This window comes from Carya illinoinensis, chromosome 16 (assembly GCF_018687715.1).
Source record: "Carya illinoinensis cultivar Pawnee chromosome 16, C.illinoinensisPawnee_v1, whole genome shotgun sequence".
NCBI lineage: Eukaryota > Viridiplantae > Streptophyta > Magnoliopsida > Fagales > Juglandaceae > Carya > Carya illinoinensis.
In genome coordinates, this window is record NC_056767.1 from 2,504,674 (window position 1) to 2,576,762 (window position 72,089).

The window sequence follows — 72,089 nt, forward strand, 5'->3', positions numbered from 1 at the left end:
TGGTCTCCCTGACGAACGTACATGTGTCTGTCCGGTCTTTTTCTTGTAGAATTTACGACGCCATGCATCCATCGCCATTAATATATATATATATATATATATATATATATATAGATAGATAATATTCCAATTTTAAAACATCTTTGCTTCCACATCTTTTGATCCTCTTGATATTCTCTTTCTTACGACATTGGCTGCGGGTCATTTTTATTGTATTCTTATATAGATTGGACGCGCGAGGAGTAAGATTCGCATAATAGTTTAAAGATCAACCAGATTATCAAAGAGTTTTGCTAGAGATACTGTGTAAACGAACTCTCAGGTTGCGTTTAGATATTAAACTGGACTGAATTCTTTATGAATAATAATGATAAATTAAATAGATTGAGTGAGTTATATAGAGCTCATCTAAATTAATAAATTTAGATATATTTTAATGTTAAGATAAATTTAATACTATTTATGAGAAATTGAAAAGGATTGTAGGTCCTACGTATAAATATCTATTGAGTTAAAAAAAATTATAGATTTCACGTGTAAGGAAATTTTAAGTTGATATGAGTTTAGTAATTTGAGAGTTTGGTATTTAGACATTAAGACTCAACTTAAAATTAAATTAAATTTAGTTAACTGAATTCGGTAACCAAACATGGCCTCACATGAACTAGTAAAAATCATATAAACAGTAAAAAATAAGGATGTGTATATGGACCCTATGTTTCGAGCATTTTTTTTTATCATCAAAAATAGCAAACTTCAAACTCAAGTGTTCCTTCACTTCTACTTCAATTAAGTCTAAAATTCTAATTCCTTTACAGTGCATTTTTTTTTTTGCACTATTATTATTGTTATGGAGCATTTGTTGAAAAAACTCACCCTCTTCTTATGTATCATCTTTTCTATTTTTTTAATGAAGTCTACTCACTTGCTTAAACAAAAAAGAAAAAGTCTAAAAGCTGGCACATAGAGTTGGTAATATATTCCATAAGATAGTGGATGATCAAAAGGGTAGTGGAAAGCAAGCTGCTAGACTTGTGATCATGTGATATGTCATGTTCACAAAGATAATAATCACACATTTATACTCGTTAAATTACGTTATTTATAAATGAGAGTGTAAATACACTTCTTATTATTGCGGGATGTATTACAATTAAAAAAATTATTAAAATACTAATATCTTTTTATATTAGTAGTTTTGTACAATAAGAGATTGGTTGGATAATGAGATGAGATGAGATGAGATGTGATAATTTTAGATAAAAGTTAAAAGTTAAATAAAATATTATTAGAATATTATTTTTTAATAATATTATTATTTTAATATTTAAAAAAACTGAATTATTTATTATATTTTATTTAAAATTTTGAAAAAGTTGTAATGATAAGATGAGATGGTTTCTCGATCCAAACAATCTTAAGTACTGTTTAGTTAATGAATTGAAATGAGATAAGTTGATATGAAAGTTGAATATGTAATAAAATATTGTTAAAATATTATTATTTTAATATTATTATTATTATTATTATTATTATTTTAATATTTTAAAAAATTAAATTATTTATTATATTTTATATAAAAATTTTAAAAAATTATAATAATTAAATAAGATGATGTCCAAAGCGAGACTTATATATAATCAGTATTGCACGTGTCGTGTTAATAAACAAACTTACTGATTTTCTTAACAGCAACGACAACCATGCATAGATGCATGATGATTAGCGCTAGCCAAGCCATCAACAACGTCATGACATGAATGGAATGTTGATTCATCTTAGAGGATCCTATGTTGTAATAATCCCATTCTTATGTAATTTGTCTTAATTTCTTTATCCTGTCGGCCAAGATGTAAAGCTAAATCAACGAAAAGACATCATAGATGTACAGATTTCATGATTCATGACAATATCACATGGCTACATGCATAGCCAAAATAAAAATCTATCAAAACAAAATCTGCCTGAAAGTCGAAAATGGTTGAGTCTCAATCACGCAAGAGTAATTAAAAACTCATGGGATCCTAAAATCAATTACACTATTGCATTCTCTTTCTATAGATATGCCTAAAAAATAACCTAATACATCTACCAAGCTGTAAACAACAATTGATTAACCAACAAGTTACCGATCATGATCCTTCCACATACGTTATCGGATCTTTAGGAGATCAAAAAAAGTCCACAACGCTAGGCTTTCCCACCTGCGTTCAAAAAAACACACGCAAGTTTGATATGATAAAGTTAAGTTGTAAATTATTTTTATTATAAAATAAATTTAATATATTATATAAAATCATGTTAGTTTATAATTTTTATAACATATAGTATCAGTTATTGAATAGAGAAATATAATATATAGTTAAAAAGTGTATAAATTTCATACAATTCATTTAAAAAAATTTTGAAATCCATAATGAGAAAGTGAGATTTTTTTATGTAAGTCTCAAATATATTTTATTTTGTTAGAACATCCACATTGGACTATGCATATGCATATGTAAAGTCACTTTTGCATAATATTAATATAAATTAGCCTACATTAGATTCTTTATCTCTAAAATTTTAACTAACTATAAACAGTATTTTTATCATTTTTCATAGTCACTATTTACTCTCCAAATTTTATTTTAATGTTTATTTCTCTTTCCTACCACACTCTCTCTCCCCGAGTAATGTGTTGGCTTTTAATAGAATGTTTAAATAAAGTATATTATTGATATCAAGATTATAAAGTCATATATATATATATATATATATATATTCATTCTATAGGTTTGGTTTTAATTGCATTTCATGTACTGGGTTCTGATTGCATGTATAAACCAGTACATGAAAATTGCACTCTAAAAAAAAAAATTTAGGTAAAAAGAATAATAATAAAATGATAATATTTTATTATTATTTTGTTTTAAATATGTATAAGCTAATATAAAAATTTTGTTAAAATGACAAAATAGATATGTAAAAGAGGTGAATTTATATATGTATATCCGTAGACCAATATGGATGCTCTTATAAAAAGAATTGTGTAGGTCTTAAAATTATATAAATAGAATCAAATATTTTAAAAAAAGCAAATAATAGTAATAAATAATTAAATAAATAAGAATAAAATTTTAAAAAATGTACAACAAGTGGCATTTCATCAACTTCGTCTAGAACACCTTGACTTCTGGCCCTCCCCACGAGGCCCTCGTTAATAAGTCTGTTACCAAGAAATTGACATGATCAAGACCAAAAGGGTCGATCTTGATAACGCCATAATTCCCTACCTACCTCTCCTTTATTCATACAAATTACAAACCGCAATCACACACCCTTGTCTGTATCTCTCTCATTTCTTTCCTCTCAGTTTTCCCGGAACAAAAAAACAACCATGCTTAATTCCGGGACTAAACGGCTCCAAAATTCTGCACCATCCCCTGATCGCATCCGACATGGAAGTGACAGTCGTGATAGTCATCAAGCCACCCGGAACTATGGTTCCCGGGTTGAAAGAGCAGCTCAAAAGTACTACACGAAGTACAATAGCTGGAATGGCATGGAAGTGCGGTCTGCACCGTCAACGAAGGCGGTCGATGATGGTGAATCTGATGTTTGTTCGCCGCCTTTGTGGAAAGCAAGCCCACCCAGAAGCCCGCAGCGTCGGGCAAAGCACTATCGTAGTCTGTCTCCGGGATCAAGAACGGAAGTCATTACCAGAGGCCAAGAGGAGCTCATGGAAATGGTAAGGAACATGCCCGAGTCCTGCTACGAGCTTACCTTGAAAGATATTGTGGAGGTGGAGCAGCCCTTGGTTGAAGCTCCAGTACGAGAAACCATGTCGGAAGAGAAGAATTCGAGCAATGAAGTTTTGTACAAAAGGGAGAGCAGTAAGAAGGTGAGTGAGAATAGGGCACTCGTGAGAAGAGGTTCTGGAGCCATGGATAGAGGAGGGCTCTATCTTAAGATGGGTTTTCCTTTATATTTATGGTCTAAAAAAAAGAACAAGAAAAATAATCCGTCTGTGACAATCACAAGTGCAAAAGTCTCTCCGAAGCCTCCGGTACCGGACGGATCTGCAAAGGGTGTGGAAAAAGAGTGGTGGAAGAAGAGAATTACAGCCTCTGCGGAGAGTGAAAGTGGGAGGTCAAGTAGCAATGGCGGAAGCCTGAAAAGCAGCGGCAGCGGCAGCAGTAGCAGTACAACCGGCAGCAGCAACAGCAACAGCAGCAGAAGCAGAAGCAGAAGCAAGAGAACCAACAGCAGGCATGTTAAAATTACTCGGAATTTGAATAAATATTACTTTCATTCTTTAGTAACCCCTCTAAAGTAATCTGATTTTTTTTTTTGATTAAATGGTTTCGAAAATGGTATAAATTAATCCGTTTATGTTCTGGGTTTTCTCCCAATTTTGGAGAACCTGTTCTGGTGTGAAAGTGAAAACAGAGGAATCCTGTTTCGGCAGGAAAAGAAAATCACATTGAAGAAAAATGAAGAAAACTCCGCATTTTTAATAATTATCAATCAACAAGCCATTGTTTTTTCTTCAACCTGAAAATCTTCTAGAAATATGGGTCAAATCTTCTACACGCACGACTTCTAAAAATCTATGCTCAGGCGCTTGGATCATTCTGCTTTGATGAAACCCATAACAAGGGCAGAGAGAAATTTATGATGTGAAAAATTTGCAGTAGGTGATAATTCAGAACATAGATTGGATTCCTGGATGATAGTTAAGTGGTATTTATTCAAAAAGCTTAAAAGCTCTGTAGAGTTTAGGATTTTGCCAAACACTGTTACCAAAAAGAATCATAACCAGACACATTAATTACAAATATAGGTTTGGAAAGTCATGTCTAATGTGTTTTAATAATTACAGGTTTTTCTTGCTAACCAAGCAAGAGTTGGAGATCACTTTTCAGCAGTTTCTGTCAATTTTGTGTTTAATGCTGACGTATAATTCTGAACATGTATTGCAGGAGGCATGGGAATGGTGGCTGCTGGTCTTTCATCTGCGGCAAGAAAAAGCAAAATTAGGAGCAGATTAGCTGCCCCTGATTGCAATGGGAGTAAAATGATAAAGTTTTCATGTAATTATTCTTGTAATAATGTTTAGGGATCCCAGTAGAGTATACACGATTATCACAAAGGAAGTCTGCAACTTTGTATTTTTATATGCTTTACAGACTTCCCAAGATTCCATCTTTTTCTCTCCCTTTTTCATGAGTTTCCTATGTTATTCACCCTCTGTTTGCCAATAAATGAGTGGTTGATTACTTGATTTAGAAGATCTTAAACTACATGGAAGAAGCGTCATAATTTTTTCTGAGCAGAGGGTGTGTCATATACGCCAGCTTGAATGTATAATTTTCCTAGAATCAAAAGTTGTTAATATATATCTCAGAGTCAATGGAATAAGCCAAAAGTAATTGACTGCAACGTTATTGTCTGTTTCTAGATCATTCAGCAGGTCTTTCTTTTTTCCTTTTCTTTTTTTTTTTTATTATAATTTATAATTATATGAAGAAAATTGAAGCTTGGAAAACTCGTCCATACTTTGAACAAGATTACGTCGGTTCACTGCATGAGACTAAGGAGATGAACTGAATGAAGTATTAGCAGCCAAATTGATTGATGGAAACTTCCCAAAATCCTAACCCATCATTTTCTTTTCTCCAAAATTTTCCGGGAAAATTTCTTTGGCTTGTTGAGCACCCATCCAAAGTTCTTCTTAGCACTATTAAGGTGATCGCTAGCTGGAGGCCTTTCATTCTTGATTTAGCTTTTCCATCCAAAGTCCAGAAAAATAGAGCTTAAAAGATAAGGATGGAGCCTACTAAAGCTGCTTTCAACTTTTCTAGCAAAAGGAGCCTCTTTTCTTTTTTTGATAACAACAAAAGGAGCTTTTAATAAAGTTGAAGATGTATACGTTGCAGACCAACAATGGTGTGTGTTTCAAGTAATCACATCAAGAAACTGTACTCTTTCCAAATGCATCTTGTTTAATTCCTATTAATTTACCTTTTTTAATTTCCTCCTCAGCTATTGGTGATCCATCCATCTCCTTGACAAAAAGAAGCCATAAATGATAAAAACAGCTACCAATATGTCTCGGAAAATGACAGACATAAAACTATTTTAACAACTTTTAAACAACTGTATTTTAAATGAAGGGTATAAAAGGTTGTAAAAAATGTTATATATATATCATTATTTATATGTATTATACCTTCTTTAGATAATCTTAAGACATATAAATTGATTAAATTTACTTTTTTTTTTTAATTTAAAATTTTAAAATAAGTGATGATTTCACAAAGTATTAAAGTAAAAGTCTTGAATATGAATCTTAACTTTATATTTCATTAATTTAATTAAATATTTCACGTTTTGAGATAAACGGTGATTTTACGTATAAGAACGCTCCATAATATGGGAGAAACAATAGTTTGTGAATTGAAATCTGTAACGTTCGCAGTGGTACTCAAGTTCTGCCATACTTTGTAATCAAAGAAAAATAAACGAAAATAAAGAAAAAAGATGAACCCAAAAAGGAAAAATGAAAAACCTCAATTTTAAATAAACTATTGACTAGCAATGGAGTTCTGTTTTTAGTCTTCCAATCAAAAGAAGTTCTGTTTCTTTCAAAAGATAAAACAAAAGTGAAGTCCTTGTTCTTGGACCTACATCTACTTGCGCCTACTTTAGACCAAAGGGTTGGGCCAGAGCTCTGCCTTTGAACCAGGTATGATGCAACTCCAGACTCCATTAGTCAACTCCAAGGATTAGATAACCTATATATACAGTCTACAGAGTCTGCAGAGTTTCTTTCAATCACGTTGGGTATAAGAGGGTAGATTGTTTTGATGCAATTTAAGGGGCTCATTAATAGAGAGTAGAGAATACTAGTTTGAAAAAATAATGTTTATTATTTTTGGCATGATATTAAATAATCAGTAAATAGATAAAAAAAAAATACTAAACAATTCTCCAATAATTTGATAACATATTAAGGAAAATGTAAACAAAATGAACAAAGAGCATCATGATCAGTTCCCCAAACACAATGGTCTATTGGTCTTTGATCCAATCCCAGATATCCATTTAAGACTGCACCATCCTCTTTTATTTTTTTTGATTAGGGGTGGAAGGTTTCAAATCCAAAATTTTCATTTGAAAAATCGAATTATATGTCATCAGGCCATTAGACTTTTAGTTAAGACTGCACCATCTTATATATATATATTGAGAATCATGATTAATTTTCCTGGTGCAACCTAGAGTCAGATTTTCTTTTTCGGGTGCAATTTTGCATGAGTTGCAGTTGTTCCATGAACTTTTCTTCATTTGGTTTTGGTCTTCCACTTATGATGCAGATAAAATATAGTATGAAATTCAAACTATCTCATTTCATTCATAGCATGTATAAGTAAAAGAGTTAAGTGAGGGAGGAAAAACTTCTCTTTAACCTTAGCAAGCAAGATAATAGAATCCAATCGATTGAATCCATTATATTTTAAGTGTTAGAAGGAACTTTCTCATGTGTTAATATTTTTGACCTATCCCGTTATGAGTTCAAGACTAATATAAGATCTATGTTAGTTCATGATAAATATAACAAAATATGCTACATGCATAGCTTAAACCCGAGTAACGCTAGTATACTCCACAATATAAGAGCCATATCAAGAGAGACCCAAGTACCACACCATGAGAGAGAGAGAGAGAGAGAGAGAGAGAGAGAGATTTCTTTTTACCCACTTTGTATCCGACCGAGCAGAAGTGACGAGGGGCGGTCCAACGCCCCGTCACTTGCAATCATAGGTGGCACTACAAGAAAATTAGTCAATTATGACTAGTCATTTCTTGCAAAAATGATTATTATTATTATTTTTTTATCAAAATGAGTCTGTTTTAATCGCAAATAATTATCCTCATCGTATATAATCAATCACAAATAGTCATTTTTCTTGTAGTGTGACAAGCCATTATCTTGCATGTAGTATTTGTCCACTCTAATGCAAGGTGTGATATTTGGTCATGTATATATATATATATATATCAAGGGGGCGGCCACCCATTGTGGGCACCTCCCGGCCATTTCTCTCTCTCTCTCTCTCTCTCTCTCTCTATATATATATGTATTTATTATCATAGGTATGTGAATTATTGGGCTGTATCCCTCGCATGTCCAGGCCCCATTTAACATGAGAAGTTATTTTAGGACAGAAAATTCTCTATCATACTAAGCTGGCACCATTGGAATATTATATGGTTGTTTCAGATTTAATTTTCGACTTTGGTGGACATTTAATTCTTGCCTTGGAAGGAAGAAATAGATCAAATGGGAGACTGGAATCAGTGGATCATGACCTCCGTTCGAAAAGAGACAAGTTGATAATTCTTCTCTATTTGACTGTGCCATACCCAACCCTTTATAATTACTTGGCAAAGAAGATAACCATGACACGCAGCAGTTCTTCGAAACTTCCTCATGGTGACAAAGGATTCATGAATTAATCAAAGTTAACAAGTCTCGATCAAATATCTGCATGTAATGTTTAAAGAAAATGATACATATACAACATTTTTGGATCACGTACAATCCTGACCTGTTTCAAATGAGAGTTGTTTATGTAAGATAATATTTAAGATTATATTTGTTAAATTATTAATTAACATATGATTAGTGTAGTTACAAAATATGATTTTTTTAAAAAAATTATTATAAAAAAAGAGTTTTGCTACGTACGAGTAAAGTTGTGTATTAATCTGTGTACCAATACTGATTCCTTCATATTCAAAATTTAAATTAACACTGTTTTCAATAAAAGTTACTTTTTAACCAATCACATGAGATTGATATACAAATTAATTTGTAATTATACTTGCAACCAGAATTTTTCATATACTTTTAACTAAATTTTAGAGATAATTTTGATCAAATCAATGGTAATGCTCTTACCTAATTATTTCTCGATCAGTCAATGGTGTCATGCTACAAATCCATAGCAGCTTCGTTATAAAATATCTCAAAACACAAATAATTAAATAAAAATGCTTAGCTTATAAAAGAATTATAATAAAATAATTTATATACTAATATGATTCGATATGATATATCAGATTGTGTATATAATTTTTTTTATTATAAAATAAATCTCACTAATAACATTAAATCATAGTATATTATAATTTTTTTATGATTTTATTATTAGACTTTTAATTAATGCTTTTAATTTAATGGATTACATGGTTTTTTTATTACAATGATGTCATTGCATGCGCTTTATTCTTTGACTGTATATGGTCCACTTATAACTTTTCATGCGCGTACAATTGCTGTCAACATGGCTTTCCCATTTTATTAGGAGAATTACTAGCAATACGGAAAGATTCTATAAAAATAAATTTATAAATTAATATATTTTTATATTATATTTTAGATTTATTTTATAATTAAAATAATTTTATAATCTAATTTCTTTTTTATACAACTAAATATGAGCTAGGAGAGGTCCAGTACTTATAACTTCTCAAACACGTACAATTGTTGTCATCATTGCCTTTATATTTTATCATGAGAAGTAGTGCTGCAATTATAAAAAAGTTTAATAAAAATAAATTTATAAATTAATGTGTTTTTATATGATATATTAGATCTATTTTATAATTAAAATAATTTTATAATTTAACGTATCATATTAAGTCATATCATTAATTTATAAATTTATTTTTATAGAATATTTTTATTACTATAATATTTCTCTATTTTGTCATTTACACTAACAAGGGGACTGAGTCAATGTCTTCGTTTTACCTTTCCAAGTCCGAAATAAGTCGTTGCAAAAGCAATGGCAGTGGAGATAGGAAGGAGATGGTCGCCTTAACAAAATGTTTTTGGGAATGGAAATGGAAACGGTCATACAGCACACACTCATAAAATTTTCTTGTGTCCTTTAGTTTTGTCTTAGAAAAGGAAGTTGATCATGGGAGCGAACAACATTTGCTGCTGTTGTTGTTGTTGTTTTAGTCTACATATATAGAAAACTTACAGCTAGCTAGAAGAAAAATAAAACTTTACAATCTGTTGAGACATTGGTGGTTTTTATTAATGAAAATTTTATGTGTAGTCATGTTTACGTATTCTTTATAAATTTCATTAAGATAATTGACTGTATCATTTATTTAATATAAAATAATTAGTTTAACTAATTATATTAATAAAATATATAAATAATATATAAAAATGACTATATATATATATATATATATATATATATATATATAGCAGAACCCATTTTTTATATTTAGAAGCAAAAGGTGACGATCTATTCGCTTCTCCACGGGCGCTTGATACCAATGGTGCTCATCATACGGTACGCCACCAAAACCTTACAAAAAGTATATGATAAGATCATGATGAGTTACATGACATGACACGCACGCACATCAATATTATATTGTACCTAGACAACAATGATATTAATATTTAATATATAAGTGGCAAATTTTGTGTGGATAAAAGCAGTAAATGCTAGCTGATGTGGAAATTTTTTATATATTTAATTTGATATTATTAATAATTAAGTTATTCTATGAAAGATCAATACCCTATATATATATATATATATGAATTCTTTTTCCTTTTTGAAACAAAACAAAAGCTATCAACTTTTCATTATTTTCTTACGTACGGTGTGAGAATAGAAACCACGTTACACATCACATGATTACCCTATAAATTCTTGAGGATTTTGATTTTGGGATCCTTCTTATTCTTACAATATATATATATCCTAGACTATATCGTCATGACTGCAAGCCAGGAAGATGTCATGTGATTCTACTCTTGTCTTCCTCTTTGGTGCCTTTCTTCATGTATGCTTGATTGGGTACTCCAATTCTTCTTGTCATCATGAATGGTCTTTCGATAAAGCATGGTAATAATAATTCCAACATCACCTGATCAACCAAATTAAAGACAACTTATAATTAGACCGGCATGGACATCTGACCAGCAAAAATGTTAAGCGCTCGATCGATCTATAAGAACAAATATAATTCTCAAATGATTCCAAAATCTTTTCATGCTATGTATGATCATCGATCTGGTGTGGCCAAGTGTGCATGAATATATACATACATATACATATATGTATATATATATATATATCATTCCCTCATAGCCTGAAAAGACAGAGCTGATTAATTAAAAGATCATCAAGGAAAAAATGAGACTGTTTCAGATAACATATATTACCACCTATAGTATGTAACTTGTACATGATCACGGAAAGAAGAGGATGGCTAAGTACTACTGTGGTTGTGGTTGTGGTTGTGGTTGTGGTTGACGTTGTTGCTCATGAGCAGGTAATGTAGGGCAAGCTGGCTTGCGAGCTTCAAGTTCTGATATAAAATGGTGACAATCCTGCGCTTAATACTTCCTCTAACTGGAGGAACTAAGCTCCTGATATTCTTCTTCTTCCTGCAGCTCGCAGTAGTACTACTAGTCGCCATTTTAGTTCCTAACTCCAACTTCTTCGTCTCCATCATTTTCTTGTTTATATATATCAGAGAAAGAGAGGCAGATGGAGAGAGTTGCAACCAATATTAATTGCATGAGATCGAAGAAGTATGCGAGTGTATATATATAAGAAAGATCTATGATCATCTCCCTATGTATATGGGGAATATATAATTACTGTTGAGAGAGAGGCCAGCCGGGATCGAGGAACCTTCGTGCGACCTTCATGCTCTTTGTTACAACTAATTAATAGCCTCAACATGTTCCCAAAGATATTGCCAATTTTTACTGGCCAGCAAGCAATTCCGTACCTCCTTGTGAAGATGGGTGTTTTCCGATTCTCTAAAGGCCAGGAAGATAGCAGTGTCACTTCATTTCCACGGTACCACGTACATTTATTTCATCTTTGGTACATAAAATCATTACTTATCGTAAAAATTTAATTATTTAAATTGTATGTTGTTACGTACTCCATCGAATTATGCGAGTTATACTTCCTCTTGATAGTTAGTACACTTGTAGATTATAAAATAATAGTACTATTGATTTGTCAAATCGAGTCTAAATCTGCCACTTTTGTTCTCATAGCATATAAACTTATCTTAGAAGTTTAGGTCTCGTTTGGTTACACATTTCATATAAGATGAGATAAAATATTTCATTAAAAATTGAATAAAATATTGTTATAATATAATTTTTTAATATTAATTTTGTTTTAAAATTTGATAAAGTTTAATTGTTTATTATATTTTGTGTGAAAATTTAAAAAAGTTATAATGATTAATTTTTACATAAAATATTTTATTAAAAACTGAAATAAAATGTACAGTCAGAATTCGAGCTAACCACCTCAAGTATAATACCTGTTAAAATACCACTCCTTCAAAAGCTTAATTAGTTAAATTGTATTCTAACATGTCACTGGATCCTTTGATTGATATTTAGCACAAGATATTGAGAAACATGTTTTGTTGCTTTGCGAGTTATTGGTTATATGATTTCACTCTTGGTATATATGGAACTATTTTTGTGTTTACTTGAATTATAAACACTTTCCCTCGAGCATATACCATGGGAGCTGCTTGTAGGAAAAGGGTCATGACCATGTCATTTTCAGTGCATATGTTGCGTCAATTAATTCTTGCTTTTGCGACAAAATCTTTCCTTGCCCGAATTATACTTCAAGAACAGGTTACCCAAATCATGGAACCTTTTTATTGTACTGGATGGAATTAAAGACTGGCTTTTCAAGGACGTCCACAAATGTCGAGTTCCTCCCTGGACCTAGCGATAACAAGAAGAATGAAAAATCAGTGAAGAAAATAGGCAATCGATCATTATCATGCTAGCTGGTTTATCACGGCCGGGGATGTTATCATCTTATCTTCTAACTTTGTTTGCGTTCTTGTTGAACTTAAGGTTTTAAGTTTCATGTGATTATAAATTTACACATGGATTTTGATGATAACAAATGAATTCAAAGAATAAAGGAGTTTCAAACTCAAGTTGTTCACACAATGGAATCAAGCACATCAAAGAACCAAGCATGAGCAAGAAGGAAACAAGTTCACATTAAAGTCATAGAGTAATGTTGTAAATCTCTTAAAATTCGAAATTAGAATTAATGCTTAAAATTAATATTTTATCATAAGGCATTAAAATACATTTTCCACATGTGCATGAATATTTTTGAAAATTAAATTTGAAAATTTTAAAAGATGATTGGTTGTCATCTTTTGCATGTGTATGTCTTGATTAAAGGGTTAAACTTTGAAAATATTAAAGATGATTGATTGTCATCTTTCACATGTCCATGTTTTATTTGAATATTTTCAAAAGTGATTGATGCTTTTTTAGACTTATACAAAAGGTAGATGATTTTGTTTGAAAAATTTGAAAAGTAAAGTGTGCTCATTTTGTCATATGCAAAAAGTAAAAGATTATGTTTGAATTTTTTGAAAAGGAAAATGTGCTCATTTTGTCATATGCCAAAAGTAAAAGATTAGGTTTGATTTTTTTGAAAAAGTGAATGATGTTGTATTTGACAATTGAAAAAGAAGAACCTTTTATTTGAATTTTTTGAAAAAATGAATGATGTTGTCTTTGACATGTGAATCTTTTTAAATTTGAATATGAAGTCTCATATGCCTATAAATAGATCATTTGAGAGCTTCACATTCGCAACACCAAGAGCATACAACATTCATTCAAAACTTTCATTCTCTCTTCTCTAAGCATTGAGCATTAATCCTTGTTCATTTTGAGAGATATAGTTTACGCTGTATTGTTCTTATTTCACTCATTGAGGAGTGTTTTCTGATAACCTACCCACTATCAGCTTTTGTATCAAAAAAAGGGTGTATATAACCCTTGTGCGTGTATAAAGTATTCTACACGGGAAATAGTTGAATCACCACGTGTAAAGTGATTGCAAGTGTAGAGGGTGTTCTACAAGGATCCTTTGTAGCGGTGTTATTCAAAGGTGTAATAGGTTTTTATCTCCACCTTAAGGAGGTTGAATAGTGAATTTGGAAATCCTCAAGGGGTAGCTTGAGGCGAGGACGTAGGCAGTGGGGCCGAACCTCGTTAACATATTGAGTTTGCTTCTCTCTTACCCTTACTCTTTATATTTATTGTTATTTCATATTTTGTTTATATTTTATATTATATATTTGATTTATAATTGTTATTTTTTTTAATACAACTCAATTCACCCCCCTCTTGTGTTAGTCATCTGGGCAACAATTGGTATCAGAGCTACAAGCTCTATTATAAGATTAACTCATGAATAGAATAATTTGGAAGTAATTTAATGGAAATGAGTTTAATAGAATAATGAATTGCGCTACGGCAAAGGAAATTTGGGATAACTTGGAAGTAACTTATGAAGGAACTTCGCAAGTCAAGGAATCAAAAATTTATATTCTTACTCATGAATATGAAATGTTTAAGATGAATGATGATGAATCTATTTCTAGTGTGCACACTTGTTTTACTAACATCATAAACAGCTTGACAGCTCTTGGCAAAATTTATTCCAAGGTGGAGATAGTAAGAAAAATTCTCAAATCTTTACCAAAACGTTGGGAATTAAAAGTTACAGCGATTCTTGAAGCTAGAGACCTCAAGAAGCTCGAAATCAATGAACTCATCGGGTCACTTATCACCCATGAGTACACATTGAAAAGAGGAGAAGAAGAAGGAAAGCCAAATAAGAGCTTAGCACTTAAAGTTGTTCCTCATGAAAGTGAAAGTGATGAAGATGAGGAAAATGACGATAAAGATGAAGAAGTTGCGATGATAACAAGAAGAATTCAGAGGTTCTTGAAGAAAAATAGAACTCCTCCAAGGAAATCCTTCAAAAAGTTTTCCAAGAAAGATTCAGGTAAAAATGACACTTTAATTTGTTATAAATGCAATAAACCTGGTCATATCAAGCCAGATTATCCTCTGCTAAAGAAAGATCGAAACAAGGGCAAGAAAGCAATGAAAGCTACATGTGATGATGATTCAAGTAGCTCAAATAGTGAAGCAAGCAATTAAGAATCGACAAATCTTTGTCTTATGGCTAAAGATGACATTGAGGTAACAAATCTTGATAATATTGAAAATCCTTCATATGAAGAATTGCAAAATGTTTTAGAAGAGATTTATGAGGAATTTGAAAAATTGGGTATTAAGTATACTGCTTTGAAAAAGAAAAATTCTTCTTTAACAAACGGAATTGAAATTTTAAGAAAAGAAAGTATCATTTTGAAAGATGAAAATCTTGAATTGAATAAGAAGAAAACCGATTTAGAAAATATTGTTGAAAACTTTACGAATGGAAAAAGAAATTTTGAAAAACTTCTTGGTAGTCAAAGATGTGTTTTTGACAAGGCAAGATTGGAATATATGCCAAAACAAAAATACAAACCTTATAAAAATTTCTTTGATAATCATTCTACATCAAAGATTAATATTCAAAATTCTTTTCATAAAAATAATTTTGTCAAAAAATGATATTATTATAATCATTCAAGTTTTTCATATATGTCACATGCTATTTGTAATTTTTGTAATAGAAATGGTCATAATTATCATACTTGTCCTATTAGAAGAAATCATACAATGACTATTAGGGCCATATGGGTACCTAAAAATCTTGTTTCTTCTAATACTAATAAATAAAGGACCCAAAGAACTTGGGTACCAAGAAAAATTATTTTAATTGTTTTTATAGGTATGCATAAAGTCATCCACAAGCAAAAATAAGTGGTTTTTAGATAGTGGATGTTCAAGACACATGAGGGGAGACAAGACTAAGTTCTTTGATCTTAGATCTAAAGAAGAAGGACACGTGACATTTGGAGACAACTCGAAAGGAAAGATCGTGGGAATAGGTAAAATTGTTAATGAATCTTCTCTCATAATTGAAGATGTTCTACTTGTTGAAGGTTTAAAACATAATCTTTTAAGCATAAGTCAATTATGTGATAAAAGATTTACAGTTACTTTCAAAATGGATAAATGCATTATTTTGAATGATCATGATTGTAATATTTGTTTTATTGCTTTTAGAAACAATAATGTTTATACAATCGATTTTGAAGAAATTACCTCACAAGATGCTATTTGCTTTTCAGCTCAAAATGAAACTAGTTGGCTATGGCATAGAAGATTAGGTCATGCCAATATGGAACTTATTTCCAAACTTTCAAAAAATGATCTTGTGAGAGGTTTACCAAAAACAAATTTTCTTAAAGACAAAATTTGTTATGCATGTCAATTTGGTAAACAAACAAAAACTTCTTTTAAAACTAAGAAATATATTTCCACTACTAGACCATTGCAACTGATACACATGGATATTTTTGGACCAAATAGAGTTGCAAGTCTAGGAGGAAAATATTATGCATTTGTTATTGTTGATGATTTCTCTAGATATATTTGGGTCATCTTTTTTGCTCATAAAGATGAGGCACATAATGCCTTTACCAAGTTATGCAAGAGAATTCAAAATGAAAAGGGCTATACTATTTCAAGTATCCGAAGTGATAGGGGAAAAGAGTTTGTTAATAAAAATATTGAAACATTTTGTGATAAAAACGGTTTTGTGCATAATTTTTCTGCTCCTCGAACTCCTCAACAAAATGGGGTAGTAGAGAGGAAAAATAGATCTCTTCAAGAGATGACAAGAATAATGCTCAATGAGAACAACTTGCCTAGTTATTTTTGGGCCGAAGCGGTAAGTACTGCATGTTATGTTATAAATAGAGTTATGCTAAGGTCTAAATTAGATAAAACCCCCTATGAGCTTTGGAATGAGAAAAAACTCAACATTGGTTACTTTCATGTATTTGGATGCAAATGTTTTATTTTGAATGACAGGGATAATTTAGGCAAGTTTGATGCAAAATCTGATGAAGGTATCTTTCTCGGGTATTCTACTAATAGTAAAGCTTATAGAGCATTCAATAAAAAGACTTTGACTGTACAAGAATCTATGCATGTAGTATTTGATGAATCTAATTCTCCACTCTCCAAGAAATCTATTGATGAAGAAACATGAGGTATAAATAACACAGAAAGTCTCAATCTCAACAAAGAGAAAACAATAGAGGAAGTTCAACATGGAGCCATCAGGAAAGATCATCAAAATTTAATACAAGATGCAACCAAACAGTGAAAATTTTTGAAAGATCATCCAGTGGAACAAATTTTGGGAGAACATTCACAAGGTGTAAGTACTCGATCATCTCTTAGAAATATTTGCAATCATACTGCTTTTCTATCTCAAATTGAACCCAAAAATATTGATGACGCATTTCTTGATGAATATTGGATTCTAGCTATGCAAGAAGAGTTGAATCAATTTGAAAGAAATGATGTTTGGACACTTGTTCCTAGACCCAAAAATCATACTATTATTGGAACAAAATGGGTTTTTAGAAACAAGAAAGATGAGTCCGGAGTCATTACTAGAAATAAGGCTCGACTTGTAGCCTAAGGTTTTAATCAAGAAGAAGGAATCGATTATGATGAGACATATGCACCTGTCGCAAGATTAGAAGCTATTCGAATGCTACTTGCATATGCTTGTTATAAAAATTTCAAACTTTTTCAAATGGATGTTAAAAGTGCTTTCTTAAATGGTTTTATAAATGAAGAAGTATATGTTGAGCAACCTCCAGGTTTTGAAAATCATATTTCCCCAAATCATGTTTTCAAACTCACAAAGCACTATATGGACTCAAACAAGCTCCTAGAGCTTGGTACGAGAGACTCAGTGGTTTCTTGATTGAAAAAGGTTTTTCAAGAGGAAAAATCGACACAACTCTTTTCATTAAATATGAAAATGATGATATTCTTTTGATTCAGATTTATGTTGATGATATAATATTCGGTGCTACTAATGAAAATATGTGTCAAGTTTTTGCTAAGATTATGCAGGAAGAATTTGAGATGAGCATGATGGGAGAACTTACATTCTTTCTCGGATTACAAATTAAGCAAGCAAAAAGTGGGACATTCATCAATCAATCAAAATATATTAAGGAATTACTAAAAAAATTTGGGATGGAAAATGTTAAGGAAATTGGAACACCAATAAGCCCATCAACTAAACTTGATAAAGATGAATCCGGTAAGCCAGTTGACTCGAAAATATATCGAGGTATGATTGGTAGCTTATTATATTTAACAGCCAGTAGACCAGATATTATGTTTAGTGTGTGCTTATGTGCACGCTTTCAATCATCTCCAAAAGAATCACATTTAATTGCAGTTAAGCGCATTTTTAGATATCTTAGTAGTACAATTAACCTAGGGTTATGGTACCCTAAGCATACATCTTTCGATCTAATCAGTTACACAGATGCAGATTATGCTGGCTGTAAAATAGATCGAAAAAGCACTAGTGGAGCATGTCATTTCTTAGGTCATGCACTAGTTTCCTGATTTAGTAAAAAATAAAATTCTGTTGCACTATCTACTGCTGAGGCAGAATATGTTGCTGCGGGTAGTTGTTGTGCTCAAGTTCTCTATATGAAGCAACAACTTGAAGATTTTAAACTCATGTATAATCACATTCCAATCAAATGTGATAATACAAGTGTTATAAATCTTTCAAAGAGCCCAATACAACATTCTAGAACTAAGCATATTGAAATAAGGTATCATTTTCTTCGAGATCATGTGGAAAAAGGCGATATAATATTAGAGTTCACAAACACACACGATCAGTTAGCAGATATTTCACAAAACCTTTACCAGAAGATAGATTATGTATGATCAGAAGAGAAATAGGTATGATGCATGCTATGAATATATCTTAAAAGATAGACCAGAGTTAATAAAAATAGAGATAGATTTTTTAAATACTTTTACATAAACTTGAGATTCTTAGCCTCATGTTTGAGACGCTCATTCTCTTCATACAATATCATGTCATTCTTATCCATGGGAACCGGCAAGCGGAATGAAGAATCTAATAAAGATTTCAACTGTTTATTCTTCTGCCGAATGATTCATTCCCTTGTGTGAAACTCTTGAACAATTCGTTGAAGTACAACAATTTGTTCTTTGAGCTTTTCAACTTCGTGATTTTTGGCTTGTAGCTGCTGAGAAAAAGCAACAATAGAGGAAGAGTAGCGAGTCTCAAGACTCACCAAGTCATAAATAGCATCAGAATCTGACTTATTAGTCAGATTATTATTTTCTTGCTGCAACATAGCACCAATGGCAGCTACAGAAAGGACAGGAGGTTGAGATGCAGAATGCCTCATGGATGGATCTAGAGAAATGTTAGAAGAATGAGCCATTGAGAAAAGAATAGAAGGCTTAAAACGAGAATGTTGAAAGAATGCAGATGAGTTATAGAGATGAGAAGAAAACTTGATGCGGATTAGATCAACTTCAGGACTGATTTTATAGAGATAGTATAAAAAATAAGACAAACTATTGTCTCTTCAAATCTTATTTAGTCAAAAGAAATACAAGATATGCTGGACACACATTGTCAAAAGTTTTCTTACTAACCCAGCGAGATTAACAGTAGATTGTCCCTATTTTTCTAGTAAACGATGAACCTCTGCTGTTATCTGCAGATGTTGACCTTGTATCTGAACCCTTTCTCGTTCCAGCTCCTCTATTCGTGGTTGCAGATCATGAGCATACCAATCTGCAAATTTTTTCAACTCTTGGTTTTCTTGCTTTAGCCTTTTATTCTCACTATCCTTATTAGCAAGCTTCTGTCGTAAATCAGATATTTGCATGTTAAGATGATCAATCTCACTCACCCTCGCCATTAACCTTCGAGACATGATCGTAACAGAGGCAGCATATTGACTACTGAGCATTCTTGATTCTGCAATAATCTCAGAATCAGCCTTACTGGAAAAACGGTTCACTGCTCCTATCATGGTATTGACGGCCTCAGGAGAGAAGATTGATGATTGATGCGTCAAGGGTTCCTGATTCAAGTCTGGAACATTAGTGGAAGAGACTTGCTCAGCCATTCTATCGTTGTGGTAAAACAGAACTCAGGTCAAGAAGCAATTATTTTTTTGGCATCCGATAGATAAAAATGATCATTTTCTTATAGCAATTCAGAGCCTTCAATCACGTTTGTCAACAGTATCAGGCGATTGTTTAAATCTCTAGCCGCACTAAATTCATAGAGTTAGGCCTCAAGACTTTGCAGCATTTGTCGGGTCACGAACGACTCCTTTTTCAACTATCTACAGTGACTATTAAACGCATCATTTTCTTTAGGTCTATTTACTTGCTGCCGATCCTTTTTAATGATGCCAAAAGGGGGAGAAGTTTTAGACTAGAACATTAACGTTGTTTAAATTGCTAAACTTGCTATATATGCTTGGAATTATATTTATACTTTTGCTTGAAAAACTAACGCATATTTTCAGGGGGAGCTTAAGTATTAATACAGGTTTCAAGTTCTATCAAGCATTTGTCATCATCAAAAAGGGGGAGATTGTTGAACCCAAAGTTTCAAGTTTTATGTGATTATAAATCTACACATGAATTTTGATGATAACAAATGAATTCAAAGAATAAAGGAGTTTCAAGCTCAAGTTGTTCACACAATGGAATCAAGCACATCAAAGAACCAAGCATGAGCAAGAAGGAAACAAGTTCACATTAAAGTCATAGAGTAATGTTGTAAATCTCTTAAAATTCGAAATTAGAATTAATGCTCAAAATTAATATTTTATCATAAAACATTAAAATACATTTTCCACATGTGCATGAATATTTTTGAAAATTAAATTTGAAAATTTTAAAAGATGATTGATTGTCATCTTTTGCATGTGCATGTCTTGATTAAAGGGTTGAACTTTGAAAATATTAAAGATGATTGATTGTCATCTTTCACATGTGCATGTTTTATTTGAATATTTTCAAAAGTGATTAATGCTTTTTTAGACTTATACAAAAGGTAGATGATTTTGTTTGAAAAATTTGAAAAGTAAAGTGTGCTCATTTTGTCATATGCAAAAAGTAAAAGATTAGGTTTGAATTTTTTGAAAAGGAAAATGTGCTCATTTTGTCATATGCCAAAAGTAAAAGATTAGGTTTGATTTTTTTGAAAAAGTGAATGGTGTTGTCTTTGATAATTGAAAAAGAAGAACCTTTTATTTGAATTTTTTGAAAAAATGAATGATGTTGTCTTTGACATGTGAATCTTTTTAAATTTGAATATGAAGTCTCATATGCCTATAAATAGATCATTTGAGAGCTTCACATTCGCAACACCAAGAGCATACAACATTCATTCAAAACTTTCATTCTCTCTTCTCTAAGCATTGAGCATTAATCCTTGTTCATTTTGAGAGATATAGTTTGCGCTGTATTGTTCTTATTTCACTCATTGAGGAGTGTTTTCTGATAACCTATCCACTATCAGCTTTTGTATCAGAAAAAGGGTGTGTATAACCCTTGTGCGTGTAGAAAGTATTCTACACGGGAAATAGTTGAATCACCACGTGTAAGGTGATTGCAAGTGTAGAGGGTGTTCTACACGGATCCTTTGTAGCGGTGTTGTTCAAAAGTGTAATAGGTCTCTATCTCCACCTGAAGGAGGTTGAATATTGAATTTGGGAATCCTCAAGGGGTAGCTTGAGGCGAGGACCTAGGCAGTGGGGCCGAACCTCGTTAACATATTGAGTTTGCTTCTCTCTTACCCTTACTCTTTATATTTATTGTTATTTCATATTTTTTTTATATTTTATATTATATATTTGATTTATAATTGTTATTTTTTTTAATACAACTCAATTCACCCCCCTCTTGTATTAGTCATCTGGGCAACAGTTCTCCTTTCTTATCTCTTTGAGTAATGGTATTTCTTCCCATTGTACTGTTATTAGCATTATTCATCAACACTTCTCAAATTTTTTGTCCAAGAAAAATTAGAAGAAGAGATGACATGAGGGTCATGAACAATGTCACGTCAATATAATAAGATAAAAATAAAATAAGAGTGCAGTATCTAGCATTCGATCGGAGAACATTCTCCAGCCTAGGTGGGCTGGGAAATCTCTCAATTCTTGTGGGAACATTCATGCTATCCTACCTTATGTTCACCTTTAGATAGCTCAGAAGATACACCACTAGGCTAACAAAATGGCTCATCAGTTGTGAAAGTGGGGATCTTCCACTGATCTCTCGGGCTCTATTCCAGTTGACTCCATACCTCCTTTCATTTATTATTCTGCAGAACATTCTGAATTTTGCTATTTGAACCTTTTATCCTTTAATGGTATGATCGCATTTGCAGAGAAAAACAGATATAAAACGATGCTGGGATTTGAACACTGAGCACGTGCAGCCTAAAAAATGAGATAAGCTTGGCTAATAATCAGATCCTAAGCTGCCTGGTAGGCCTAACCTATTTATGCTGTACCCATTGAACTGGTTTTGAGATAGAATAACACATACACAGAAACATCAGGAATTTTCTGTTTCAACAAATGAAAGAAATGGTCTCATCAACAAATCAATTGTGAGTCGATAATTCCATTTGAACAAATGTGTGAATTGTACAGAACCAAGTGATCCCACATTTCTTATGTGATGTGAGCTTGGTGTTTTTCACTTCCCAAAGAGCTTCTCAAGATTTCACTAAGAATGATGAATCCTGTTTTTTGTCTCTGGCACCTGAAAATTTGCAGTCCTTGTTGCGTGAAAGATTCGAAAACCCTTTGAGATTAAGTTGCCTATTATGTGCACTTCAAAGAAGAAAGGCAAAAAGAGCTTGGAAGATGGATTTTGGGCGTCTCCATTTCTGCCTAAAACCATCTTCACTTCCACTTAATAAACCTTGGATTTGGTCCCCTTGCATTCCCTGAAAAATTGGTTAAAAAAATTGGATATGATATGACGATTCACTCTCTTCTCGTGTCAAAGGAAATGCTTTGATTTCCACAATCCTAGTAACTCCAAAGTGTGAATTATTGGTGTTAGAAGCAAATAAAACATTCAATGGAAGCAAAATAAGGCAAGACTACTGATTTGGTTCTAACAATTGGATACTCAATTACAGATTCAAGAGATTGAAGCTAATAACTAGACTCCACTACAAAAGACACCGCTACTAAAATGAGTACTATATTTTATTTGTGATTTTACCTCTGCAGCATTCTTGAGAGGCCCCCAACATTCTGTACGATTGTACTTTCGCGAACTAGAATGAAAATATACCCTAACCAAGGCATCCAGTAGCTCAGGATGCTGTCCAAAAAGTTCTGAATCTCCATGTAGCACTGCTTTAAGCACCTGCTTTGCATCAAAAAGAAAATCATACCCATTATTAATGGGAAGTTCATTCAGCCATTTAGCATTTTACCCTATATATAGACCGAGGAGGAGAAAGGTATTCATTTCTGCAGTGATAGTATTGATGAAAGTAAGGAGTTAGTGTTTAGGCACAGGATAGATGGTGTTTATACCAATATCTCCTACTCTTTGGTTTTCTTTTCTATAAATTCTTGTCGCAGGGAATCATGGTAAGGTAAATTTTAATATAAAGCATGGCAGTTGTTAATAACCTCTCAGTAAAGCTCCATCTAAAAATGGAAAGACATCGGTCTTAGTATATGCAAATTGCTGGGAAAAAAAGAAAGAAAAGAGAATAGCATTTCTATCATATCTAGCAATGCCTATTGGCTCAGGCAGATTTGCCTTACACTTTTTGCTCTTTTGTGGTTGCCATGTCAAACATCTACTAGATATATCCTAGTTAATCTGAAGCCCCTTCGCAAACAAATGGGATACTGTTAGTTAAGTCATTGAAGCCAGACTTACTAAAGGCAATTCCTTTGAGAATATGTGGTATCTAAACTCAGCAGCCAGGTCCAGCAGGGGATTGGAACCACTGACAAAGCAATGGGCATGGAGACACATTTCATTGTTCACTTTCTTCCATTCTGCAACTACATCATCCTTATTATACCACCCATTTAACTGCCATGGACAAGAAGGCAAACAAAGTTAAAAGTGGTCATGTCTGCTTGAGTGCAGTTTAGACATCAAGTGCAAAGTTTAAATACCAAATTAGTAAGTAATAACGGTGCATACCTGATCAAGGTTGATGACATTAGAGATATTTAAGGTTAAGTTAGCTGTAAAGTCACAGTGGGATAGGATGTAGGTTCTTGGAATAATTCCTGAATACTTGTTCAACTCTTCTCCCATGAAAACAACTTTCAGCTTTGATGCTTCGAATCTTGCTGGAGGACCCAAAATCCTAACAGCCTATTTTTAAGAATGTATAACCCAATTAGGTAACTAAGAATAACAGTGAGAACTTCTGCAAAATGAACTTAACCAAGTTGTGTCTGCGCTGCTTCAACAAGCAATCAAGGTTTTGGAAACAGATAACAAATCTCAATATACATTCAGAGATTTTTTCAAATTCTTAAGCTGTTTTATGGGGCATGCAACATGAAAGGAACTGGATCTGTATAATTAATAAACTATAACTGATATAGAATACATGATTTTGGTGAAACATATCAAACAGGATGGGGGTTCTTTCATTTTTATTCTCCAAAGAAAAATTCTATTATTACTTTATGAGAAAACAAAAAAGAGAGTATAAATGTGAAACCTTTCAATTCCAAGAATTTTTTTCTTTTAACTTCCTAAAACATAATGAAAGCAAAGCTAACTGAAGAAACTTGCAAAGTAGCACAGTAGTTTTATTCTCAATGTGGAGCTAAATTCTATATGAAGTGCAAGTGAAAGACAAGAAACAATGCAAGTTGGCTTAACAGAATTACTTAGATCAAGGACTTCAATCTTATTCCTACCTTTCAATGACACAAGTATGACATTACAGACGATTTTAGTATGTATTCTGAAGGAAACATCGTGTGCAATAGTATAATTAGCAGAGATATGATTAATTCTTGGTTTAAAGGGCAGCAATTTGAGCTCTAAAGGAATAGAATGTGAAAAAAGTGAGCCCAATTTTGCAGACTAAAAAACTGCTCACAAACATCAAAATGTCTATGTCCAAAACCAGTGAAATTGCCATCACATGAAGTACATTGTATATTAACACAGAGATAGGAAAGAAAAAGCACCTCAGAAACAAGAGTGTTGTAGGAGGCTCCAGCATTGCTTATGGAAGAAAGGAGAACAGGATTGAATCTACTTGATTTCTTTAACTTTGTTTTGTTGAGAAAATCCCTCTGTGGAGATAGTGAGAAAGCATAATAAGCACAATGGCAGGCCATGGAAGATGCATAACACAATCTCTCTTCATCATTCACACCCCACCATTTTCTTCTCTAAAGCTCATCTCAGAGAAGCAAAGAGAAATAATGGTGTGAAGAAATGGAGTTCATGGTTCGAGTCATGTGGACAGTTTTCTCATGACCCACGTTCCAAAATCTGTCAAAACGTTCCATCCACACATTTGTTTTTTCCCTTTTTTTTATTTTTTAAATTGAAAAGAAGTTCGGAGGAATTTGATTGGTGGTGGAGCAAAATGGTTGGTGACACGTCATCACCAATTCTTCAGATTTTGATATGGATAACGTGACTACGTGGCTTTTGTTGGGCCTATAGCCTTTGCGAGTATTCTGCTCAGATCCATACCCTTTTTTATTTCTAACATTAAGGTACGAAATAGGCCAGCCCATAAAGGAAAATCATTGGAAAATAGACTTAAGGCCTTGTTTGGCAATCAAGCATTTTTTGAAATAAGAGACACTTAGGCAGAGTTTGGTTATCAGGTCAACTTAATCCAATTCATCTCATCTAATCATTACAAGTTTTTTTAACTAATTATGGTTCGTGACATCGTGTATAACTATATTTTAAATAGAAGTATTTTATAACATAAGAAAATCACAGCCCTCCACTTGGAGTGTACATCAATAATAGAACTTAAACAAGTTATTCTATTAATAAGTCGGTGTATACAGTATATTATTTATATCACTTAAATGATAAGATTTTATTTATAACATTTAAATTTTAAAATTTAACTTCTAAATCAAATTATGCTATGTAATCACTTTACTAGATATACTCTATACACCTAGTAAAGGGTTTATATGGCATAATTTAATTTGAAAAATAAAATTTAAAATCTAAATCTTATAAATTAAATCTTATAATTTAAGTAATATAGATAGTGTGCTCTACACACTGCTTTAATAATAGAATAACTTTTTTAAACCAAACATCAAAGTATAACAAACATGATCATCAAAATTTATTATGAATAAAATAGAAAACAATAAGAAAATAATCACTTTTATGGTATTTTAAAAAATACATAATTAAAATAGAGAATGAGTTTTCTCAATTAAGAAGTAAAACAAAAGATTAAAACAAAGAGTAATAATAAGTATAAGTTTTAGGCATGTAAATCTCGCCTAAGTATTTTGTGAAAAATAGTTGATTCTACTAAAACAAGGGGATCCTGCTAGAAAAGTGATTCACAAATGGTTTGCACAAAATTTATATACTTGAAGTTTGCAAAAATCCCTATTCTTAAAAAAATCTCCCATTACCCTTATATATATATATATATATATATATATATTTCTTTAAAACTCAATAATAAATAACTAAAAATAAATCTTTATTTTTAACTTTTTTAAAACAATGCTACGTACAGTCTCTATTTTGGAGACTACAATATAGGCATAGGTAATTTCATCTTTAAAAATTTTTAAAATTATTAAAATATCTCTCTTAAAATGATATTTTTTCTTTTATAATAAAAGGTCTGTAGATACAGTCTCTACTTGAGAATTGTAAATAGAATTTTTCTTTTGTTTAACATCATCAATTCATTTATTAAAATAATTAAATATATTTTTTGTAGTAATAATAAAATAATAATAAATGAATGATATTATATTATATTATGTAAGCATTGTGTAGTCTTAAAAAAAAAAAAAATTTTACTATTTTTTTAACGTGAATTCTATATTTATTTCTCATAATAAATCGTCGAAATTCGAAAATTTCTGGTTGATATCAACGAGGTCCCTGGCTTTTGGCACTCGCGAAATTGCCAAAGGAAAATAATGAAACTTCAAAACCGAAATGGAAAGTAATCTGTACGCCATTAAAGGCCTCAGGCCAGCTCTCTGTACGCTGTACTTGGTCACAATGGCAAGTCTGTTTCTCAGTTCATTACTTCTTTATATAGTTCTTCTTCATTAGAACAAGAAAAGAACGACGCAAGACCCGTGATCTTTTCACTCCAATCACGCATTGGAAAAAAGGGTACAGTTCAAGAAAACAATCCTTCTCTGTATCTACATTCCCTCATTTTATCAGGTTTTTTTCTCTAGTAGCCAATATAGTTTATATGTGATTGCGTTCATTTTCTTTTTGTATTGCTTCATATTTCAGAATTATTTGGAGGGTAATGTAGTGCTCGTGACCTTTTTCTGAGTTCAACTTTCTTGTTACACTTTGTGCTTCGGAAGTTAGTGTTTGCTCTCGAGTATTGAACTTTGAGGGTGAAGTTCGGTGTTGTTTTGATGGTCAATTTTTTTGTTCATAATATATATATATATATATATATATATATATATATGTATGTATGTATGTGTGTGTGTGTGTGTGTGTGTGTGTGTGTGTGAATAGCAGTTACTGGTCATGAATGAATTACAAATAGTATTTTTTTTTTCTCTTCAACCGAAAACTTAATATTTTCTGATCAAAATGATTGTGGAGAATGGAAAAGAATAAGAAATGGGCAGAATTGACAAAAGTATTATTTCGTTAATTAAAAAGAAAAGATAGATATTTACACTTAGGAACTTTTTTGGATGAAAAATTACAAAATCAAAGATTCTTTTATATAAAGATTCGGGCTAAACTTGAATGATGAAAATTCACTTGAAGTGGTTGTCTTGTTATAATCCATTTGGTTTGAAGTCTCATATTAGATATAAGTCTTTCTTTTATTTCAGTTTATGTTTTGAGGAACCTCCTACGGAAGTTTTTTATTCATTAACATACTACCATCTTTTGAACCCTATTTGTGATTTTCTTTTCTTCCTTGAGGTTTAAGTATACTTTCACAAATAGTACCTTATATTCAAATTTGAATGGGCCCTCCGAATTTTCTGTTGAAAGGTTCTTGGTTTTCATTGCTGGTCCAGATCGTCTGGTTGTTTAGGTTTCGAGAAAAAAGTAATAATAGAAAAGAAATCTGGAAAAAATAAATGAAGAATTAGGGATTTCAAAACAGAGTTAAACTGAAGTTAAGTTTCAGGAGGTTGTTGTGGGTTTGCTGATTTTGTGTTATTGCCCGTCAGGTGTATGTAATAGGGATATATCTGCACCTAGAAAACATGGCTCAGGGGAGGTATTCCCAACTTGACGGGAGGAAGTCTTCAGCTTACTGTTCGACCATCCCTATCGTGATGTTCATTGCATTTTGTTTTGTTGGGATTTGGACTTTAATGTCATCCATTGTTCCAGTTCAAAATTCGGACTTGATTTATCAGGAGGCCGTAAATCCAATGGCGACTGAAAATGGTTATAGGCAATTTAAGGACAGTTCTGGTACTTTTTCAGAGGATTCTACAAATGGAGATGGCAATACCAGAAATGACCAAGACATAGTTGAAATGGAGTCTGGGAATATTCCCAAGAATAATCAGCACAAATTGGTTACAATCCCTGACAGTGAGCAGACAGATTCAGAGGAGGGACTGGATGAGAATGAATCAGATTGGGTTGAGGGTGAAAAGAAGCTGAAGACAGTGCAGAGTCAAGATGGAATAAAGCAGGAAGATAAAGTGCTTAGTGAGACTGTCGGGGAAATGATTGATAAAAATCATGATAAGCATTTGGAAAAGAATGCTTCTGAGAATAGTATTGAAATGGAGGAAAAAGATCGGGGTTCAGAGCTTCTCCATGCTGGTTCTCGGTCGGAACTTTTGAATGATACTGCCCCTCAAAATGGGGTTTGGTCGACTCAAGCAATAGAGGCAAAGAATGAGAAGGAATCACAACAATCTTCAATAACTACGGACCTCAGCGGCTATGTTTGGAAACTTTGTAATGCAACCACTGGGCCTGACTACATCCCTTGCCTTGACAATTGGCAAGCTATTAGAAAGCTTCCAAGTACAAGCCACTATGAACATCGAGAAAGGCACTGTCCTGATGAAGCTCCAACATGTCTTGTTCCTCTCCCTGAAGGATATAGACGGCCGATTAAGTGGCCTGAAAGCAGGGATCAAGTATTATAACGTCACATCTAATGCATTAATGAAAAACTAATTTACTTGATGTTAAAATTGCTGTTCTGGTTCCTGATGCAGATATGGTATCGCAATGTTCCCCACAAAGAGCTTGCAGACTTTAAGAGGGGCCAAAACTGGGTTAAAGTTACTGGTGAATACCTCACTTTTCCTGGCGGTGGAACTCAGTTCAAACATGGTGCTCTTCATTACATTGATTTGATCCAAAAAGTGAGCCCTGTCAGTTTAATTTTATGCTGTACCTGCATCTTGTGGGATAACAACTGTTTCTTGAATCTAATTTCACAAAGTACATATAAAAGTCTAAAAAGCATCAGGGACATAGATAGTGTTGTGATATATTGTGAATGAGGTGCTTTGTATCTCATGTCAGATATTCTAGTGCTCCTATCTTGTTGCTGATTCAAACCTATTTATATATTCATTCTGTGTAAAAACCCTCAGAAGCCCCCCTATCTTCCTTTTTTAGATTGTAAACTAGTCCGGTTCTTATTTACCTTAGCTCATGGCTGGGTGCTTAACAAGAGGAAGCTTTAAAACTTGACCTGGAGCTATGCATGTCTCTTGTTGTACACTACATAAGTTTTCACTAGTGCAATTCTTATTAATATGCATACACAGGTTTGCCAAAGAAACTGTGGCCTCTTTGGACTTTCTTGGATCATCTGCACTGTACTAATCGATAGTCTTGATGAGCAGAATGAGGTGTCCCAACCAGCTGCCCCTTTCCAAAATATTTGTCTTTTGTGAATGTTCCTGCTCCATATATGGAATGGATAGAGCAGGGCTGTGTATAGAGAAATAAGCACTTTTCTGTATTTCTTCTCTCTATAATACTCAACACAAGTGATGTTCTGTTATTTTGTTGTGACACCAATTTTATGTAACCTTGACATCATCTTTGTTCTCAATCTTGAACATCCATCAAGGATAATCAACTTATGTTTATTTACCATTTGTTTTGAAATTTCTCTTATTCTCTAAGTCCAGTTTGCATGTCATGTTGAGATTCTATTTCTTATCTGACTAGTATAATGGATAAGATGGATGTTGGTATTATAATGCAGTCTCTTCCTGCAATTGCATGGGGGAAAAGAAGCCATGTGATATTGGATGTTGGGTGTGGAGTAGCGAGTTTTGGAGGTTATCTATTCAAAAGAGATGTTCTTGCAATGTCATTTGCTCCCAAAGATGAGCACAAAGCTCAAGTACAACTTGCACTTGAACGAGGAATCCCTGCTATATTGTCAGTTATGGGCACAAAAAGACTTCCCTTCCCTAGTGTCGTATTTGATCTTGTTCACTGTTCACGCTGTAGGGTCCCTTGGCACATTGAAGGTAACGTTTTGCCTCCACTTTCTTTTCAAATTTCTTCTTTTTTTTTTTTTCTCTCCTCTTTCCCAGTTATATATCTTCTGTCATCTAAAAATAATATTGAGGTACATCACAGGCGGTAAACTTCTCTTGGAACTGAATCGTGTCTTGAGACCTGGTGGTTATTTTGTCTGGTCTGCTACTCCGGTGTATCAGAAGAATCCCGAAGATTCTGGCATTTGGAAAGGTAGAATATATCTTTCTAACGGAGGTTTCTAGTCATGACTGTGGGATTGATTTTTAGAAGTCTTTCTATTTTTATTACCGTGGTAATTGATCGCAGCAATGTCTAAGCTATCAAAGTCAATGTGCTGGGATCTGGTGGTGATTGGAAAGGACAAATTAAATGGTGTCAGTGTGGCAATATACAGAAAACCCACTTCCAATGAGTGCTATGACAAAAGACTGCAAAATGAGCCTCCCCTTTGCAAAGAATCTGATGATCCAGATGCAGCCTGGTAACACCTCTTTTCCCATGGTTTAACATATTGGTCCTATCGTGGTGGTGTTGTTTGTGATACCTCATATGATAAGAATAAGTGTAGGTGGTGTATGGGATCCCGCATTGCTTGGGAAGAAGAAGTTCTTTCTCTTTATAAGGTTCCAATGAGGCCCCAATTGTGTCATTGACTAGTTCTTTTGGAGTATAGGCCATGTGATTTGAGCCTTCCATTGGGGCATTGCATTGTCCCTGCTATAAGTGAACAAAAGGCACTTAAATAATATGTTTTCTTTAATTCAGGTGGAGACAATAATGCTTTTCATACTTTTGACAAATAATTTTTCTAATTACAGGCTGTTATGTTTATATTGCTATTTTGTGAGCTACTCTACATTTCTTTTAATAGATTATATCTTGCACAAAAATGAACTTTTATGGGAGATGAAAGACAGTACCATTTCACCATATATATGTAATAAATTAGGCTGTGAGGTTCTGTGGATTTCTGGTGGGTATTAGATGAAATATCATGTTATTGATTTTGTACCTATATGCTCATGCGTTTGCAAATCAGATTCATTGCCACCCATTAAGATTACATGGCTGTATTTTTCTGCAATTCACTTCTATTAGACAAAATGGTTTCTTAAAAACAATTTTACCATTGGTGTTTGGATAGTAATTGAGTAGTGTGTTATTGACTTTGCATTTGAGAAGGATTTGAGAAGGATTTAAGGATATTTCAGGTTTTCCTCTTCACTCTCTACATGGGAAGAAGATTACTTAATTTACATGCACTGAGTTGAATGCTAGAAGTTGTAGTTTCATAAATTAAACATTCATTATATTTTGCGTTTAAAATATAATTCTCATTGTAGTGGTTATGGGAATAGTTAAAAACATGAGAATAGGAAACTACCAAAGCATGGGTGATTTCATCTGCCAAAATATGTTTATCTTTATTGATATCTTATTTATCTAAGCAAGATCACTGGCTCCAGAATTTGCTTCACTTTTCTGCAGAAGAACCTCTCTGTATTTAAAATACAATTGAAAATTTTAATGGTGAGTACTTGTCACTAAGTGTTTCTACAAGTGTATTTTTCAGGAATGTAGCAATGCAAGCGTGCATGCACAAAGTGCCAGTCAATGCATCAGAGCGGGGGTCTCGTTGGCCTGAGCAATGGCCTCGAAGGTTGGAGAAACCACCTTACTGGTTGCATTCTCAGGTTGGAGTCCATGGCAAGGGTACTCCTGAGGATTTCACTGCTGACTACAATCACTGGAAAACTGTTGTCTCCCAATCATATTTGAAAGGGATGGGAATCAACTGGTCTTCTGTGAGAAATGTTATGGACATGAGAGCTGTATATGGAGGGTAAGCGTCATACTTTTCTTGAAAACTTCATTTCCGTGGAAGTCAATATCCCTCGCATGCGCTTTTAAAAGAGTGGATATCCTTTTGGCGCCACTCTCTGATCATTTCCCATCAAGTTGAGCAGAATGTGGTCAGTGTTGGTTAAATGATACGTATACGCTTTCAGCACCCTAGCTATTATCATATTTTTAGCAATGGTTATAACCTTCTTACCCACTTCTAGAATGGCAAGAAGATTCTGGACTCATTTACACCGTCTTTTCTCATCTTCTTTCGCTTGGTATGCTTTCCATAACGGGTAATTCTTATAGGTTTGCTGCGGCACTGAAGGATTTGGAAGTGTGGGTTATGAATGTAGTCCCGATCGATTCTCCAGACACTCTCCCAATAATATATGAGCGTGGTCTATTCGGAATATATCATGACTGGTGCGAATCATTTAACACCTACCCGAGATCTTACGATCTTCTCCATGCAGATCATCTTTTCTCAAGTCTTAAAAAGAGGTTTGTTATGTTTTGTAAATCATTGGATGTTTTATTCATCAACGCAGACTTCTAATGTTTACCGGATGAAATGTCTCAATTTTCTGGTCACAGGTGCAACTTAACGGCAGTGATTGCAGAGGTTGACAGGATCCTTAGGCCAGTAGGAAAGGTGATTGTACGGGACAATGATGAAACCATAGGTGAAGTCGAGAACATGGCTAAATCTTTACAGTGGGAGATCCTATTTAGTTATTCAAAAGACAATGAGGGGTTGCTGTGTGTTCAGAAGACATGGTGGCGTCCCACAGAGATGGATACAATTATGTCAGCTGTTGCTTAAGCATGGTGCTTCAATTAGTCATGAACTGACTGTCTGAGTTGCTGTGCTGTTAATATTACTGGTCTCCATTTTTGAAATAAAAAAATGTAAATTATATATAGTTCTCTCAGCCAAAGTTCTCAACAGAAGAAACACTTCCTTCCTCTTTTTAATCATGAAAGCGTGTGCAGATAATAATGGTGTATGTAATTGTGGACCATTGTCCGACAGCAACACTTTTTGAGTTTTGAGGAAGAAAATAGCAAATCCTATCTTCTTTTATAAGTGATCAGTTCCATGTGATTAAAAAAAGAATAGTGTTAAGTATAATCGTGGAATGTGTAAGTGTCGTGTAGTTGTTTTGAAAATAGTGAAGTTTACTGTTAAAAGATTAATATTTTTTAAGTGAGTTTCGTATTTATTCACTATTTTTAAAATAAATGCATGACACTTACATACTCACAACGGCTACCATCATTTCTCTTAAAAAATAAAAATGAAAAAAGAAAATGCCCTCCAAGGAGGCTTAACTTTTATTTGTGGGGGTAAGTAATCAAATACCACCTCACCACAACTTTGTCGGGATTCACATTCTTAATTAACCAGACATGGCTGAGAGCCTTGGAGGGGAAAAATGAACCCCGGTGGTGGTTGAGAAAAAAAGAGAAAGAAGAAAGATAGAGATTTTATAAAAATAAACTTACAAATTGAATTGGTTTCATATAATAGGTTAGATTTACTTTATAAAATCGTAATTTTATAATATGACACACCATATGAAATTATGTCAGCTTGTTAGTTTACTTTTGTGAAATCTCTTTGTGACTACAACATTTTTAAAAAGAAAAAGATATGCCTTTTTAAATTTATTAGATTATTTATTTATTTGTATTATTTAATATTTTTATTCTTCTTTAGCTAAAAGTTTGTAAATTCAAATGCTAGTTCTGCCGCTGTCTAGACCAGAAATGCATATATGATTAAACAAGATAAGGTCGGATGAAAACTAATCCTGAATTAAACATGAGTTTATAAGGTAATATTTAAAAAAAAAAACCAATCATTTTGATAAACGAGCTTAGCTATAATAAGACATGATGGAGCTCGTTAGTCAAGTGCATTTGGTTACTCCAATCGTTCTGTTTAGCTGTTGGGGTACCCGTTTTATTTCAAGAAATATATATTTTATACAGTATATATATATATATTGATTTCTCAGTGGCAATGGTAAAAGCATTCTTTTGTTGGCAAAATAGCAAACACAAAGTTCTGACGTGATTCTAATTCTGAACGTCTTTACAATTTTTCTCCACTGTTTAGGATCGTTTGTCTTCTGAACTCTAAAAATAAATGAAAAAGGGTACTGTCCTAATGTTTGCATGATTGAAAGATAAAAATAATTCTAGACTTAGGTGGAGTTTCCAAGTCATAGGCTTAGTGTCATTCGGGGGGAAATCTTTATAATTAGTAACGCATGCTTCATCGGTTTTAGTTTAAAGTGCAACTTTAACCCAAAGAGGATTCACTTCACATATTGCTTTAGTGATACTAGAAATTATATCACTTCAGTAGGTCTGACAGCAAAGATTTGTTACCAGACAGAAGATTAAACAATTACACCACTCAACCAAATTCTATACTTGTATATTGGATAATGAGAGCAACAACATGAGCTGCTCAAAAAGGTTAGAATTATCAAATACCACATTGTCTGCCATTTAGTCATCTTTCCTCAAACAACCAAGTTGGCAGTCTCCATACATTACTCAACATGTCTGCTGCAACAGTCTCTCTAAAGCTGCAGATTTTGAAAGTTAAAGGAGCACCCTGACCAGTTCCAGAGTATTCAACATGTTAGGTTCTTGGAGGCACAAGTGCTTGATCTTGATGACTCTTCTTGCTTTCATTGTTCTTTCAGAAGCATCAAGATTGCCAAAGGAATACTGGGAACAGATGTTGCCCAAGAAGCTTCCCTCTCCTTCCTCATCCCCATCCAAAGGCACCAATTCTCAAACTTCATCATCTTCCACAACCTCGAAGGCCGACGGGGACCTCCCCTCATCAGATGGGAAGGTCTAGTTGGAATCTGAAGAACTCTAATTCGACGTCTCTCAGTTGAGCGTATGAAATGCAGTTTTGGAATTGTTGCACTAATGAGAAGGAAGGAAACATGTAGGACTTTGAAAATAGTCTTTACAATGACTTGTGTCAATCTTATGTGGCTCTTTACAGACTCACAAACTTGTAGATTTGCTTACTTTTCAGCAGAAAATAGTCATATGTAAAGCCAATCGAATTGCATTCAAGAACATAATGAGTTTATAGAGGATAGTTTCGGTATGGGGAGGATAAACTTTGAGAGGCACTGCTCGTATGATGCTAGTGAGCAATCACTTATCAAGGTAATGATTATTTTAATTCTTCTCCTCTGTAATGCCTTTGTAATCCATATTTTCCTCCAAAAATAATGAAATAAAATTACGATATTGAATTATCTTCAAGTGTCAAGTTGGTCTATATGAAGTTAATATACTGCATTCTCTGAATCCATGTCTTCATATAAAGGAAAACAATCTCACAATCCTTCATTTTCCCACCTCTTCTGCTTGTTTGTGTGGTGTTCTTGATTGCATGCTCTGTTCGACTGATACACCCTAATAATCTTTCCCTCCCAATGAAATTCTAGTGAATTGAACCCATGATGTTTGGCTTTGATATCACTTATCGGACCATGATGGGCCAATCAACCTAAAACTATTTGATGTTAGGAAAAACAAAATCAAATCTTTTATAGCATTCAACATCGTACCCCGCAAGCTTATTTTCAAAGCAATCAGATTGATACGTGGACACACCCAACAATAAAGTACCCCACACCCACGAGTAACGACGCCAGGACCTTGACATGTGTGGGAAACAGAGTTAATTTCCATGCAACAAGAGTCACCAGAGCAGAGCCTATGACAAGTCAGGGATATCAAAAATTTAGTTTGAGCTAGTTTACACAGTTACTTTTCCCTGCGTGCTTCAAAATGAGGCAAGTCTGAATGACTGAAAACATTTCGGAGATGGCCTGCCTGAGTGCATCCTTGATAATTAAGATGCAATAATAGCATGAAGTGTAATTGGCCCCTTTGATTTTGATGCATACTTACGCAAGTATTATATGTGATATCTAGGAGGGCCTCTTACTTGATATTTAGGAAACCCATAAATAGGCAGGCAATTATAAAGTGGGGGTGAAAAAGAAACGCAGATTTATTACAATCACTCAAACATTAAGATACTACAAGTACTTTTACACACAAAGGCATAAAAAGTGAAAAAGAAACACAACTTTATTACAAGCACTCAAACATTAAGATACTACAAGTATTTTTTACATATAAATGCATAAAAAATTAAATACAGAAGAACAAGCTCTCACAAAAGCGAAGACCACATTGGACACTTGCCTAAACTCTCATGAGAGTCTATAAAAGGTGAGTGAGAAGAAAAAGATGGTAAAGAAGGTGTGAGAGAAAAAGGGAGAAAGAAAGTCATAGGATTGGAGGACAATGGTGGCTGTGAGAGATAATTCTAGCGAGAGCAAGGAAGCACTGCATAATGTGGACTTAAGGACAGAAGAGGATTTGGTGGAAGTCGTCGATGGTGGGTAGCGATGGAAGAGCCATGATGCTGGGTGGAGAAAGAGGTTGTCTTCAGGACTGAGGAATTATCTACAAACAATCGTTGATTTCGGAACTTGATCTCCCATGCTATCAATGGTGGTACTAGTTGAAGGATTGGCAATGCCATCATCAAGACTCAAATAACTTGTAATTGCATTAAGTGAACACTCAGTTTGTTCTCTGTAGAGATCTGATTTCCCATGTGAGTGCTTTTCCATAATTCTCAATCCCTCTAGCTCCATTGCCACAACCTTCATAGTAGGCCTATCCTCTCCTTTTATGCTTAAGCACCTTTTGGCAATACAAGAAACTTCCTTTACCTCTTCAACATTACCCTCCTTGATAATGTTGCCTTCAATAATCTCTAGTAGGCGACCATCTTTTAGAGCAGAAATAAAATATGTTGATAGATTTTTCTCACTTTCTGCCCTGTCTAAAGAAATTGCCTTCTCACCTGTCAGTAATTCTGCCAAAACAACGCCAAAGCTATAGACATCACTTTTTTCTGTTAATTGACCACTACACAAATATTCAGGGTCCAAGTACCCAAATGTTCCTTGTACTAATGTTGTTAATCGCGTGTGATCAAGAGGAATTAGTCTTGAAGCTCCAAAGTCAGCAACCTTTGCTGTATGATTATCGTCTAAAAGTATATTTGCAGTTTTCACATCTCTGTGAATAATTGGTATGGAAGTTTCAAAATGTAGGTATGCAAGGGCTCCTGCAGCTTCTGTTGCTATCTTCAAACGTTTTTCCCATGAGAGCAAAGATGACTTGTTTTTATCATGTAGATGATCAGAAAGTGTCCCATTAGTGATAAATTCATAAACTAGTAAGGGCACCTCTGTTTCCAAACAACAACCCAGTAGTTTAACCACATTCCTATGGTTTGTTTGAGTAAGCACAATCACTTCGTTTATGAACTGTTCAATCTGATTTTGATCAGCAATTTTGGACCTTTTAATAGCAACCACTATATTCTCGATTAATACTCCTCGATAAACCGTTCCATTGCCTCCTTGGCCGAGGATTCTACTCTTATCATAATTATTAGTGGCCTTCTCAAGTTCTTTTGCATTGAAGATTCTAACTGGTTCCATCGATCCTTGGTGGTTAGAGAGTCGTTGTTGTAACATTAGGCCACCATTTTGTTGGAAGAATTTGCCTTTGAGCTTAATGAGGTTTCTTCTTTTTAGTCCCCAATATACCCCAAAGCATCCAACTAGTAGCATTAAGAGGGCTGTGCCGATACCTACACATATTTGAACATGTAGTTCCACTAATTAAAATATTTCTATTACTCTTAGTTTTTACAAATATATAACCTTTTTAAAAGTTGAAGATCCAAATATCTAGATTAAGACACTAGCATATCTAGGAATTTGGCTTATAAAAATTTAGCCTGTAAAAAAAAACCATTGTACACATCTTATTATGCAAATATAAAGACAAGATCAATTGAGGTGAATAAATGAATAGATCTCAACCATTCACATTTTAAGAAGATGCATCCAATGAATAAATCATCGAATGTAAGCCCAACTCCATATTTTGTGATCTTAGAAGAATTGTAGATCTTCCACGGGCAGTTTCTAAATGTTGTTCATCTTAAAATTGAAAATTGAAATGAATTATGAGTAATGAAAAAAAAAACTGAGTAATGATAGAGACAACTATTTTCGCAATTTTTTTTTTTTTTGTCTCTGTTTTAAATGGATGGAATGTTCTAAATTATAAAAAAAAATTATATATTTTATTTATGTATATATATAATTTATAAAAAAATTATATGCATAAACATACATTCATAAATATATGTACTTACCAACAACCATCTTAATCAGCAGTGGGAGATTCACATCACAACCGGTTCCATCCTTTCTTCCGTCTCCTCGGTACCATTTGGTGCAAGAGCATGTATAGTTCCCCATTGTGTTTTTACAGAGTTCTGGATGCATGCAATTATTACCACTTTGGCACTCGTTAATATCTGTGGAACAATTCAACATCATATAATCAAGCATGAATTTGAAGGAACTTGAGGGCATGAAAATTATACAATGTTTGGGTATTGAGGTTATATCAAATAATTTATGAATAATAATGAAAAAAATAATAAAAAAATATTAAATAGTAGTGAATAACAATAAGAAAATAATTGTAAAATTTTGAATAATAGTAAACAGTAATAAAGTGATTTTACTACCCAAATACAACCTAAGTCTAAGAGAGAGTAACATATTAAGTATCATAATATTTATTGATACTTTAATTATAAATATTTCGGATATCATTAAATAATGACAATTAAGTGTTGTAATATCCCATTCATATTCCATACAGTTCTTTGCACCCTTGACATATCTTCTACAATCTAGACATGATGAGATTGTAAGGGATTTTAATTATGCAGAAACAAATATCGTTAACTTGTTGCCCGAACTTGGTTTTAAGTGGGAGAAAGATAGATTAGAGACATAAACGTAAGTGGCCACTACAACATTTGTTTTTCTCCTTATAAATGTTTTTGGACATAATTAAATAGACAATATATATTGTAGAATTTACTTTATATTTCTTTTATTTTAGTTCGAAGAAGGATTGAGAGAATATTACTGTTTTGATAGTGAAAGTGTTTTAGCTTATCTTATATCATTTTATCATTATAACTTTTTCAAATTTTCACATAAAATATAATAAACAATTTAACTCTTTCAAATTTCAAAATAATAATAATATTAAAAAATAATATTATAATAATATTTTATTCAACTTTCAAATTTCATCTCAATTCATCTCATCTTAATTTGAGCTCGTTTGGAGAATGAGATGAGATGAGAATTTTGTGAATAGTAATAAGATAGTTTGTGAATAGTAGTGAGATAATTTGAGTTGAGTATATTTTGAGTTTTTGAAAGAATAGAGAAAAAAGTGAATAAAAAATGTTATAAAGTTAAAATATTGTAAGAATATAGTTTTATAATATTATTTTTATTTGAGATTTGAATTATATTTGGAAATAAAATAGAATGATATAAAATGATATGAGATGATCTCATCCCATGCACCAAACCTTATTGAAAGCTTGTGCTGTTCTAATCCTTGTTTATTATTATTTTTTAAATCAAGACCTCATATATTTCACTTAACTAAACTTTCACCAGTACAATTTACATCTTTAAAAACTTGTAAAACAATAGACTTAAAAGCATTCTTTTCTCTATCCATATATTCTCTTGGTCAAACTTAAAAGCATTCTTTGCTAGCAAATGAGCCATGGTATTTCCTTATCTTCATAAATAAGGACTTCAAGACAGCTTCACACACTTTATCACCCACAATATTCCAATGATTCTGGTAGAAATAAGCCCCTAAACCATCTGGTCCAAGAGATTCAGTGGGGCCATTTGTTTGATAGCCAATTCAATTTAAACTTTGCTGAAATCTTTTGATAAGTTTTCATTCATCTCCTCAGTCACTCTTGGCTTCAATGTCCTTAAATAGTCATTTAACTCCTCTTGAGATGGTTCTGAAGAAAGGAACAGCTTCTCAAAATAACCATTAAAGGCTTCTTCTATATCCTTTCTATTGGTCAGCTTGCATCTTTGTTCATAGTAAATCTGAGAAATCCTATTTTTCCTCTTCCTCTGATTGGCAAAAGCATGAAAATATTTAGTGTTTCTATCTCCATGTTTGTACCAATGCTTTTTAGCACTTTGTCTCCACTTCAAATCATCTTGCTCAAGCAAACCCTCTAGTTCTTTTTGAATTTTTCTAACCTCAGTAATATCATGGCTCCCTTCATCCACCTATAGAAGCTTTAAAGCCTTAGATTTCTCATTGATCTCTTTCACCTTATTCGTCCACAGGTTACTATTCCACCTTTTCAAAGCCCATGTACACCCATTAATCGACCTCTTGAGTTTCTTAAAAGGTCCCCTTCCAAAATTTGCTTTCTTCCAGCCCTCCCTCACCACTTTCTCACAGTCTATTTCTGTAGCCCACCATGCCTCATACTTGAAGTTTTTGCCTCCACATGATTTAGTTCCATATGTATGTGAGCAGCTCAATAGTATTGGTCTTTGGTTAGAACTTCTTGCAACTAAAGTCTCCACATTAATCTCCTTATGTGCCTCAATCCATTCTTTGTTAGCAACTTCTCTATCTAGCATTTCTTTTGTAAAAGTATCATCCCCGTGCCTATAACTCCAAGTGAATTTGTCTCATTTCCATCCTAGATCAGATAGCCCTCAACCCTCCAATGCATTCTTGAAATTGTTCATCAAATTGTCTCTGATAGGCCTTCCCCCTTCCTTTTTATCGTTGGTGAGTATCTCATTAAAGTTACCAATGACACACCACCCATTATTACAAGTAGGCTTAAGGGAAGTTAACAAATTCCATGCCTCTTGCTAGTCTCGGGTTGCCCATAAACCTTGTTAAGAGCCATTCCCCCCCCCCCTTCCCTCCCTATTTTATTGTCACTTATCCACGCACTTATATGCCTTTGTTTAAAATTCAGTACCTCCACCATCCCCTCCTCCTTCTATTGTCACTTACCCACGCACTTATATGCCTTTGTTTAAAATTCAGTACCTCCACCATCCCCTCCTCCTTCCAAAACAATACTAAATCACCCCCCTTCCATTCAATTCCACCCTGATAAAGCCTGCCATGTGCCATGCTCAACCTCCTTCTTATTCCATCTAGCCTGGTTGTCCTCAACTTGGTTTCCATCACAAACGCCACACTAGGCAACTTATCCTCCACTAAACAACATAAGCCTTGAATTATTTAAGGGTTGCCAAGCCCTCAACAATTCCAGTTTAGTATTTTTATAATGCTTGGCAGGGCTGCTTAACACCCTCTACCAATCCTTCTTGTAATTCTCCTTCCCATTCTTTAAACAATTTTTGCTTCTTTTTTCCCATCCCCCCCTTTATTACCATGCAACTCTCTCTCACAAGGCCTTTTAGTTGCTGTAAAATGCATCAAACTCCCATTCCTACTGCCCACAACCCAAGCCTTTATCTTCCAAGATTTTCCTTTTTTAATCATATCCTTCAATACCTCATCCTTTTACAACCTCACCTCTTCTACTAAAACTATCTCATTAAACTGAGTTTCCTTCACAACCTCCTATACTCTCATCTTTTCTTTTGACCCTACCTCAGTGCCCTTTGTCTCCTCCACTACCTCCTCAAACCATAAAACACCATCAATGTCCTTGAGACCACTGTCACCCCCATATCCCTCAGCCCCTTTACTCAAGTTCTTTTCAACCCCTTCAGTAACATTACTCCCCACCTGCAGCATCCTCTTTTCTTCTCTCAAATCCTACTTTCCTCCATTATGACTTGACTCCACCTCTTCCCCTATCTCCCCCCTCCAGGACCTCATTCTTCTGTTATCACCACGATACTTTTGACTATTCTTCCTCCTCCCTACTAAGGTTACTCTCAACCAAGCCCCAAACTGCTCCTCATTCTCATTACTCCCTCCACTCAGATCTCTTTTCTCGCTACAGTCCTTAGAATCATGAATCATTCTACCACATGAAAAACAAAGAAATTGTAGTTTTTCATACCTAAATGGGATCCACAAGCTATTACCCTAAGCTGAGATAGTTCTTCCCCTCGCCAGAGGCTTTGTTAGGTCCATTTCAATAAGAACCCTTAGATAGTTTCTCCAACCACTTCCATCTCCTTTCACATCGACATCCATCACCCTTCTCACTGTGTTTCCCAACTTCTCTCCTTTCTATTTGGTCATGAAAGCCAGAGGCAAGTTGTACATAAGCACCCATAGCTCCTCTCGATCAAAACATATCTTCATTGGAGGCCTGAATCCATCAAACACCTTCAGCACCATCAATTGATTGTCAAACAGCCATGGCTTCCCCTTCCACACTCTCTGTTTGTTTGCATGGTTTGCAAAAGTAACGACAAACACATTCTTACCTACCTCTAAGAACTTTGCTACCCTGTTGAGTTTCCAGACCTTGGCCATCATGGATTCCCTCACCCCAGAACTTATCTTCCTCTCCAACCATAATTTCCCAACCAGACTACGTTCTCCCTTATTCCTTATTTCCTTGGGTAAATCCTCCTCTAGCTCCACGTTCATGTTTTCCTCATATGTTAGTTTGAGCTTATGCCATTGTTTCTCCAGGTTTTCCATCATGGTCTACTTTCTTCCACTCTCTTCTTCCTCCAATACTTTTCTTATGTAAACCCCCTTCAATCCACTGAGAGTTGACACAGTCTTCCTCACGAATCTTTATGCCACCCTGCGTTGCCGAGATGACCACCTTACACTATTCTTATGCCACCATTCACTATCTTTGTGCCACCGTATACCATGCTCTATCACAACCTTTAGAATCTTTCTGGGGTATAGTGCTACCCACTCCTCCTCTCTTTCCTCTAATGGAATAGAGAGAGAAGACTTATTGATGAACAGCTTGTTGATTTTTAATAAAAAATTCTGATCCTTTTTTATTGAACATTACTATTGCAGCGGTTGGCATGAAGACAGGCATAGGTTGCCGCGCAACACCTACTACATGCTCAACAGGGGATTCCTCTATCCGAATATAGGGTAAGCTCTTGAATTTCTTGGATCTTGAACTCTTAAGGGTAGGTTTTGGGTATGGAATGAGACAAAAAATTCTTATTTAATGTCATTTTATCTCAACACATCTTATTTTACAACATAATTCAAATACAAAATTTTTTTAAACTAATTGTTACAACTTTTTCAAAATTTCAAATAAAAAATAAAAAATAATTCTAACTTTTTTAAATCTCAAACAAAAATAATATTATAAAACTATATTCTTACAATATCTTAACTTTATAATATATTTTATTCAACTTTTTATCTCTCATTTTTCAAAATCTAAAAAATACTCAATTCAAACTATCTTATTATTATTCACAAACTATCTTATTACTATTTACAAAATTCTCATCTCATCTCACTTTCCAAACCTGTCAGAGTTTGATGGAACATTTTCATATTCAATTATCTTGGTATGTTTTTTCCTTCAATGATTATCAATCAACTATTTAGCTCCTGGAAGCATGGAATCCTGATTTCCTTTTACTATTAGAATAGAATGTTTTTACTAAGTAATGGAACAACTTAGAAATAATGATTAGTTTGATGTGAAAGGAAAAGAGAAAAAAGATAAAATTGAAACCTTTTATCCGGTAGTAATTTATTTGGGCATGAAATATAACCATTATCATGTGCCTAAGCCTGGTATTTCCTTAGAAACCGCTATTAAACTCCTACAAGGAAGTCAATTGTAGTGTAGCCTATTTGGCATGACTGGTTAATATTGATATGAATACATTCGGTTGCTAAGTTCAGTTCAATCTATTAAACCAATATGTCCTGCCTGCAGTTGATATAGAGTCTAGCTCGTAGTTCAGTTATTTGTATGTTGCGTATGTTTGTTGGACCCTTCCACAAAAGACTCAGCAGATTATATAAAGAGGATATCCATCCTTGTCCTAGGTTCTGGTGGACATGATCCGCGTACCAGATTGGGCATTTGAAGCTGCTGCTCAGGAAACAAGAGGCATGGGCCAAGATGCTGCTCCATACCATCCTGGACTTTACTTAAGATTTCAGTACAGCTAAGCATCCAGTTGCCCCCTAACTTTTATATATCCTTTCAAACGAGGATGTTGCTAGAGCCACTGCTAGGTTTAATTTTTTTTTTTTTGTAATTTTCTTTTTCAAATCTTTTAGTACTTTTAAATATTTTAAAAAAATATAAATAATTTATAATAAAATTAAATAATTTTTTCTTAATCATTAAGTAAAAAAAAAAAAAAGAAAAAAAAGAGAAAAAAAAAGCCCATCGCAGAGGGAGCCACCAGCCAAAGCATTTTCCCTTTAAACGATACCCTTCTATTCCACATTCCCTGGCTAGGACGAGGTTGAAACTTTTCATGACCCTGACAGCTATTTAGATGATATGAAGGCTTAGTTTGGGTCCTATTATCAGAATGCTTAATTATTATTTATTATTTTATTATTATTTTTTTTATATATTTTTATTACTATAGAATATTTAAGAATATCTCACTATTCAAATACAATCTAAAACAGACATTTAAATTAGAGCTGTCAGAAAATTAAGGAAGGATTTAGACAGTGTTAGTGACACGTAAAATGAGGAAATTAAATATATTTTTGATAAAAGAAAGTAAATTTTTTTCCATTGCTTGGTGGAGATTCTACAAAATGTATTGAAAATCTTTTTGACTGCTTTTTATGTGCAAAGTATTTACAAAACCAAAACCATCCAAAACCATGGTGTCACCAATTTTTTGGCTTTACAATCTTCAACAAAAGTCCAAATTAGCTCCAATCCAAATAAGAATTATTAAGGTTTTGTTTGGTTATACATATGAAATAAGATAAAAATTGAATAAAATATTATTAAAATATAATTTTTATTTTAAAATTAAAAAAAAATTAAATTGTTTAAAATATTTTATATAAAAATTTAAAAAAATTAAAATAATTAAATGAGATGAAATGATTTATATAACGAAAGGAAGCTGGTTGCGTTTGGTTCTCAAACTCAGTTGAGTTCAGCTGAATTCAATCTAATTTTAAGTTGAGTTTAACATCTAAATACTCAACTCTTAAATTATTAAATTTATCTCAATTCAAAACCTTCTTACATTAGGATCCACAATCTTTTTTAATTTAAAACATATTTATATATGAGATCCATAATTTTTTTAATTTTTCATAAAAAATACTAAATTCATCTTTATAATATTTAAACACATTTTAAACTCAGTTTAGATGGCCAACATAACTTCCTCTACTACTATTTATAAAAAATTCAACTCAACTCAACATATAAACGCAACCTTATTCTGAATTAAACATACCTTGACAACCATCGGGGAGGTATGGGTTTCCACCGTAACCGGGATTGCATCTGCAACGGTACCCATACCCATTGTCAGGATCATAACATGTGCTATTCTCTCCGCATAGGATGTCCGACTTTGCGCGAGCGAATTCACATGTTTCATCTCGGATTCCCCAATCCATGACCATGATTGGAAAGGTCGAATCGTCCATGTCTAGACCGTGAAGATATTTGGTGGAGAAACGAAACGTATCTTTTTTAACAACGAAAGCATAGCTGCACGGATTGAACTTCCATACTCCTTTGTGCCGAGAAAAGCTCCTTGCTTGGAAGCTAAAATTCCTCAATCCTTTTGGAATCTCTACCTGGCAACACCCAATTCCAGAACAAGATCCATTGGCCACATCGTTAGTGTCTTGACAAACAGACATGCAGCCCATGGAGAAGGTTCCGTCGTTCTGGGTAGCATTAAGGTAAGCAATAGTGTCACAACCAACGGCCACGAAAACGTTTTGGGTGTAAGAAATTGAACCGAAGGTAGTTACAAAGTAAAACATTTCATCCATAAGGGTACCCGACTTGTTGTAACATTCAGATGCAGGGTACCCTGAGAACTCAAAATGACCTTCGAGGGAAATGTTCAGAAGAAAGACATTTTCATACATTGGCCGACGGGTTTTGCCGGAGGAATCGTTTGTGCAGTTGATGAAGTAATTTTGATCGAGATAGCACCCTTTAGAAGTGCCAAAAGGATATGGAATTTCAACATCTCCACACCGGTCGGGGCAGTTAGGCTTTGCCATTGGAGCTGCTGCTACTGCTGCAGAAGCTGCCATCTGTGATATTAATATGACACCAATGACCCACGTCATGATGATCACTTGCAAGAGCATCATCCTTGGGAAACACATACCCCCTCCGTCTCTGCTAGGAGGAAATTAGTTTTCGTCTATTTTGTTCGCAGAAACAGCGTTCCGGATAGATAGACACTGAAGTTTAATAGAACTAGTGGCTTTACGGAGCTACCCTACACCTCCAAAGCCACGTTACTTTTTCTCAGTGCACATTTCTTTTTCTCAGTGCACATTTCTTTTTCTACTTTTCTTAATGACCATTCATGTATAGATATCATGAATGCGCATTCGCTGTGTAATTCTGTAGCTATTCTAAGAGGTGTTAGTACTCATGGTGGACGTGCCTAACGCACTCTCAATAGTTCGCATATCTTATCTTTTAAAATATATTATTAAAATATATTTTTTATTTTACATATTAATTTTTACAATAAGTTATATATCAGTTTATTTATTTTTTCTTTATATTATTTAAATAATATTTTTTATTTTTTTAAACATTTCCTTTCTACCAATAAATTTGTAATATCTATATAATTTTTTATATTTACAGTATATTATTATATATAATGTAATATAATTCAGTCCTATAAATACAAAATAAAATTATATAAGTTAAATAAAAATAACAAATAAAATCAAATATGAAAAAATAGGATAAATAATATTTCCAGGATTGGTTTAGAAAAAAATAAAATAGAGGTGTTTTAAATGATGAACAATAAAAGAAATTTGTATTGAAATGTAAAAAAAGTTAAAAAAAGAAAAATGAGGGAGTAAATGAAGTATAAATAAAGAACTGCTATAGATACAAAGTGATTACACAAAAATAAATCCAATAATTGATGTGACTTCATCTAGTTCGTTAGATCTACTTTACACTAAAAGTAACTTTACAATATGACGTACTGTATCAAACCACATCAATTTGTAGATTCACTTTTGTGTAATTTCTTTGTAGCTAAAGTATTTCTCTTTTACAACATCTTTTACCTAATCAAATGTAGCTCATTTTGTGAACATTCTTTTAAATATTTTATATTTTTTATATTATACATGAGCCATTGAAAGTACTCTTTTATTTCTTTGAAAAAATCTAGTTATAAGTATAACTGCGCACTAATATATGTACCAATTTAATGTGATTAGTCAAAAAGTAAATTTTATTAAAAATAATATTAATTTAAATTTTAAATTAAATTTTACTTGTAATGTGATTAGTACGCAATTTTACTTGTACTTAGTATGCAATTAGTATGCAATATTAATGTGATTAGTATGCAATTTTACTTGTACTTACCAAAACTCAATTTTTTTACTGCCTGCTTCTGATCTTGGTGAAGTTGCTCAGAAGTGCTCTTTCAATAAAAATATATATATTATATATATATATGTATATATATAAATAAACAAAGCTTCTCTTTCTGTATTACTGTAAGGAAAATAATATGATTACTACTATTTTACTATCTGTTTACTACTTATTTTGTATTTAATTTTTTTAAAATTTTTACTTTACTTAATGGTTAAGGAAGTGACTATTAGTAAAATTATAGATTATTTCTTTGAAAAAAATCTAGTTATAAGCATAACTGCACACTAATATATGCACCAATCTAATGTGATTAGTCAAAAAGTAAATTTTATTGAAAATAATATTAATTTAAATTTTAAATATGAATGAATCAATATTAATATACAGATTAATATGTAATTTTACTTATACTAACCAAAACTCAATTTCTTTACTGCCTGCTTCTGATCTTGGTGAAGTTGCTCAGTAGTGCTCTTTCAATAAAATATATATATATATATATAAACAAAGCTTCTATTTCTGTATTACTGTAAGGAAAATAATATGATTATTACTATTTTACTATCTATTTATTACTTATTTTGTATTTAAGTTTTTTTAAATTTTTACTTTACTTAATGGTTAAGGAAGTGATTATTAGTAAAATTATATATTTTTTTAATTTTTTCTTAATGACTAAGGATGTTAAAAAAATACTTAAAAAATGATAAAAAAAAATAAAAAAAATCTTAATACCTTATAAGTAGTAAATTGATAGTGATAGGGTAGTACTTACTACCCGTCATAGACTTACAACTTTTTTACTACAACTTTATTATTTTTAGTGTATTTATTTATTTTTATTTTCTTTTAAATATTTTTTTAATTATTAAAAATTTTTAAAAAATATATAATTTTATTAATAATCATTTTCTTAATATGTCTAAGGAGAGTTTGACCTGTCTCCACAATATATTTATGACGATGCTCAGACACTCTATTTTATTGGGATGTATAAGGAGCAGTTTACTAATTTCATGGGTAGTGAAAAACGGTCAAAGAACAATAAATTCACATCCATTATCAGAATATACTCCTTTAATTTTTATGTTGACATATGTGAAAATGTAGGAAGGTATGAGCTGTACAGATTTCCTAAACTAGCTAATAAAAAACAATTAAAGTGTTGGATGCAGTTACTAATTCTGGTGCTGATTTTCTGCGCGAATAATAGCTGTTCTTATAAAGGATATAATTATTCTAAGCAAATAATGCATGCGCGATTTACAAGCTTACCCGAAATGTGAAAAAAGAAAGAAACGAAAAAGAAGTAGCAACCTGACAAGATTCTATACGGATGATCAGCATTCATAAATCCAACGGCAACAAATGATTTGGATAATATCATGTGAGTCATATTTTCACAAGAACAGTAATTGCATAGCACCATAAGCAAATAATGCATGAACTACCCGATTGTGCTTCTTGCTTGTTGCTTCTACAATTCGATCCTTGTCGCCACCCAAAGGTAGTGTTGATGCACTTTGTGATTATTTTAAGACGATGTAATATAAGAATAATAGATTTTACTCATCAATAAGTTTAGATAATGATAGTCGTATTGTAAAATAACATTATTGTAAAATAAATTGTATGACCACCTTGATCTAGCCATCAAATGCATAGTACATAGTACTAGCATAGTACTAGCATAGTGAGTTGGCTGACATATGCATAGTGTATAGTACTAGCATAGTGAGTTGGCCGACATATGCATAGTGCGTAGTGCTAGCATAGTAAGTTAGCATAGTTCCCTTTGTACGCCTATATATATCGTTGAATTCTTTAAGAAATTCATAAGTTTCATAACTTCTCTGAGCTCTATCTCTCTCTCTCTCTCCTTTCGATAGTTTCATAACACGTTATCAGCACGAAAGTTCTGACGATCTTGAAGCTAATAGTCCTCTACTTCAATTTCATAACACGTTATCAGCACAAAAGTTCTGACGATCTTGTAGCTAATAGTCCTTTACTTCAAGTAATTTTTTCAATATATTTTTGTAGTTTTCAAAATAAATATGAAATGTTAAACATACTTATGTTCCTGATTTATATGTGTAGAAAATGTCAAATCTTACAAAATTGAAATTCGTTGCTCTTGACATTTCTGAAAAAAATTATTTATCTTGGATCCTTGATGCTGAGATCCATCTGGATGCAATGAACCTAGGAGATACAATTAAAGAAGGAAATCAAGGGTCCCTGCAGGACCGTGCTAAGGCAATGATTTTCCTTCTGCATCATCTTCATGAAGAATTAAAAACTGAGTATTTAACGGTGAAAGATCCACTTATTTTGTGGAATGATTTAAGGGAGAGGTATGAACACCAGAAAACTGTAATCCTCTCAAAAGCTTGTCATGATTGGATGCACCTGAGGTTGCAAGACTTCAAGAGTGTTAGTGAGTATAACTCTGCACTCTTTAAAATTAGCTCGCTATTGAAATTATGTGGTGAAAAAGTCACTGATGATGACTTGTTAGAGAAGACATATACTACTTTTCATGCCTCGAATGTGCTCCTGCAGCAGCAGTATCGAGAGCGAAAGTTCAAGAAATATTCTGAACTTATATCTTGTCTTCTATTAGCTGAGCAAAATAATGAGCTTTTATTAAGAAATCACCAGTCACGTCTTACTGGTTCTATATCATTCTCTAAAGTGATTGGTACTATATTTACATCATTCCCAGAAGCGAATGGTGCATCTTTTCAAAGAAAAAGAGGGCGTGGACGTGGTAAGAAAAACTATAGAAGTGGAGGTCCTAGAAGTGACCACACTAAAAGGGATAATAATAGATATACACTGTACCACCAGAAGTGGTTCAACTCAGAGAATGGCAAAGGTCCTCAAAACAAATTTTTAAAGAAAGATGAAGATGGATGCCATAGATGTGGTATGACTGGACATTGGGCTCGTACCTGTCGTACAGCTAAGCACTTGGTTGACTTATATCAATCTTCTATAAAAGAAAAAACAAAGAAATTTGAAACAAATTTTGCTGAACCATCATATGCTTTAAATTCTATAGATGTTGAAGATATTACAAGCCTTGATATTTCTGATTTCTTTGAGGATTCTAGTGGTAGAGTTGACCATGGAAGTGTTCCTTTTTAATTAATGTATTTCCTTTATATTATTGTAAAATATTTTTATTCTGCAATGTTTTTTAGTAATGAAAGTTTTATATATTTTGTAGAATCATTAGTCTTATTGATAAACTTTCTATCTCCGAGATGAATTGAAATTCCCAACGTACCCCTGTAAAACCACGAAATTGTCTACCAATTTTCTTGAACAAATAAGTTAGATCTCAATTATCAAGATTATGAAACGAATCAAATACTTTAAAATAAATAATCAAACTTGCAAGACACAAAGATTGGTTACGAAGGAAAACCCTTTAAAGAACTCTTTAAAGGTAAAACCCTACGGGACAGCCAAACCCAGGAAAGTCAGTCTTATTATTTGAAGAATAATTACAAGCAATAATCAATTACAAAACCTTTGCAATTCGACTCTCTTATTTGCCTCGACAAACGACCTGTTTGTCTTCTACCATAGTAGCAGCCAGAACCTCTGGCGATCTTCAAATGTTGACTTCCCTTCTGGAACTCCAGAGGCTGAAATCCAATCGATGTTCCTTCACACTCAAAACATGATCACACTCAAGAAGATATGAAAAACCCAATGAAAATTCTCAAGTGAATTTTCTCTCATGAACACTCAGAATCTTCTCTGTAAAATTCGTGGCTTGAAGTCCTTGAAAAGATACAAAACCGAAACCCTTTAAATAGAAAGTCTGGAAAGAGCTCTAGTCGCAGTAGGACTCTGCTGATGGTTAGCAACAGACGCGAAAACGTGTTCCGACGAACTGCTAACATTTCGCGATAATATTTTCTGTTATTGACTAAACTCTGTTAAAAAAAGTTCTAGTCGTAGTAGGACTCTGCTGACGGTTAGCAACAGACACGAAGACGTGTTTCGATGGACTGCTAACATTTCGCGATAATATCTTCTGTTATTGACTAAACTCTGTTCAGCTTTCTTCTTGATAAATACCAATCTTCCAGAACTCGATTTTAACCTCAAAGACTTATCTAAACAACACCTAAGACTTCTAGATAGACTCAATATTGTTTAGATACAAATCAATACTTATTTTATATTCATCCAAATTTAATCAAATAATGATAAGATAAATCTTATCATTTAGTCATCTAATCCTAGCCAATTTTTGCCTTTACATGAATAATAAAGATGTATGTCTGGCTGACAGTGCTACAACTCACACAATTCTTAAGGATAAAAAATATTTTCAAAATCTAACATTGAGTAAAGCCTATGTTCATACCATTTCCGGTTCATCGAATCTAATTGAAGGCTCCGGAAGAGCTTATATTGTGTTGCCTAATGGCACCAAATTTTGTATTAATGATGCTCTATTTTCTTCACAATCCAGAAGAAATTTATTAAGTTTTAAAGATATACGTCGTAATGGTTGTCATATTGAAACCATTAACGAAGACGATAAAGTGCATCTTCTCATTACTAAAATAATTTCGGGCCAGAAGCTCGTATTAGAAAAACTGCCTGCCCTCTCATCTGGATTGTATTATACAGAAATGAGAACAATTGAATCACATGTTGTAATGCACCAGAAGTGCATTAATCCCAAAATATTTATGACTTGGCATGATCGCCTTGGACATCCGGGATCAATAATGATGAGACGACTAATTGATAATTCGTATGGGCATCCCTTAAAGAATCAGAAGATTATCTTACCCAATGAATATCCATGCTCTGCATGTTCTCAAGGTAAATTGATTATCAAACCATCTATCTCAAAGGTTGTTTTTGAATCTCCATCTTTTTTACAAAGGATTCATGGGGATATATGTGCGCCTATTCAACCATCAAGTGGACCGTTCAGATATTTTATGGTTTTAATTGATGCATCAAGTCGATGGTCACATGTTTGTTTACTTTCCACTAGAAATGCTGCATTTGCTAAACTTCTTGCACAAATAATTAAGCTACGAGCACAATTCCCTGACTATCCAATTAAAACTATTCGATTGGATAATGCAGGAGAATTTACATCTCAAGCTTTTGATAATTATTACATGTCAATAGGAATAGATGTTGAACATCCAGTTGCCCACACACACACTCAAAATGGTTTAGCTGAATCATTGATTAAAAGGCTTCAGCTAATCGCTAGATCTTTACTCATGAAATCAAATCTTCATATTTCTGCTTGGGGACATGCTATAATTCATGCAACATCATTAATTCGAGTTAGGCCATCAGCATATCACAAATATTCACCATTACAGCTTGCATTTGGTCAGCAACCAAATATTTCTCATCTTTGGATGTACTGTATATGTTCCAATTGCACCTCCGCAACGTACAAAGATGGGCCCTCAACGTAGACTTGGGATATATGTTGTGTTTGATTCTCCATCTATTATCAGATACCTTGAGCCTCTTACAGGGGATATGTTTAAGGCACGTTTTGAGGATTTTCATTTTGACGAATCCATTTTTCCAAAATTGGGTAATGAAAAGTCGGTGCCTGAAGTACGACAGAAAATTACTTGGGAAAATAAAGCTCTTTCCCAATTTGATCCTCGTACAAAAGAATGTAATCTAGAGGTTTAAAAGATTATTCATTTGCAAAGTGTTGCAAACCAATTACCAGATGTATTTACTGACACTAAAGGTGTGGTAAAATTATATATTCCTGCTGTTAATGTTCCAGCAAGGATTGCAATCCCTGAAGAACAAGTTGCCAAAATAGCAATAGGCGAATCTAAGATACGCCTGAAGCGTGGACGGCCTATTGGTGCTAAGGACAAAATTCCTCGGAAGAGGAAAATACAAAATGAATTTGGTACTCCTGAAGAGTCCATACCAATACAGGCCATAAGAGTAATTGATGCTCCTGAAGAGAGTAAATCTCCTGAGAAAAAACCTCCTGAAGAGGTATTTCATAAAATGTCTTCCCTTGAAGAGGGACAGGTACCTGAAAATAACGAGATCTCGATACATTTCATGAGTACAGGAGAAATTTTGAATAGAAATAAAACTTTTGTCGACAACATATTTTCATATAAAATGGCTCTTGACATTACCAGAAGTAATGAAGAAATTGAACCAAAAACTGTCGAAGAATGTCGACGTAGAAATGACTGGCCAAAATGGAAATCAGCTATTAAAGCTGAATTAAACTCGCTAGCAAAGCGAGAGGTCTTTGGACCAATTATACAAACACCAAAGGGTGTAATGCCCGTTGGATATAAATGGGTATTTATACGTAAACGTAATGAAAGCAATGAAATTGTGCGATATAAAGCACGACTTGTTGCACAAGGTTTCCTGCAGAAACCTGGGATTGATTATGAGGAAACATACTCTCCTGTTATGGATGCAATCACATTCAGATATTTGATCAGTTTGACAGTTATAAAAAGATTGAATATGCAATTGATGGATGTGGTCACTGCATATTTATATGGATCATTAGATCATGACATATATATGAAAATCCCTGAAGGATATAAAATACCTGAAACTTCTAATCTGAGTACATCCAGAAGTATGTATTCTATTAAAGTTCAAAGATGTTTATATGGGTTAAAACAATCCGGACGCATGTGGTATAAATGCCTTAGCGAATATCTATTGAAAGAAGGATTTGAGAATAATCCAATATGCCCATGTGTTTTTATTAAGAAATCAGACTCTGGATTTGTTATTATTGCGGTTTATGTTGATGATCTAAATCTTGTTGGAACTCCTGAAGAAATCAGAAGAACCGCTACATATTTAAAGAATGAATTTGAAATGAAGGATCTTGGCAAAACGAAATTTTGTCTCGGCCTGCAGCTCGAGCATTTGCCAAATGGAATTCTCATTCATCAGTCAAATTATACAGAGAAAGTCTTGAAACACTTTTACATGGACAAAGCTCATCCCCTGAGTACTCCAATGGTTGTTCGATCACTTAATGTGCAGAAGGATCCATTTCGTCCTTGTGAAGACAATGAAGAAATTCTTGGTCCTGAAATACCTTATCTCAGTGCAATTGGAGCCCTGATGTATCTTGCAAATTGCACTCGGCCTGATATTGCATTTTCAGTTAATTTACTTGTAAGATATAGTTCCGTACCAACTCGAAGACATTGGAATGGCATTAAACATATCCTTCGATACCTTCGAGGTACGGTTGATATGGGATTATTTTATCAACATGGTTCAAGTCCACAATTAGTTGGATATGTAGATGCAAGTTATCTTTTAGATCCACACAGAGGTAGATCTCAAACTGGATATGTATTTACTTATGGAAATTCTGCTATATCATGGAGATCTATTAAACAAACACTATCTGCTACCTCTTCAAATCACTCAGAGATCATTGCACTTCATGAAGCAAGTTGAGAATGTATTTGGCTAAGATCAATGATCCAACATATTCAAGAAAAGTGTGGTCTTCCAGTGATTAATGATAGCCCAACAACTTTATACGAAGATAATGCTGCTTGTATTACTCAAATTAGAGAAGGATATATCAAAGGTGATAGAACCAAACATATTTCACCTAAATTCTTTTATACTCATGAACTTCAAGAGAAAGGTGAAATTAAAATCAAGCAGATACGATCAAGTAATAATCTGGCAGATTTATTCACAAAAACATTACCAACTGCAACATTTAAGAAGATTGTGCAGAACATTGGAATGCGGAGACTTGAAGACCTTTTATCATGCACTTTTCAGGGGGAGTAATGTCTTGAAGACTTATACTGATTGTACTTTTTTTCCTTCGTTAAGGTTTTATCCCACTGGGTTTTCCTTTGCAAGGTTTTAATGAGGCAATCTTAAAGCATTTTACGGTACACATGAATATTGTACTCTTTTTCCTTCGCCATTAATTTTTTTCCCACAGGGTTTTTCCTTGGCAAGGTTTTAACGAGGCATATTCATTATATATGGTCATCCAAAGGGGGAGTGTTGTAAAATAACATTATTGTAAAATAAATTGTATGACCACCTTGAGCTAGCCTTCAAATGCATAGTGCTAGCATAGTACTAGCATATTGAGTTGGCCGACATATGCATAGTGCATAGTGCTAGTATAGTGCTAGCATAATAAGCTAGCATAGTTCCCTTTGTACGCCTATATATATCGTTGAATTCTTTAAAAAATTCATAAGTTTTATAACTTCTCTGAGCTCTATCTCTCTCTCTCCTTTCGATAGTTTCATAACAGGTCGTTTAAAAAATATTTTTTAAGCCAAACTAGTCCTAATAAGATTAGATTTGTGGGCTAGTAAAGGAACATTTTAAAATATAGTAGTACATTAATAAATATAAAATAATTAAATTTATTTTATAATGCTGATATTTTAGTGGAGCTGTTAAGAACTCAATTGAATATTAAGAAAGTCTTTATTTATGATGGTGAGTTCTTTCATCTTCGTTATTGTATTCATATTCTGAATTTGATAGTACAAAATGAGTTAAAAGAGATTGATTATATATGTTATCCAAAAAGTTTGTGAAAATATCAAGTATGTCAAAAGTCACAAATTGAAAGCATCTTTTTTAACAACGAAAGCATAGCTTCAGGGATTGAACTTCCATACTTCTTTGTGCCGAGTCAAGCTCCTTACTTCGATAGTTAAATCACAGATCAATTTGTTTGGAATGTCTAACTGGCAACACCCAATTCCAGAACAAGACCCATTGACCACATCGTTTGTGTCTTGACAAAGAGACATGCAGCACCTGGAGAAAATTCTATTGTCCCAGGTAGCATTAAAGAAAGCAATATTGTCACAACCAACGGCCACGAACACGTTACTGCTCCGAGAATTAATTTGCTGGAACTCATGAAAACGTAACCACCGCCATCCGTAAGGGTACCCGACTCGTTGTAACATTCATACACAGGAACCGGCCATGTGTGCTCTAAATGACCATCGAGGGAAATGTTCTTTCGTCTCCTTGCATTGGCCGAAGCTAGGGTTTTGCGGGAGGAATCGTTTGTGCAGTTGATGAAGTAATTATAATCGAGATAGCACCCTTCAGAAGTGCCAAATGGATATGGAATTTCAACATCTCCACACCGGTCGGGGCAGTTAGGCTTTGCTATTGGAGCTGTTGCTGCTCCTGCAGAAGCTGCCATTTGTGATATTAATATGACACCAACGACCCATGTCATGATGATCAATTGCAAGAGCCTCATCTTTGGGAAACACATACCCCCTCTCTCTCTGCTAGGGGGAAAGGTTTCGTGATCTGTTGTGTTCTCAGAAGCAGCGCTCCTGATAGATAGACGCTGAAGTTTTAATGGGCATGCATTTGGAAGGAAATTAGAAAATCCATGCAGAGCCATGATATGTTTCATTACAATTTGCCCGATCATATATAGGACAATTAAACCTATTCAAGTAAATAAATATTAGTGTCCTTTTCCCAGGTAGTGGCTTTATGGAGCCACCCCACAAGTACTGATCCAAAGCTACGAAATTACGTACTTTTTTCAGGGCACCTTTTTTTTTCTTCTTTTTTTAACGACCATTGATATAGCAGATATTATGTATATATGTCGCATCCGCTGTGTAATTCAAGTAGCTAGCCATCCCAGAGGTGCTCCTCATGGTGGATGCCTTGCTTTCATGGTGGATATGCATCAGAAAAGAGGGATGCATTTAGGGATGCATGGATTCGTAGACTGGTAAAGAAAACTCTTGACATTTCAAAATATAGCAAGCAGGTCTGTGGAAAACGTGAAGGCTGGGACCCGACGGAAGAGATTTCACATCCCCAAGGCAAAAGTAGAAATGACCAAAGCCATGATCCATAATTATAAACTTTAGAAAAAGCAAAAAATATCCCCTGGTCGGCAATGATTTAAGGATTCATTCATTAAAGAGTGAACGAGAAAAAGACGACTTAGATGAGTGCAAATACACTTTATTATTTTCAGAGAAAATTCATATTATGTAAAGATGACATAACTTGATTTAGAATATAAATTAAAAAAAAAAAATTTAACAGTAAAATAATTATATAAAAGTAATTTTATAAATTAATTAAAAAAAAATTTTAAATCATGAAGATGATATGCTCTGCCCACAAATTTAAGAATAGATTAACTCTTATTCTCAGATTGAGATTTAGATTGGTCTGTGGAGTGATCCAGCATGATAATTTGATGTTAGACATGACACATATGCATCTCAGACCGTCGGTGACACCTCAGCAACAAACTCAGAGTTTAAATATATCACAATAATTGAAGATAACGCCCGTACTAGCCTAAGTCGATAATTCCAAACTTAATGAGAAATGTATATAGCATTATCATGATAATTAGATGTGACATCTTTATAAATCATCTCTTTTGATGTTAGTTGTTATTGTGAACAGCTGTAACCCATTACAGAAATAGAGAAGTACAATATAGTACAATATATGAAGTCTGGTACCATAGTGTTATTGATCGGTTCTGCACTTAATTTTCATTGGGCGGTGTAAAACAACGGAAATCACCGCATCCTGTTTTAAATTAAACTCTGTATATATAATTGTCCACCAAAAGTACTCAACACGACCAGCGAGTAGGGATGTATTAATCGGTCTGATTGGATCAGATTTTTCTGGTATATATATAGTATATATTATATAGTATATTATTATATATAATAATACAGTGATAATATATTGTAATATATAGTTAATATATTGTATAATATTATATATAATGATAATATATAGTTATTTATATTGGATTTTAAAATTTAATGGTATATTATTTAGTAATATTTTATTATATAATACAAAATTATTCTATATATAATTATATATAAAAATTATATACAATATAAAAAATCATATAAAATATATTTTATACGATATAAACACTAAATATATATATATATATGAATCGGTTCAATCTACTGTTAAAAAAAGAAAAATTTGGATCAATTTTGTGAAAATGAAACGGGTACCGAATCGAACAAAATCTCGTATCAGACCAAACCCATTAATTCAATCCGATCTGGTCTGGTTTACTCGTTCACCGGTCTTTTTTTTTCACCCCTAACTGCGAGGGACCCATGTGCATGAAGCTCAGACAGATCAAATCATCATGCATGTACCCTAAATAAACACTATCAAACACGAGAAATCTAAAATATAATAATTAAGAGGACGTTGCATCTTTTGCAAATAAGCACTATTATGCATGGCGTTACTATTTCTCCCACCCTAGCTCTATAGTTGTATTAATATCTCATATTGACAAATATATGATAAATGGACGTGGTGTATGAGATCATACCTTACTTTAGAAAGAGAAAATCTTATTTTTTATAATGTTTTAATAGAATTACAATTATATTATTGACTAATCTTTTCAAAATACGTAATATATAGGCTTAGGTATAGCTTGGGCCAGGCCTCTTTCGAGAAATTGTAAACGATACCATTGCATGCGTACTACCCGATATTATATATTGACTGATAATTAAGTGATAAGAGCATGTGATTTATAAGGTCGATCTTATATTATTTGAGAATGAAAAATTTTTACTCTTTTTAAGCCTATACATAGATTGGCCCCTTCTTTTAAGGCATTAGAAGTTTGAAGGTCTCAAATAGAAAAGAAAGTGACACATGAAGTGAGTTATACGTTACTTCTTACCCATTTAATGCCGTCATATGTAAAAGCTCCAACAGGTCAAAATGGGATTTAGGCAAAAAAACACCCAAATGGACCAAATCTCACATGTTTGGATCTGCAGATTCAAGCAAAACCCAAAATCCTAATTGATCCGGAATACAAAATTCCGTAGCCACACAAACCAGTTAGAACATATATAAAAGTTCACTACAAGAAATTAGGGTTTTTGCAGTGCTTAAACTCGTTGCAAATAAGCGCATAAACTGCTGCATATACTCAATTCCAGCATTTTTAACTTCCTTGCACGATCGCCGTTATTATAGCGTCTTTTTTGCCCAAAACAGTGATAAAAAAAATTCCACTGAATTAACTCATATTAGCAGCGATTTTTTTTCCTTGGTACTACGTCCAAAAGCGCTGTAATTATCCACTGCGAAATAAAGATATAATGCTGAGAAAAATTAATTACAGCACTCAAAAATCCTTGCAAATTATCCCAAAATCGCTGCAATAAATAATTATATTTCCAGTGAAGTTTTTTAAAATTGTTGCAATTTCCTTTTTCCAGTGTTCCATGAATGCTGAAAATATATCACAAATCGCTGCAATGTTACAAAAAACTGCTGTAACTGTCATCAGCCAACTATCGAAAATCATTGTTAAAGTATAACTCCAGCAGATTGAAGCGTTGTAATTACTTCCTAATCGCTGCAAAAAAAATTGGATATTACAGCGATATATTTCAAAGTGTTGGAAATAAGATATTCCAGCGTACTGTAAATGCCGGAATAAAAATGAAAAGCGCTGCAATGAATTTAAACTGTTGCAATTGTCGTCATGGCTCTATGGAAAATCGTTGTTAAAGCGAAATAACAGCATTAATAAGCGCTGCAATTAGCTTAAAAAGTGCTGGAATTAAACCTCAATTTCCAGCGATTAACTTATAAACTGCTGGAATTGATAGTTTAATTGCAGCGATTCCTTTTAAAACTGCTGCAATTAAAGATTTATTTCCAGCAATTATCATAAAAAGTGCTGGAATTGATGTTTGAATTACAACGATTTATTACAAAACTGCTGCAATTAAACTATCTAATGCAGCGATTTATTTAAAAAGTGCTGGTATTCATTGATATACTTGCAGCGATTTGTTTAAAAACTGCTGCAATTAATATAAAATTGCAGCGATTGATGTTAGAAGTGCTGCAGTTAATTGGCTCAATTGCAGCGATGTTTAAAAATTTGTTGCAAATATGATTTTGCAGCGTAGGGAAGATGCTGAAAATAGAACATAAAAGCGCTGGAATTGGATAAACTGTTGCAAATGTGGTTACCCCTCATTTTACGAACTGTTGTTAAAGTATTATTCCAGCATTATCAATCGCTGCTTATACTAAAAATATCGCTGGAATAGAGTTTATTGAGGTTTTTTTTTTTCGGATGCCGCTTGTTATGTTGGTTTTATATAAATAACCATCATTAATGCAGACATATGTGATCTGAAATATGTTTCTTATTTATCCTGTTCATGTCAATCACTAACCACATGCATACATCAATTGTTGACTTGGCCCGAAATAATCAAATAACTTTTTAATTTCAATAATTTCAGTTGTTGTTAATTCATCTGCATCACCACAAGTTTCCAAGATCATACATGAAACGACCACACATATTTAGGTAGCACTTATAGCAAAGCAAACACCTAATTAAGAAATAGGAAACATTTATGGAAAATCTGCTTGCACTTTCATTATAAATCTAACATTTTGATCGAATATTATAAATCATTCACATTCGTACTTCTAAACCCAGTGGGAAATTCACATTAGTTTTGGGCTATATACATTGCGGGTGGACCAATTTCTTCCTACAACTTACAAACTACACATTTGATTAAAACACATGAAATCCAGAATTTCCCAACTGAAATGCTCCTCGATAGACTAAAATTACTTCATGTCATCTATAGTATAATGGGCACCTGAGCTTCGTGGCATGGGTAGAATAGCTTCAACACGTCTGCATCATGTGGGGGATGATTCATCCTCTAATCATTTTATCCGCCTTTCAAGTGTATCCAACCCCTAGCTGTCAATGAATGTCAATAGCTATGTTACTTAAACTGATTAATTTATTCAGAGCAAACATTCCATTTAAACAAAAAAATGGATTTTATTTGAAAACTAACTTTAATGTTCCTTCATCATCGCCAAATAATTTAATGGCAAACATAAAGTATGCTAAACAACACCATGTCATCAATTAAACTGTCATTGAAGGCAAAACACTCTTCACAATGCCCATAGCAATTTTGGCTTATAAAGCTTCCTGTAATTACATAGACTGTAAAGATGATGTGTATGATACTTCACCCAAGTTCTATATATTTTAGTTGTGATTTACAATCAGTCTATCTATATATATATGCAACTGAAACTAATTTTTAATCTACAAGCAATTACATGTGTATACATGCAGTACTCACATTTTATAGTATAGCTGTACATATTTATGTTAAAATTAGCTATGTTGATTATCTTCAGCATTGATTTCATTTGCAATCAATTTTTCTTCTACACTGCTGAACCCAAATCGTTCTAGTAAATACACCTGCACAGCACAAGTCTCTATTTTGCTGTATGGCAATACACCTGCACAGCTATCTATTTTCCTTCACCCAGGAAAATATTTCCTGCACAGCAAGGCCTAAGTACATTTTACACCATAATTTATATCCTAATACTACTTATTGGGACAACTCTTAAGCTTTTGCAATAATGGTACAAACAAACCAAAAGAGTGAATCTAAAGTCAGGTTACAGTTCCTTTCTCCGTGCATTAATATTGAGTAGCATAATCAAGACAATCACAATTCCCATAGCTAGAAAGTAAACAAGCCCTGTCTACTTAAACATGTAATAGAGCAAATGACACCATACAATTGTTAATTTAAGTCAACAGGTGGCTTATGAGCGATGAAAGGAAAAAGAGGTTTGTTTATGTCTTGCCATGGATTGCTAATCCTCTTACAGTATTTTCATTTCATTTAGTTGTATGTGGCTTTGTTTTTTCATTGTCATGTTATTTCTGCAAGTGGGTATTTTTTCCATGGACATGGCTTATTCTACTAGTTTCAATCTACATGCATATAAGGACATACTCATTGAGGTATACGACCAAAAAACCCATTTTACAACCCAATTGACTTGCAAAACCAAGTTACTTGAAGATTCATTCAATGTGCATGCCATGTTTCCAGCGTGCATCCAATATTATTATTGGATATAACTTAGATAATCAAAATGTTTATGTGATGTTGGTGGATCTTAAGGCACCTTACTATGTTTGTTAATACCAAAATTTCTGCTGCTGCCACATCAAACAATCTGTGAATGAATAGGTTTTGACTTGTCATGCACGATACTACTTAACTTATACCATATTCTGACTATAAACACTAAGAATAGTCCTTCACTGAACCCTAATAATACATGCTGAAAACAAACTGTCTATTTAATCTAAAAGTCTCCAACAAAATATGAAAACTTAAATGATAATATAATCTGCATTTGGTGAGATGCTAATATTTTTTACAACATAATTCTTCATCTTACATTGCAATCAAGTGTAAACCAATAACCCATAAAAGTATTAATAAATCTGATCCATCAGTTTAGGTAAGATCCCAAAAATGATTGGAAATAACATATGCGTCATTTTGTGTGCATCTGTAGAGTTCTACCTTAAATTTAAAGTTTGATTTATAATCTTCTGTCATACATTAAATGAATATATTAAGAAATTAGGGTTATAGTATATATTTTTTACTATTATCAACAAAATCACCAACACATATGCATACAAACATAACACAAACTTGCACACATGTAAGTTTTCACCCACATTCAGCCCCCCCAAATTCACTTCTCTGGGTCCGATCCATTGGCATTTAGCAAAAATGTCATAAAGACCCATAAGTGAGAAACAGAGGATTATGTGGTTGAATTCTGGTAAAAAAACCCCAAAACCGAGTAGACTCTGATTTATTTTGTAATTGCAGGCTTAAAAGGAAAAAAAAAAAAAAAAAACCTATAGAGAGCATGCATATATAACCCTGTGTACAATAACATTAAACAGAGCTCAAGGGGCTGGATCTTATTTCTAGCCTTATAATGCTACTGATGACCAGTGGCCCACGTATCAGTTATAAGTTTGTTTACTGGAGTCTACCTGCACAAAAGGTAGGGATGATCGACATGCTAATGAAATTGTCCAGCCAATAAATTACTCAACCACAGAAATTATGTTATAAAAGCTCGTCCTTATAAGTTATCCTCAAAGCCTTTAATATCACCTCTTAAGATATTTCACATCTATCAAACCAAACAGCTAAATGCATCTTAAGTCTCAATTGATCATTGAGAAAAATGGAACAGCTACTTCTAGTCTAACCCGGCCTGAGTGTACTGGTCAACTGTCCACACGTAGAGTCCTTCTACTTGCAAGCGGTGTTCATGACTGACTACTTAAATTTGTTGGTCATATATATATATTAATCATCCAACATTAGTGGATGATGTTCATGACTGACTACTTAAATTTGTTGGTCATATATATATATTAATCATCCAACATTGGTGGATGATTAATCATCCACCAATGTTGGAGGACGAAGTTCTGCGTCTAGAGAAGATTGGAAGACATGGCAAGTTCCATGAGAAGCTGAGCTCTCAAGGCCTTACTATAGCTCAAGATTTCTAATCCTGTTGTCTGTTGTCGCCAATCAAAGGCTTAGAGAGGTACCTCCACAATGTATATATATAAATGGTTTTTATATCAAGCTTTTATATGAAAACTAGTAGTTACTAAAAATATGCAAAAACTCGGAATATTAATCTTAATTCCTACTTCCACATAATTCTAAAACATTTTCATTATTTTTCTATTTACTGTTTTTGGAACAGTTTTTAGGTCCTGGAATGTCTGAGAAAATGTGGGAAGTATCCATAAGGCACTCTAGGACTTGTGTTTTGGGAAACAAACAGTACAGTTTCCAGGGAACTAATAATTATGGGTGATCAGCTGTATGTTTTTTCCTTTCTTTACTGGATTCGCAAATATTAGTAACATGTTTTTCTAGGAGCCTTAACTTGAATGCCAGAAACATAAACTGTCCAAACTATGGATTTATCTAAAACCTAGGCATCATTGTTCAACATATCATAGAAACATAACAACACACCAAGCTTATGAACAAGCATCAGAATGATTGATTATAGATGAAAGCAAATGGTTACCCACATTAAGCTGGTGTGCATCCATGATGGCGGTCCAACTACTCCATCAATAATAACAGCTCCTGCAATTGTTTGAACGGTTTCATACAGCCTGTTAGTTTATCATAAAATGTAATATAAATATAACCACAATAACTATAGTGGGAATAGGCACAATTGTTGTGTAATAAAAAAAGTATGAGAAGGGATCAAGCAATTACATAACTTCTATAGAGTCTTCATCTCCTGCACGGATAATAAGAACCTTCTCTTCATGGCTGTTCAAGCTGCTACAATTCTAGGAAAGCCCACATTGTTAAGCAGAAAATTCCGTACACAAAAAATCCCCCCACTGCCCAAATGCCTCCCACAATAACCACAACTCAAAAATAATCCTCTTTAAAGCCATATATATATATATATATATATATATATATATGTTTTCATTTATAATTTGGCCACCCACCATCTCCCACGACCAAAAATATGCCCAAAATATTCAAAATAGACTACTAGCATGCTCACTAAGTCTCTACACGAGACTGGAGAGACTGGATAGCCTGGAGAGACTCGGGGTTACTTTGGAAATTCCGAAAAAAATGATTGCATCAAAGCATCAGTAGCATTTTGCCTCTCAAGAAGAACTTGCATTTGACCCATCACTTCATCAAGCTTCGTCTTGTAATGGTCAGCATCTTTCTTGTAATTCTCAGCATCTGTCTTGTGTTTTTCAATTAAGGCTTGATACTCTCTTTCTTTTTGGGTGTTCCGTTGTCTTGTCGACTCCGGAATGACCATCTCTCCTAGCCCCCTCGCGTATCCTGGTCTATGCCCAAGCACCTCTCTAAATACACTTGCTGCTGCCTCGTTGTTGCGTTGCTCAGGCTCTAGACCATCCATCTTCCTGACCATCTCATTCTGCACGTGTAATATTTAAAGTGGGTTTTGTTAATACCAAGGTTTGAGAGGTGATCCTTACAGTTTCAACGATAAATGGTCGTACCATCCTTGATGCAACAAATAATAGCAAGAAATACATATACTCACATAAGTGTTTTCAGTTGCTGCGGTGACAAATTTACCATTCTTCTTTGACCAGTGACTCTCCTTATAGAACTCCACCAAATTCGTAGAAGTAGCCCGCTACAAATGTCCATGATTGTAGCAGGTAAGACCTTCTATCAGTTACATTAAATATTACAGCATATTTATTTTCAAAAGGAACGACCAATCAAGACGAGGACCCCTACTATGGTCAAACCACACCATGACCAATGTGAAATCAGCTAATAGACTATACCTTCTCCTCCATTAGCCTAACAAAAGATTTGCGGCCTGCAATGTGGTTAATGGTTTGCGCCTTTCTATTCTCTCGATTTTGTCTTGCAATTTTCTGCATTACGTGACACCCAATATCAGCTTACACAAATTGCACACTAAGGATAGACTAATTAAATTCTGACAGATTGATATATCTTTAACTAATATATACCTTGAATTCCTCAGTTCCCCACCTCTCACACAACTTAGCCCAGACTTCCAAGCCAACCATCGTACTCCCAGCAGCCAATGCTTCCTCGTGACTACCGTATGATTCATACTTTTTGTGTAATTCATGGTGGAATGCATTGAACCGCTTACGCAACTGCTTCCTGACGGCCAGTCTATGATTCTCCCGATCCCAATCTAAAACGAAGTCACCCTGCATGGATGAACATCCACGTTATTTTGAACTTGTGCTGTGTACACCCACTACCTTTTCTCAAAATAAAAGGCAATAACTCTTACTCTGACACGGTCGATCAACTCGTCCTTCTGTGCCTGCGGCACATTAGTCCATCTCGCATAGCTCATGTCGCAATGCTGTTTTATTTGTTGTGTTACCCGTGCAGTGAACATAGCTGCGTTCGAACAGCACGGTGTTGTTTCACCGTCATTGATCTTCAAAATCACGGGGCCATACTTTCTCAACTTCTCGAACTCAAGACACTTAGCTGGCCCACGTCTCCGTTTGGGCTATTCTTCGTTTGCGTTGGGCATCGTGGGGATAGCCAAATCTGTATTTTCAGCAAACAAAAATTCAGTATAAGTCTGAATATAAAAACTTTTTTATGTACACTTATATGAGTAATGTTTTGAGAAAAGAACCACAATAATTATTGTACCGGTATTGTCTCCGTTAGGTGGGGGTTCTCTTACGGGTGAGGGTGCTCTACGCGTCTCAGGTGGGGGTTCTCTAATCAGCTCAAGTGGGGGCAATGGATTGGGACATGGCGGCTCCCATGGATGACTGGGAGGCTGCGTTGAGTCATCTGAACCTGACTGATCAGCCTCTGAGTGGCTGTGGTATGAAGCGATTTTTGCTCCTCGTGGTCCCCGCATTCTACTTTGGTAAGGTGCAAATCGTCTTGCACGAATACCTCGTCTATACCCTCTTCCTCGAGCACTTTCTCCCATCGCAAAACCTGCATTCGTACGACCCACCATTTGAGTAACAAATATGTGTTACTCAATAAATATAAATCATAGCACAAACATATATATGAAAAACATAACTCAAATACCCAGTTATTATTTCACTAAACTCTACTGCAGATGATTGTAGGATTTTTTGTGCAATACACCTATATATCAACCCCTTTATATTTCTAACATTATCAAGGTAGTGATGCATTCACTTATTCATGGTCTTTCTTTTTTTTTCGCCAAATGATGAAATAAGAACAGCATGCATGCAAACATCTAGGTGGAATACCTGGTTTTATCAAGTACTTAATCGTCAAAACCAACAATATCATATGTATAGTTAATGTTAACTCCTAATTTTGAACTTAGACATCACAAGCTCATTGAGTTTTAACAACACTTTTTCCAGTTAACTTGTCAAATGTTCCCAACCAATGTATGAGTCAATATGGATAAATAGAGCCAACCAATTTGCAACCGGGATTAGCTATCATTACAACTATATGCATAATGGGGGCATTCAAGATATATAGATTGAACAATACATTGATTAAGAAATGCTTCATTACTTGACCCAAATTTCTCAAGTAAAACTAACTGTTGCCCCTTGTTGAAACGAACATATGTCAAATGTTTTTCTTTGTTATATATAATATTCACATACTCGTTATGTCTAAGATAAACGATGGGAAGAAAGTGCGTCAACAAATGGGCTGCTTGTCTAAGATGACCTAGACTCGTCGTCTGTGGATAGGTCATCCTCATCTAAATATTCCCCATCATCAGAAGCATAGCCGGAACCAGAAGCAATCATGTCATCGTCAATAAAGTCTGCTACACGTATGTTTTGACCAGCCGGACTGGTCACTTCTTGTGCATCAATGAACATAGGTTCCACATCATTCCTATTCAATGGAGTGGACATTGGACATTCTTCACACTGTAACGGTTCATAATCATATGATGCCTCATTTTCTTGATAGACATCATCATCACTTGATGATCCATCAATATCTCCTAACACCCTCGGGACTGGTGGAATGTCGTATACATTCCTATTCATGTACTTCTGCACCACAAACCATCTCCCTTTCGCCCTTATATCTCTAATGTAGAAACACTGGGAAGCCTGGCATGCCAACACAAATGGTTCATCCTTATACCAAGTCCTGTCCATGTTGATACTGGTCATATGGTTATCAACTCGTACCCCTCGTCTTGTATCACCCACGTCAAACCAATCACACATGAACAAGTACACCCGACGCCAACCCATATAGTGTAACTCCACGATATTAGTAATAACACCATAGAAGTCAACATTATTAGTACTTTCATCCCCAATTACCAACACCCCTGAATTTTGTGTCCGCCGCCGAAATTCACGTTGTCTCGTATGGAACCTTTTGCCATTTATAATGCACGCAGCATATGATGCAACGTTCCATTCAAGCCCGCAAGCTAACGCATACAGATCAGCTGTCACATCAAGTGGGTTGGTTATACGTTGGTCCTGAACCTATAACAATATTGAAAAATAGTCATTACTTATAGTTTCTTGAACAGTGGGAAAAAAAGGCCCGAGTTCATCTAACTAGGGAGGCAGCAACCTAACTTACACGTTTCTTCAACCAAGCTGGGAACTCAGTTTGATGTGTTCGATCGATACAATTTGGGCTATGCGCTTTACATTTTTCATAGTGCTCCCTGCATTAGGCGTATGCAAAATCATTCAGCTTTATACCTAAGTTACTTCCTATGGACATACAACATAAATGGGTTGCACCAATGTGAAATCATAAATGAACGTTAATCATATGAGAGATAATGGATGCTTACTCTAGGTAGGGACCAATCTCAGCGCAGTTGTTGATGACGTACCAGGTTGCTTCTGTTAGGAGTTTATCTGATAATTGAAAGTTGGAAGCTATACCCATAGGACGAACTTTCTGGTTGAAAATTTTGAATCCATCTATATTCTCGGGATCTCCACCATCAATGTTGCGGTCCGTTCGAGTAAACTTCGTCTCAATATCTTGGAGATACATTGAGCAAAAAGTCAGGCATTCGATGTGAATGTAGGCTTCGGCTATTGAGCCTTCTGGGCGGGCTTTATTCTTAACATACCGCTTGAACTTGCCGAGATACCTCTCAAATGGATACATCCACCTGTATTGTACTGGACCCCCAAGTATGGCCTCACGGGGTAAGTGGACAGCTAAGTAGACCATGACATTGAAAAAAGATGGAGGAAATATCATCTCCAATTTGCAAAGAATTGTGACGATATCAGTTTGGAGCTGGGATAGTTGGCTAACATCCAAGGTTCGAGCACACAACTCCTTAAAGAACGTGCACAGTTCAATCAAAGGCAAGGCAATATCAGTCCGTAAAAACCCCGCAACGGCAATAGGAAGTAGTCTTTGCATGAAAACATGACAGTCATGACTTTTCAATCCTAAGATTTTGCAATCACGTACTGAAACACAATGCGAGATGTTCGAAGCAAATCCATCTGGAAATTTCATATCGGCCAACCATTCACAAAATTTCTTCTTTTCATCACCGTGTAATGTGTACAATGCATGTGGCATTGTAACACGTTCACCTTCATGCTTCAAATGTAATTCTTTTCTAAAGCCCAAGATCTCCAGGTCACGTCGAGAATTGATATTATCCTTAGTTCTACCAGGGATGTTCATTATAGTATAGAATATGTTATCGAATATATTCTTTTCAATATGCATGACATCTAGATTATGTCGAAGATGCAGGGTTGACCAATACGGTAGCTTAAAGAAAATGCTATACTTAGTCCAGTTCAACTCTTCAGTAGTGCGCTTCCTTTTTCGACGAGATTTACCAAATTGCACATCCCCAAGCATCTGTAGTTGAGCTACAATATCAGCTCCTTCTAAAACTCTTGGTGGTATGTGATGATCTTCTTTACCATTAAACAAATGTTTTCTCAGTCTCCACATGTGATCTTGTGGCAAGAAACGCCGATGTCCCATGTAACAAAATTTTCGGCCATACGTCAACCAATTGGAGTCTGTGCCTTCGTTACAAGATGGACATGCCAATTTTCCCTTTGTTGACCAGCCAGAAAGATTCCTATACGCTGGAAAGTCATTGATTGTCCAATTAAAACGACATGCAACTTGAATGTTTCCTTTGTGGAGGCATCATACGTAGGTACCCCATGTTCCCAAAATTCAAGCAGCTCATCAACTAACGGTTGCAAGTAAACATCAATATCATTACCTGCAGATTTTGGCCCTGGAATAATGAGGGATGTCATAAAGAATTGGTCCTTCATACACAACCACGGTGGCAAGTTATACGGAACCAAGATTACTGGCCAAATGCTATACGGTTTAGCCATATTGTTGAAGGGATTGAAACTGTCACTTGCCAAACCAAGCCTTACATTGCGAGTATCCTGAGCAAACCAACTATGTTCATCATCAAATCTCTTCCATGACTCTGAGTCTGCAGGATGTCTCATACTAGCATTGTCGTTTGGCCGATGCTCTTTATGCCATCTCATATCTCCAACTATCTGTGCAGACATGAAGAGACGTTGCAATCTTGGCTTCAAAGGAAAATGCCGCAAAACCTTTTTAGGTATAAGACGTGTCCTGTGTGTATTAGGCATCCACCTTGAAGCCTTACAAATAGGACATTCATTAAGATCTGGATTTTCCTTCCAGAATAAGATGCAGTCGTTGGGACATGCATGAATTTTGTGGTAATTGAAACCCAAACCCCTAACCAATGACCTTGACTCCACATATGAATTTGGCAATTCAGCATCAGGAAATGCAGACATCAATAGGTTAATTAGCATATCAAAGGACTTTATTGACCATCCACCGACTGTCTTAATGTGTAACAACTTCACAATAAATGACAGTTTTGAGAACTTTGTACAACCAGTAAAAAGTGGACGACGGGCATCCTCTAGTAACTGATCAAAAGATGAACTTGGATAAGGATCTGGTACTGATCCACCAGTTGGCAATGGATTATGATGATCTTGGGGAACATCAACGAATGTCCCTGCCCGAACGTCATCTAACATATGGTCCATGTCATCAATGTACTCGTCAGCATAATCAGCAACACAATCATCGTCGGGATCATTGAAACTCCGGGTTTCCTCCTCCCCATGAAAGATCCACTGGGTATAATTTGGATTGATCCCTTTAATGAACAAGTGAGACTCCACATCATAGATAGGTAAGAATATCATATTACAACATGAACGGCATGGACACCGAATGCGATCACTTCCACGGGAATGGTTTCGTGCAAGGGTGAGGAAAGTGTTAACCCCCTCTGCGTATGCAGGCGATCGAAATCTATCGGTCAAGTTCATCCAGCTTTTGTCCATCTAAAATTCATGGAAAAAACAATATATTAGTGATGCGGATAATAGTGATCACTAAAGCTGTAGGGAGGACGGGTGAAGAAATTGAGAAAGTGTATTGGCTAACAAACAAATAAGAAGCCAAGGCGGGGCAATAGGTAATGGAGCTCAAGAGAAGATGGAGAAAACGATACTAACCGGAGTTGTATATTGCAGATCGTTGT

The 72,089-nt window shown here is 34.0% G+C and overlaps 6 protein-coding genes and 1 long non-coding RNA gene across 11 annotated transcripts; 2 read left to right on the plus strand and 5 right to left on the minus strand.

Moving 5' to 3' along the window:
- The first annotated feature begins 3,202 nt into the window (after window positions 1–3,202).
- On the plus strand, window positions 3,203–5,317 carry LOC122299942. The gene is made up of 2 exons (XM_043110428.1): window positions 3,203–4,251; window positions 4,965–5,317. The coding sequence occupies exons 1-2, from the start codon at window positions 3,380–3,382 to the stop codon at window positions 5,020–5,022; spliced, it is 930 nt and encodes a 309-aa protein (XP_042966362.1). The 5' UTR covers window positions 3,203–3,379; the 3' UTR covers window positions 5,023–5,317.
- A 5,315-nt stretch (window positions 5,318–10,632) lies between these two features.
- LOC122299554 lies at window positions 10,633–11,716 on the minus strand. Of its 4 annotated transcripts, none has more exons than XR_006239706.1 (2): window positions 11,272–11,716; window positions 10,633–10,950 (listed from the first exon to the last, which is right to left on the minus strand). XR_006239706.1 is itself a non-coding variant. In XM_043109925.1 (2 exons), the coding sequence occupies exons 1-2, from the start codon at window positions 11,539–11,541 to the stop codon at window positions 10,832–10,834; spliced, it is 357 nt and encodes a 118-aa protein (XP_042965859.1). In that variant the 5' UTR covers window positions 11,542–11,640; the 3' UTR covers window positions 10,633–10,831. The 4 variants fall into 4 exon arrangements, 1 of the variants encoding a protein (XP_042965859.1); XR_006239705.1 differs by having other exon boundaries at window positions 11,252–11,716; XR_006239704.1 differs by having other exon boundaries at window positions 11,249–11,716.
- Window positions 11,717–22,338: 10,622 nt separating this feature from the next.
- On the minus strand, window positions 22,339–25,374 carry LOC122298593 (magnesium dechelatase SGRL, chloroplastic-like). Its single transcript, XM_043108414.1, has 5 exons — window positions 25,102–25,374; window positions 24,092–24,268; window positions 23,819–23,977; window positions 23,144–23,290; window positions 22,339–22,859 (listed from the first exon to the last, which is right to left on the minus strand). Exons 1-5 carry the CDS (start codon window positions 25,252–25,254, stop codon window positions 22,746–22,748), a joined length of 750 nt encoding a protein of 249 aa, XP_042964348.1. The 5' UTR covers window positions 25,255–25,374; the 3' UTR covers window positions 22,339–22,745.
- A 1,641-nt stretch (window positions 25,375–27,015) lies between these two features.
- LOC122298479 (probable methyltransferase PMT25) lies at window positions 27,016–33,544 on the plus strand. 2 transcript variants are annotated; one of them, XM_043108241.1, is made up of 9 exons: window positions 27,016–27,319; window positions 28,309–29,241; window positions 29,323–29,472; window positions 30,330–30,600; window positions 30,713–30,823; window positions 30,920–31,094; window positions 32,187–32,456; window positions 32,768–32,962; window positions 33,056–33,544. In XM_043108241.1, the coding sequence occupies exons 2-9, from the start codon at window positions 28,345–28,347 to the stop codon at window positions 33,282–33,284; spliced, it is 2,298 nt and encodes a 765-aa protein (XP_042964175.1). In that variant the 5' UTR covers window positions 27,016–27,319; window positions 28,309–28,344; the 3' UTR covers window positions 33,285–33,544. The 2 variants fall into 2 exon arrangements, with proteins under 2 accessions (XP_042964175.1, XP_042964174.1); XM_043108240.1 differs by having other exon boundaries at window positions 27,016–27,265.
- Window positions 33,545–36,576: 3,032 nt separating this feature from the next.
- LOC122299241 (wall-associated receptor kinase 2-like) lies at window positions 36,577–46,823 on the minus strand. The gene is made up of 3 exons (XM_043109347.1): window positions 45,856–46,823; window positions 38,760–38,924; window positions 36,577–38,186 (listed from the first exon to the last, which is right to left on the minus strand). Exons 1-3 carry the CDS (start codon window positions 46,748–46,750, stop codon window positions 36,979–36,981), a joined length of 2,268 nt encoding a protein of 755 aa, XP_042965281.1. The 5' UTR covers window positions 46,751–46,823; the 3' UTR covers window positions 36,577–36,978.
- Window positions 46,824–61,496: 14,673 nt separating this feature from the next.
- LOC122299245 lies at window positions 61,497–65,334 on the minus strand. Its single transcript, XR_006239639.1, has 2 exons — window positions 65,053–65,334; window positions 61,497–61,839 (listed from the first exon to the last, which is right to left on the minus strand). It is a non-coding gene; the product is annotated as an uncharacterized LOC122299245 (long non-coding RNA).
- A 1,013-nt stretch (window positions 65,335–66,347) lies between these two features.
- Window positions 66,348–67,486, minus strand: LOC122299244. Its single transcript, XM_043109352.1, has 3 exons — window positions 67,193–67,486; window positions 66,816–67,084; window positions 66,348–66,729 (listed from the first exon to the last, which is right to left on the minus strand). The coding sequence occupies exons 2-3, from the start codon at window positions 66,924–66,926 to the stop codon at window positions 66,505–66,507; spliced, it is 336 nt and encodes a 111-aa protein (XP_042965286.1). The 5' UTR covers window positions 66,927–67,084; window positions 67,193–67,486; the 3' UTR covers window positions 66,348–66,504.
- Window positions 67,487–72,089: the final 4,603 nt, after the last annotated feature.

Coding starts and splice junctions, on each gene's coding strand:
- LOC122299942 (XM_043110428.1), top strand. CDS start 3,380: ATGCTTAATTCCGGGACTAAACGGCTCCAAAATTCTGCACCATCCCCT. Junction 4,252..4,964: donor AGCAAGAGAACCAACAGCAG/GCATGTTAAAAT, acceptor CATGTATTGCAG/GAGGCATGGGAATGGTGGCT.
- LOC122299554 (XM_043109925.1), bottom strand. CDS start 11,541: ATGATGGAGACGAAGAAGTTGGAGTTAGGAACTAAAATGGCGACTAGT. Junction 10,951..11,303: donor CCACAACCACAACCACAGTA/GTACTTAGCCAT, acceptor TTGGTTGATCAG/GTGATGTTGGAATTATTATT.
- LOC122298593 (XM_043108414.1), bottom strand. CDS start 25,254: ATGGCCTGCCATTGTGCTTATTATGCTTTCTCACTATCTCCACAGAGG. Junction 23,291..23,818: donor TCTCAAAGGAATTGCCTTTA/GTAAGTCTGGCT, acceptor GATGCAAAGCAG/GTGCTTAAAGCAGTGCTACA. Junction 22,860..23,143: donor CTCTCAAGAATGCTGCAGAG/GTAAAATCACAA, acceptor CCAATTTTTCAG/GGAATGCAAGGGGACCAAAT.
- LOC122298479 (XM_043108241.1), top strand. CDS start 28,345: ATGGCTCAGGGGAGGTATTCCCAACTTGACGGGAGGAAGTCTTCAGCT. Junction 30,601..30,712: donor GGTCCCTTGGCACATTGAAG/GTAACGTTTTGC, acceptor GGTACATCACAG/GCGGTAAACTTCTCTTGGAA. Junction 30,824..30,919: donor AGATTCTGGCATTTGGAAAG/GTAGAATATATC, acceptor AATTGATCGCAG/CAATGTCTAAGCTATCAAAG.
- LOC122299241 (XM_043109347.1), bottom strand. CDS start 46,750: ATGTGTTTCCCAAGGATGATGCTCTTGCAAGTGATCATCATGACGTGG. Junction 38,925..45,855: donor CCTCCCCGATGGTTGTCAAG/GTATGTTTAATT, acceptor ATTGTTCCACAG/ATATTAACGAGTGCCAAAGT. Junction 38,187..38,759: donor GCTGATTAAGATGGTTGTTG/GTAAGTACATAT, acceptor AAATATGTGTAG/GTATCGGCACAGCCCTCTTA.
- LOC122299244 (XM_043109352.1), bottom strand. CDS start 66,926: ATGTTCACTGCACGGGTAACACAACAAATAAAACAGCATTGCGACATG. Junction 66,730..66,815: donor AGTTGATCGACCGTGTCAGA/GTAAGAGTTATT, acceptor TCATCCATGCAG/GGTGACTTCGTTTTAGATTG.